Here is a 72,089-nt window from a genome sequence, read left to right on the forward strand (position 1 = left end):
TACACTGACACTAACACAACATTGTAAGTCAACTATATTCCAATAAAAAGTATTAAAAAGTATAGCTAGAAGGACATATTTAAAATGTTTAGAATGATCCTTGAATATTTGGTTATTTTTCTTTTCTTTCTTTTTTTAATTATTTTTTCCTGTGTTCCAAATTGCCTACATATATATGAATGAAATTAATAATTTAAATGCACAATATTAAAAGTTTGTTTCTTTAAGGAAAAAATCAGAGCTTGCTTTAAATATTGCTGGGACATATATTTAGCTACTCAAACATCAACAAATTACCAACCAAACTATAAATCATGCTCATGTTAAAAAAGACATAACCTAACAATAGAAGTCATTATATTCCTAAAAGTATCTGCTAAGAACAATATAGCAGAGCTCTTTCCCTAAAGAATTTAACTTTTAAATCAAAGTAATTTGCTACTGTACCCTGCCAGGAAAGTCTGTCTAAGAAAGGACAGCTAAGTGTGTGTAAATTAATACTTACTGAAGTAGTATCGTGCTTAATCTCTAGTTATGTACATAAAATCTTCTCTGTTGCTATCGCCTCTCTAGGTGGGAATGATTACCAATTTGTTTCTTTATTATCATGCCTAGTTATTATTTTAAAAACCTGAGAGACTGATATTAGCCTCTGGATTGTAAGACTGAAATAATTGGCAGAGAAGTCACCAAGTGTTTGTTTTCCTTATTCTCTAATTTCAGATTTAGAATGAACCTCAGAGGTCACTGAATCTAACCCATTGAAGTAGTCAACAGTCTGGCTTCTGTTTCAACATTTCTGATGTCAACACCTCAATTCCAGGCAGCTTATCTCATTGTTGTAGTTTCTGTCCCATTATTGTGGTTTTAATTATTAGAATATTTGTGCACAGTGAAGAAATCTGTTTTCCTGTAACATCCATCCATTTGGGCTAGTGCTGCCCTCTAGTGTTAGACAGAATAATAAATTCCTTCATCTTCCATAGGATTATTTCAAAACAATCATGGGCCTCTGAGATTTCTGTTCTATAGGCTAAACATCCACGAGTGCTTTATATGACATGATTTAAATCTCCTCACAAATCTAGTTGATTTTCCCTGGTCTCAGTCTAGTTCATCTGTTAATATATGATGACCAATACTAAAGGAAAATGTTAACTCATACTGGGTATTTATTTTCCTCATGAAACCAAGTTACCCCCTAAAACCGACTTCCTCTGTTGAGTTTATTATTAACCTCTCTCCAAAGCTCTATTTCCTTTCTTATCCTGAACCTGTTTCCCTCAAGATCGAAGAGTGTCAAAGAAAAGTGGGGATTGAAACCAAGCAGGACCCTGTGGGGCCCTACCAGGTAGAAAAGCCTTTACATGTCCCCTGTCTCTTTTTTGTAGGAAAAAGGCTTTAGCCTCCTAGACCTTCCCAGAGTTCCAAAAGGCAGATTCAAACAGTTCCTCTTTATGGGAGTGAGGGAAAGAGGAAAAGCAGTCAAGAAACAGTAGTGCAAAGAAAGAGCAAGTCCTGGTTTCTCCTGAAGGGATATACATTAACAATCTGATATGCACCTTAGTACTTTTATAGGAACTAAGGCCTATAGAGGATAGTAACTTCAGGCTGAGTAGAAGCATGTGGACCCCAGATGGGTTGGAACCAGAGGCTGGTGATTGAGATTCCTGGAACACCACCCTGTGACCTCATCACCCACCAGTCAGAAGAAAGTCACACGCCCTGCAGCCCTTGCCCCAGATTTGCCTTTAAAAACTCTTCCCATCAGGAAGTTCAGGTCTTTTGAGCATGAGCTGCCTGTACTCACTGCTTGGCCCTTGCAATAAATCATTCTCTGCTCCAAACTCCAAACTCCAACCTTTCAACCAGCACATAAACTTGGGTTTGACTACGCTTGTACTGGATATTTCTACTGATGCCAGTAGGAACAGGGTTCTTTATTGAATGTGACAAACTCTAGTTTCCTTATGCATGGAAGGCATTAATTGAACATCAATTGGGTAAAGGACTAACCGGGGACTCTGAAAAAAAAAAAAAAAAAAAAAAACGAGCTCAAGAAAAAGGGCAGGAACCAAGTGTGAACAAAGAACATTGCCTGTCATTTCAGTAAACAAAGAATGTTGCAGCCATAAAGTCATCAGCCACTGCAGCTGCCCCAATGATACACCCTGAGGGGAATTCAGGAAGGAGAGAAACAGGATACTAGTCCTAGATAGTTAAGATGTATATCAGAGGAATAATTTCAATGAGCCCAGACTCTTGTACCTTCCTATACACAGAAAAGCACTAAAATCTTTAACTTGATATGTCTTTTTGTGTGTGTGATTAGCAGTAATCTTTTGATGTTCAACTACATGTGTTTTTGTTTTTGTTTTTTCTTCAGCAAACACTCCTATATATCCTGGCTCCTCCCTTACCTCTTTGGAACAATCCTTCAGAGCTATACAAGAGGTTGCCTTCCTGCCCTAGAGCCCTCAGTTCTGAATAAAGCATAATTCTCTGCATTTAGGTTGTGTATATTTTTTTAGTTAATACAAGAGACACTAGAAAATCAGAATTATAACTAAAATCACTCCTCAAAATTAATCTGATGAGGCCACTAATGCCATACACTGATATTGAAATTTGTACCACTACCATTGCTGCCCCTAGAAACTGGCTATTGTGGCCACAGTGAATTCTACACTGTTCTTGCTTCTGTGTTGTGTTAATGCCAGATTCCACGTAGGCCAAGTCTATCATTCCTTATTCTCTTTGTTTATTTATTTTTTGTCTTTTGTCTATTTAGGGCCACATCTATGGCATATGGAGGTCCCCAGGCTAAGGGTCAAATCGGAGCTACAGCTGCCACCCTATGCCACAGTCATAGCAACGCAGGATCCAAGCCGAGTCTGCAACCTACACCACAGCTCACAGCAATGCCAGATCCTTAACCCATTGAGCAAGGCCAGAGATCAAACCCACCTCCTCACAGATACTAGTCAGGTCCTTAACCACTGGGCCACGACAGGGACTCCTCTCTTTATTTTTAATACCTTTCACTTCTCTACCTCCTTTCCCATAGCCTATAAGCATGCTTAATTAAATCTTTCCCATTTAGTCATTAACAGTATAGGTTTGAGTATAGCTCTGGTATTTAATATGTGTCCTCAGGCAAATGTTTCAATGCTTCTGTGCCTTCATTTCCTTACCTGTAAAAAAAGAAATAATACTAGTCCTTATTTTACAGGGTATTGTGAGCTTTAAATGAGTGAATAGTAAAGCTGTCAGAACAGTGTCTGGCAGATAGTAAATGCTATATGTGTTTGTCAAATAAAAATTAATTAATTGGGAGTTCCCGTCGTGGCGCGGTGGTTAACGAATCCGACTAGGAACCATGAGGTTGCGGGTTCGGTCCCTGCCCTTGCTCAGTGGGTTAACGATCCGGCGTTGCCTTGAGCTGTGGTGTAGGTTGCAGACGCGGCTCGGATCCCGCGTTGCTGTGGCTCTGGCGTAGGCCAGTGTCTACAGCTCCGATTTGACCCCTAGCCTGGGAACCTCCATATGCCGCGGGAGCGGCCCAAAGAAATGGCAAAAAAAATAAATAAATAAATAATTAATTAATTGATCAATCCTCAACTTATAGCTTGTGAGAACTCTGCTGAAAGATTTTTTTAAAAAATCCTTAATTACCAAATTTAATGAATTCTTCAGATCTTGGCTAATTTATCCTTCCAGCAACACAACCTGGTGGACCACCAATTTCCTCTTGGAATTCTCCCTTTATTTTCTGGATACCACTTTCCTGGTTTTTCTCATAACTCTCTGATATTTTCTTTCTTTTTTTTTTTTTTTTTTTTTGTCTTTTTCTAGGGCCACACCCACGGCACATGGAGGTTCCCAGGCTAGGGGTCTAGTAGGAGCTATAACTGCCGGCCTACGCCAGAGCCACAGCAACACAGGATCCAAGCCGAGTCTGCAACCTACACCACAGCTCACGGCATTGCCGGATCCTTAACTCACTGAGCTAGGCCATGGATCGAACCCACAACCTCATGGTTCCTAGTTGGATTTGTTAACCTCTGTGCCACAAGGGGAACTCCTTCCTTCTCTGATATTTTTTATTCAATTTTCTTTGCAATTTCCTTGGGGTTCTGTCTTTGATCCTCTTTCCTTGTCACTCTATAACTTAATAAATCCGATAGGAAAAACTGGTCCAAATCTTCCACATAACATAAAATCCCTCCATAATCTAATCTCTGCTGATCTCTTCAGACACATCTTTCAGTACCCCACCACATGGAATGGCTTGCACTTTCCAGAGTGTGCTGGTAGTGCCGTTTCCTCTGTCAGGAAATACCCTTCCCACTTCTACAATTATTTCCTAATTTTTCAAGTCAAATGTTTTTTCTTGATACGTTAGGTGAATTTTCTCCTTTAAGTCATATATATATATATATATAGTGGCTACCAGTATCCCCAGAACCTAACACAGTAAGGAACTCAGTAATTGTTTATGAACCGAATTAGAGCACCTAAATTAGTATTTTGCATGTATTTATTGTTTTTAGGCAACTGTATATGCCTTGAGAAAAAAAATTTACTTATTAATCTTTATGACCCTGGTTCTAAGCAATGACTTAAATGCAACAAATAGTTAAATAATATACATTTGAAAATCTCTTTGGACATTTGTGTTGTGATTTCTGTAACAACTTGAACAAGTTTTCAGCTCTCAAAATTTATTGAGTTTTATTTCCCCTGAAGAACCAATGACACAGGATTCCGCTAGCTTTTATAAAAAGTGTACACAAGGCGCCTCATTAGCACAGTGGTAGCACATCAGTCTCATTAATAGCGTACCCTGAGCAGTATTAGACCATAAGAGTGTGCCCAAGCAGAACCCTGTGAGGACTTTCCAGCGTGGACCCCCCGCCCCACATTCATGTCCTCCACCTGTCTTTTTATCTATAGAAAAATTTTAGTCCAAGAACCAATTTAATCAGAAAAGTGAAAAAAAATAGAGATAAGAAAACAGTAATAATAATTCAGCAAAGTCAAGGACCTTCAGTTCTTTAAGACTATAGATAATATTCTGAGCCATGTCCTTGAAGCTGTTTTGCAGGTGCTGAAACCCCCCGCCAGGTGGAAAAGGTCAACGATATGCTGCCCACAAGCACGGAGACCCCAGATCAGTTGGAATTAGAAGACTGATAATGCTGACTCCCAACTGCTTCACCACCCACCAATCAGGAAAATGTTCATGAGCTGATCACGCCCTGCTCCTCAAACACTGTAAGACTCGTCACTACCCGCTCTAAGGGGGGCGTGGCGGGGGGCGGACAGTCCTTGAGGCACTAGCCTGCTGTGTTCCCCTCTTTGCCTAGCAATTAAAGCTACTTTTTCTGTTTCCTCCAACTCTGTCTCCGTGTTTCTTTTTGGCATCAGCGTACAGAGGCAGCTGATATTTCAGCAACAAGAGGAACAATTACATTTTTCTTAAGAAACGTCATGGACACATCTTAGGGAAGGTATGAAATAGTAGGTTGCACTGTATGCCTGTGAATGAGCCTTAACTCTAGATTTGTGGTAGCTCTTCGAACGTGAGAGAAACAGGGAACCAGTCCGTCATATCAAGAACATAAGGTTTTATTCGCAAGGAATGCCAGATACAAAGAAATGAGTCCTTCTAAGAGCAGTGAAAAGCAAGGATGAAGCGGTCACAGAAAAAAAAAAAAAAAAGTTGCGTCTGACTGAGCGGTAGATGCTGCACAGGCGAAGAGACTTTTTAGAAAGAGCGGGAAAGAAATGGGCGGGTCTTAGTCCTCTTCTTTGGTTTTTTTTTTTTTCTCCCCTGTAGCCAAGCTCCTGATTGGAGAGCTGGGAGGGGTAGATGCCAAGCTCCACCCCCTGCCCCCTAGCAACAACAAAGCGAAGGACTGTGATTGGAGGATGAGTTTCATTTAGGCTCTAGTAAGCAGTGAGGGGGCGCCACACGAGCCTAGCGGAGTGTGGTGCGATCACACTGAGGAGATGGCTTCGCTTTCCAAACTAACATTTTCTGGGAAGGTGCTGACAGAACCCCAAAATGGGGGAAATATGGCCTTTCTAGACATGTCTCTGGGTATGTAGATCTGGGATCCCAGCCCCCGATTGTTGATAGTCGGGGCTGACTGGCGAACCGGCGCTGTGAGGGACAGCCCTGGATGGGGAGGCTTCCCCTCTCGCTCCCTGGCCGCCTCCACATGGATGAAGCCCAGATTCAGCCCGCCCTGCTCCTGACCCTCCTCTCTGCTCCCATTCCCCGGCCCTTCCAGCCCTGGCCTCTTAGGTTGGAAACTCGCCAAAGCTGACAGAAATCGCGTGGGGAGTAGAGCTTGCTAGAAGGGGTCAGGTGTCAGAAATAAAATGCCGGCTGTCGCGGTATATTTTACCCTCTGGAGGATAACCCTCCCCCTTCACACTCCCGTGCGGTCGGCCGCCCTTGTTCGTGGCTGTCCCAGAGTGTGTCACAAACCACTCGATTCCGTGGGTAGGAGGAGCAAGTCTTAGGCTAGTTTGCAAGGAGTGGTGGTCGGGCACTCAGACTGGGTGAAGGGATGGTTTATTTGGTCGCCTGCTTGTTGGTTGGTGCCTATTCAGCCTAGGCTACCTATTCCCTCCTCTGGCACTCTCTAGGCTCTCACCTCGAAGCACTAGGGGCGCTAACTTCTGCTGGGGGCGGGGGGAGGAGGAGGAGGATGGACTTCATAAATGGGGAGGGGGAGAGGGGAGGGTGAGGTAAGAGAGAAGGGCAGGAGGAGAATAAGGATAGTTTTACTTTTTTCTTTCAAACCTAGTTGCCTTTTTTTTTTTCTTAATAACTGCACCTGCAGCAAATGGCAGTTCCCGGGCCAGGGATTGAATCCCACAGGGATTGAATACCACAGATGTGGTAACAGAGAGTCCTTAACCCAGGGTCCTTAACCCACCGTGCTGCGGTGGGGAGGCGGGGGAATCAAACCCCAGCCTCCCCTGTAGGCCCATGGTGCCACGGGCAGGAACTCCTTTTTTTTTTTTTTTTTTTTTTTTTTCCTGGCCTGATTGTCCTGGCTAGTGTCCAGTGAAATGCTAAATAGATGTGGTGAGAGTGGATGTCCTTAACTTGTTTCTGATCTTAGGGGGAAATTGTTTCTAATCTTAGGGGGAAAGCTTTCAGTATTTTACCATTAATTATCATTTTAGCAGTGGGTTTTCATAGATGGCTTTTATGAGGGTGAGGAAGTTTCCTACCTTCCCGCTTTACCTCTGAGAGGGATAGACATGAATAGTACCTAAGACATTTTCTTTTTTTTTTTTTTCTTCATGTGTTTTTTTAACAGTCTATTTCATGATCAGTTTCAACAGGCTTTTACTCATCTAAGACACAGACCTTGTGGATTACAGACTGCTGCTTTCTCCCCACCAATATGAGTTCCTAAACATTTTGTGGCATTAAAATGACTTTTAAAAAACAGTGTTTGGTCACTGGACAGGGCTAGGACTATGGTGAGGCAAGTGAGGCACTTGCCAAGGGTACAGATTTAAAGAGGCACCACAAAATCAGTGATCAAGATAAATGATATTTTAATGAAATACTTTTAGAAACCAAGTAAACAAAGTACAACCCTCTAGCTGGTAAACATTTTTTTCTTTTGTAAATAAAGGAATTAAAGTGAGGCAAGTGAGACTAAATTGTGTAAATACAGGGTCTGATCTGGTCTTTTGTTATTGATATTTTGTTCACTGGGGATTTTTCTTGCATTGATTTTATTTTTGAGAATGTTTGCTTAAATATTATTTTTATCTTGCATACTAAGTTTTTTTAATTACTCAAATGAATTTATCACATCTGTAGTTGTATAATGATCATAACAATCTGATTTCACAGGATTTCCATCCCACAGCCCAAACACATTCCCCCACCCCCCAAACTGTCTCCTCCAGAGACCATAAGTTTTTCAATGTCTGTGAATCAGCATCTGTTCTGCAAAGATGTTCAGTCTGTCCTTTTTTCAGATTCCTCATGTCAGTGAAAGCATTTGATGTTGGTGTCTCATTGTATGGCTGACTTCACTTAGCATGATCGTTTCTAGGTCCATCCATGTTGCTAAAATGCTGGTATTTCCTTCTTTTTAATGGCTGAGTAATATTCCATTGTGTATATGTACCCTGTCTTCTTTATCCACTCCTCTGTCAATGAACATTTAGGTTGTTTCCATCTTTTGGCTATTGTAAATAGTGCTGCAATGAACATCAGAGTACATGTGTCTTTGTGAGTCATAGTTTTCTCTGGATAGATGCCCAGGAGTGGGATTGCTTGCTCAAATGGTAGTTCTATTTTCAGTTTTCTGAGGCATCTCCATACTGCTTTCCACAGTGGTTATATCAATTTACAATCCCACCAACAGTGTACTAGCATTCCTTTTTCTCTACACCCTCTCCAGCACTTATTGTTTATAGACTTTTTGGTGATGGCCATTCTGCCTGGTATAAGGTGGTACCTCATCATGGTTTTGATTTGCATTTCTCTAATAATGAGTGATGTTGAACATCCTTTCATGTGTTTCTCGGCCATCTATATGTCTTCTTTGGAGAACTGTCTGTTTAGATCTTCTGCCCATTTTTTGATAGGCTTTTTTGGTATGGAGCTGCAGAAGTTGTTTATAAATTTTGGAGATTAATTCCTTGTCAGTCGATTCACTTGCAAAGATTTTCTCCCATTCTGTGGGTTGTCTTTTTGTGTTGTTTAGGGTTTCCTTTGCTGTGCAGAAACTTTGAAGTTTGATTAGGTCCCATTTGTTTATTTTTGTTTTTGTTGTCAATACTCTGAGAGGTGGATCTGAGAAGATGTTGCTGTCGTTTATGTCAGAGAGTGTTTGGCTTATGTTTTCCTCTAGGAGTTTGATAGTATCTGGTCTTATATCTAGGTCTTTAATCCATTTGGAGTTTATTTTTGTGTATGGTGTTACAGAGTGTTCTAATTTCATTCTTTTCCATGTGGCTGTCCAGTTTTCCCAGCACCACTTATTGAGGGAGCTGTCCTTTCTCCATTCTATATGCTTGCCTCCTTTGTCATCGATTAGTTGGCTATAGGTGTGTGGGTTTAATTCTGGGCTTTCTATCCTGTTCCACTGATCTATATTTCTGTCTTTGTGCCAGTACCATGTGGTTTTGATGATTGTTGCTTTATAGTATAGTGTGAAGTCTGGGAGCCTGATTCCTCCAGCTCCATTTTTCTTTTTCAGGATGTCTTTGGCTATTCTGGGTCTTTTGTGCTTCCAAACAAACTTTAAAATATTTTGTTCTAGTTCTGTTCTGTGAAAAATGTCGTTGGTGATTTGATAGGGATTACATTGAATCTGTATATTGCCTTAGGTAGTATAGTCATTTTGATAATATCAACTCTTCCAATCCACGAGCATGGTATATCTTTCCATCTATTTGTGTCATCTTTGATTTCTTTCGTCAGCGGCTTATAGTTTTCAGAGTACAGGTCTTTCGTCTCTTTAAGTAGGTTTACTCCTGGGTATTTTATTCTTTTGGATGCAATGGTAAATGGGATTGCTTCCCTAATTTCTTTCTCTGCTCTTTCATTGTTAGTGTATAGAAATGCTGTCGATTTCTGTGTATTGATTTTGTATCCTGCGACTTTGCCAAATTCATGGATGAGCTCTAACAGTTTTCTGGTAGAGTCTTTAGGATTCTCTAGGTGTAGTATCATGTCATCTGCAAATAGGGATAGTTTTCCTTCTTCCTTTCCAATTTGGATTCCTTTTATTTCTTTTACTTCTCTGATTGCTGTGGCTAGGACTTCAGAACTATGTTGAAAAGTAGTGGCGAGAGCAGACATCCTTGCATACTAAGTTTTTTGAAGCCTCCTTAACTTTTATGCCTGAGGTGAGTGCCTTGCTTGTCTTATTCTTGGCCCTGCCCTGTCACCACGGGGACCCTGAATGGAGGAAAAAATCCCAGAACTGAGGGGAATTTATAGCACTAAGGTAAAATCAAATGCTTTCTGCTTTTTTCTTTGTGTTTATTTCACTGATTGGTATTTTATTTTATTTTTGTCTTTTCAGGGCCGCATCCGAGGCATATGGAGGTTCCCAAGCTAGGGGTCGAATCAGAGCTGTGGCCGCCTGCCTATGCCACAGCCACAGCCACAGCCACACAGAATTTGAGCCGCATCTGTGACCACAGCTCATGGCAACACCAGATCCTTAACCCACTGAGCGAGGCCAGGGATCGAACCTGCGTCCTCATGGATTAATGGTAAAATACTGAAAACTTTTCCCCTAAGATCAAAATCAAGTTAAGGACATCCACTCTCACCACATCGTTTCCACTGAGCCACGACGGAAACTCCAATTGATTGGTATTTTAACAAATGCTTATAGAGGTAAAAATATAAACTGATAAATAGCAAAGCAATGGGTTTCTCTCAAAATTCAGAAAATTAGGGACAATGGTTTCAGAGTGGCCTGGTCCCCAAAATTTAGTGGTTGTATAACTTGTGCAAGTTTATCTCTTAGAGCCTAAGTTTCCTCAATTGTGTATTACTGCATCGTAGAGTTCTTATGTATTAAATGAGATAATACAGGTAAGGTGCACAAATTATAGTGCCCGACATATGGAAAAAGTTGAGTAAATGTTGCTATATGTCCTTCAGAAAGTGGGCCTAAAGCCTCACTTTTGACTAGCTAGCAATTTGGGAAGCTGGAATAGTTATCTCTCTCTGGGAGTTCCCGTCATGGCGCAGTGGTTAATGAATCCAACTGGGAACCATGAGGTTGTGGGTTTGATCCCTGTCCTTGCTCAGTGGGTTAAGGATCCAGCTTTGCCATGAGCTGTGGTGTGGGTTACAGACACGGCTCTGATCCTGCGTTGCTGTGGCTCTGATTGGACCCCTAGCCCAGGAACCTCCATATGCCGCAGGAAGCGGCCCTAGAAAAGGCAAAAATACAAAAAAAAAAAAAAAAAAAAGAAAGAAAGAAAGAAAAAAAAGAAATAGTTACCTCTCTCTGGATTTGGGTACTGACCTTTAGAGATGTAGTCAACTTGAGAGAGATGAAAAATCATTTGGTTGAAAGATAGATAATGTCAAACTTTGGAAGCCTGAAGGAGGTGGCTGTTTGGTTTAATTTGGACAATACCATATTCAAGAGATTTAGGATGCACTGTCATTTAAGTAGATGATTAGAGCTAGGAGAATATTGGAGAGTGTAGTTTGGAAAAGATTGGCTCAAATCATAATTGGAAGACTGAGGAAAGATGTCAAATAAAATATGGTAAGTTAGCTGAAGGCTGCATATGACAGTAAAATTTCATAATCTTAGGGTTGTGAAAAATCTTAAGAGGTCACTGTTCCATGCTCATAAACACTGGTTCCCCATATCCATATTTATACCATTTCAGACAAATGAGAGTCCAGGTTTTGATCTGTTCAGCGGGAAAAGGAAAAACTTTTGATTAGTCATTTAAGACCCTTCCAGTTTGAAGTCAAGAAATATACACCCTAAAGAGCAAATACATGTTATTTCTTTGAGTTGGTGAGAAATCTATACTTTTCCAACAAATTTCCCCATGCTTTTATTAAAATGAAAAGATTACTTTTAGCAATATATATCTTTGTTTTTGGATAACTACACATAAGCACACATTTATATTATTTATATATTATAGATATGATTTTATATTATTTATACACTTATATATTATATACATATATTACTTGTATTATTTACATTGAATTCAAGGATATTACTTCCATTGTAATAAGATGTACTCAAATAGGAAAAGGCTCTACAAATATATTTTCATTCTTGTCCCTAATAAACATTCCCGAAAGGTAATATAGCGTTTTTTTAGAAATAAAAAGCAAAAAGATAAGACCAGATTTGGAACTGGCAACAGCAAGAACTTGGTGGGAAATGTACCTCCCGGTTCACCACTTCTATCTAAAGGAAACTAAGGCAAAAGTACAGTAGTTAAAAAGAGAGGAACCCTTTCTGCTTAATAGATGTATTTGGATCATAGACCCATAAGTGTTTACGAAGTATCCACTCTGTTTTAAGCATTGTGCTAGGCACTTAGTACACTGATAAATAAACAATGGCCTCTTCTCAAGTAGCTAATGATGTAGTTAGAAAAGCAGCTAAGTAAATGCATGCAGTTATCTGTTGTTTTAAGTGTTCTGGAAATATGTGTAGTCAGAGTCTCTCAGAAATTGAGAGGAAACTAAGTCACGTTTTTTGAGATATCTGGTATTTTAAGTATTTAAAAATAACAAAACAGTGTTTACAAAAATTGAGGTGTATTTAATGTTTATAGATAATAAAATGGTGCTTTCAACATATTCTAAAATACCAGGCAATATAGTTAGATTTCACAACAAATTATTTAATTTTTATAAACATTTAATTATTCATATGGTACCTCAAGCAGTGTGATGTATTTTAAACCGTATGAGGAATGTTGTCCTCAGTCCTCACAGTGTATTTCTGAGACTAAGTATATCTCACTTAGGTCAAGAGTTCAAATTTGAGGCTCTTTGGTGAGACCTGGACCAAATTGTTCTCCCTGAGAGATTTGGCTACCTAAGTATTCTCCAGATGGATTTGTAGAGAATGTCATTACAGAGAGTAGCAAGAACAAAGTACCATGTCTCTGAACGATTATATCTTGAGAACTAGGGAAAAGGACATGAGCATCTGCAAAAAGGTTGATTGTTATACTAAGGACACCTTCTTCATAAAGTCATAGACTATATTGAAAGGGTCCTTATACATCTTGCCCAGGTTCAAAAGCATTTGTTTTCTCTTTTCTATGGAGAGGCTGAGCAGTAATTGGATTTCATCTCTAAATCATAGCTGATAAGATCTTTGATTTTTAGCTGTATATGTTATCACATAATTCCATTATAATGCAATAAATCAAATAGTGGTCTCTGGAATTTAAAAATCCAGGGATTAAAAGTATGTATAATTGCGCTTAAAAAAAAAAAAAAAAAAACCTGCAAGGCATCCAAGGGTATAAATAATTGTAAGTTTTGAAAAGTAAGATTTTTTAAAAATTTTATTCTTTCCAACTTTATAGAGATGTGACATATACCATTGTGTAAGTTTAAGGTGTGCAATGTGATGATTTGATACACATATGTATTGTAAAATGTCTACCTCAACAAAAAGTAATTAAGTTTTTAAATAAGTTTATAATTGACTAGTATGTTTGAAAAATTAAGACCTCTGGCATTTCTCAGGTTTTTTCTGCTGTGAAACCATCTATTAATTTTGGCCCACTTAACATATACCTGTATACTCAGAGGAAAAGGAAAACCCAGTAGAGAAATAAAGCACTTTTTACAGGCCACGTGCATATGAATGAGAAAGCTTTTTAGTGTTAATAATATTAAATACCAATTCAGTTCAATTAATTAACATTAATTATTAAACATTTACCATGTATCTAAGTGAATTTCTATGAAACAAATACTTCTTACACTATGTATTTTTTTCTTTCAACTTTCTAATGTTATTGATAGAATGTTAGAGCTGGAAAGGACTATGGAGTCTCTCTTGTTACCTAACAGTCAAATAAGGAACCATTTAGAAAAAGAAAGGAATGTCATTGCTAAACTCATTTCACTTAGGCAATACCTTACATCTTATTTTAATCCCGTGGTACATTTTATGTTTGGGCCATACATAGCTTTTCCTAATACTATTTTCCCAATTATATTTCAGTTTGAACATTTGTGAATTTAACATGAAATATTTATGAAATCCCAAATATTAGGTTTATTTCCAGAAAATCTAGCACAGATTGAGTGAATGTTCAAGACTATGTAACTGAAGTATATTTCTTTTCTCCCTTTTGAATCTGAAGCACCCTCAAGATTAAAATTTCCTGCTCACTTGACTTTAATCACAGTTGGTATTTTAAATACTGATGCCTGGACCTTATTAGTTTAGACGAGTACTATGCCACACAGGCTTGTTCTGAGGTGAACATACCATATCAGAGTTCTAAGTGTAAATAGAAATGGAATAGTCAGCATTTGGCAAGAGGTGAGATACAAGATCTGTATTATACAAAGCTTTTCTACTTTATTGTGGGCCATGCAGAAATTGTCTTGGAAATAACAAATCTACTTGCTTTTAAAGATTGAATGCTATATTAAATGCACCCATCTTCCACATTTTGTTTGACCCTCCTCCTTTTGTGGTCTAGGCAGCTTTACAATTTTTGCTAAAACAAGTTCCCTTTAAAATGAGGACAGTTTCTAAAGATAGTCAAATGAAATTAAGATTATTGATCACAGAAAGGATGGTGGTTTCTTTCAAACAGTTGTGTACAGTGATTGATAATATAAATTCTTTCTCTATTTAAAAAGCATTGATCAGTTTCCTGATTTCATGTGTTACCTAACATGTTGCCAAGCACATAGATGCTCTCACAAAGTGCTTGTTATATGGTAGATTGACATGGCACTGTGCTAGAGGGTATATGGAATTCTCCCCTCAGCCCTGTCCATAATCCTCACTACTTGTGCCTTAGCTTCTGACAGGCAAGGCTTTTTGTCATCCACCTCATCTGTTTAACCTTTTCCCTCATAACTCTCCAGCACTAGACTTCTATTCTAGCCAAGCTAGAACATATTAATTCCTGGCTCCAAGGCTTTTCTTGTGTTGTTTCTCTTTTATGGAGTGCCCTGATTCAAATTCTATCCATCTTACCCACCTCTATCACAAGGATTTGCAATCGTTCCGGTACACAGTAGTCCATCTTTTCTCTGCAATCCTGGAACATTTAGTCTCTATGTTATTCAGTTTGTGCTTAATCATATACAGGCAACTTCCAGCTGACAAATGTGTTGTTATGTTCCAGTATCTCATTTGTATGCCAGCTGTTGAGTGTGTAAAGAATTGCCTCCTGGATTTCCCATCGTAGCGCAGCAGAAACGAATCCAACTAGGAACCATGAGGTTGTGGGTTCAGTCCCTGCCCTTGCTCAGTGGGTTAAGGATCTGGTTTTGCTGTGAGCTGTGGTGTAGGTCACAGAACGACTCAGATTACGCATTGCTGTGGCTCTGACATAGGCCGGTGGCTACAGCTCCGATTGGACCCCTAGCCTGGGAACCTCCACATGTCTCGGGTGCAGCCCTAAAAAAACAGAAGAAAAAAAAAAGAATTGCCTCCATAGAAACAATATTATAAAGAGTGAACAGGTTTCTAGGGCAGTGCACAAAAGTCTATTTTGTTTACTGATACTTGGACTGCAACAACCATTTTAATATTTTATGCAAAAATGAATTTCAGGGTCAAACTGGGAATTCTAAGAAGGTATCTCCCCTGATATAGTTCTAAGAATATCTCTCTATGGGTTCCTCCTCTTTCTCAACCCAACCTCATTTCCTTGGTTACCTCGGAAGTTCTTTGATAAATGATAGTTGTGTGAGAATATTGTGAACTGTGGGGGAAGAGCTTTGTGCTTGCAAGGGAATGAGTAGAAGAGGCTGAGTCTGTGGAGACCCCTGCAGTTAATGTTCCCAATGGATCTGAGGCCAGGACAAGAATTACCAGAGCCCAGTCATCTCCCTACCCATCTCATTGTAATGCCACTTCCCTCTCTTTGAGCAACCTGACCTACTCCTTCCTGCCCCCTACAAAGTAATGTATGCGGCTCACTCTGATTTCCTGCTTAAGCTACTTTACTCTGACAATATTTTATTTTTGCATAAATGAAGTTACTATACATCTGTTTAATAGGAATTTTTGCTTTTTTTTTCCCAGGAAACTAACCCTAAAATGTCGACATTGTTTGGTCTTTGTTATAGTTTCACAAGTCCATTATAATTATAGTTTATTTTTTAGGGCTACCAATTTTTTAAATATTCTGAAATATGATGAGCTAGAATACAGATTGTTCTCTTGAGACACGTTGTAATTCAGTTTTTTGTTGTCTTCATTTTTATGTGTTTTGTAATATAGATGACATTATAATCCTTAGAAAGATAGAAGATACAAGCACTGAAGAAATAAAGGATGGGGCAGAGAACCATATAAAAAATAACTCAGTTTCAAGACGGCGATCAAATACTCGTAAGCATCGCCGGCAGAGAGGTAAAGTATACAAAGAAACATACATGGTAAAAAGACTGAAATATTTGTGAATAACTGGGTAAGCAAATCGCAAACTTCAGTGCATTCTAAAGTAGTATTATGTTGCTAGTTTTATCTTCCTTGGAAATACATGTATACAGAATTGGTAAGAATTTTTGCCATGACAAAAAAAAATTTTTTTTTTTTTTTGGTCTTTTTGTCTTTTCCAGGGCCGCACCTACGGCATATGGAAATTCCCAGGCTAGGGGTCCAATCGGATCTGTTGCTGCCAGCCTACACCACAGCCACAGCAACAGGCGATCTGAGCCATGTCTGCGACCTACACCACAGCTCACAGCAATGCCAGATCCTTAACCCACTGAGCAAGGCCAGGGATCAAACCCACAACCTCATGGTACCTAGTCAGATTCATTAACCACTGAGCCACGACGGGAACTCCATTAAAAATTTTTTTTTTTCTTTACTTTGAGTTACTTCCTTAAGGGAGAGCAGGATAAGAATGAGAAATGTTTTGTGCTTGTTCACAAGCCTGTTTGGGTGGTCCAATTCCACTTTTAGGAGGCATTACAGGAGGATTAAGAGCATGGTCGGAAAGGAGTGGGTAAAAAATCATTTAACCATTTTGACATTTAAAACAGGAAGAAAAAAAAATCTTTATCTTTATATTACACAGTGGACCCCAACATGCTCAATCAGTTTTGTAAAATTCAGTTATATAATGAGATTATTTTTTTAAAAGCCTGATTGTTTTTATTTGAATTCTAGTCATCAATGTTCCTCGAGTAAGAAAGACAGTTCAAATTTTACATATCTACTCAACTCCTCAAAAAAAAAAAGAAGAATGTAAGGTCCATTAAGGCAAATATTTCTTTTCATGTCCGCTGATGTAACCTAAACACCTGAAACAATGCTTAGCAGAATTGTAGATGTTTAGTAACTATTCATCGAATTAGAGTTTGAATAAAGACCATACTTGTAGGAAAAAAAAAAAAAAAGAAAAAGAGCATGGTCGATAACCTGAGCACCATGGCATCCACATTTTGAAAAGAAAATGCTGTAGGGCAAAGAGAGTACAAAAGAACCCGAAGAATGTTCTTTGTATCCCTAATCACATCGGTCAGTACAGTGTGCATATTTTAATATGAATGTGATGTACATTGCCATAGTAGAGAAGTCTTTTCAGCAACAGAGGATCTCTATGGTTTAGTGAACAGGTTGGAACCGTCTTGACACTGTGCGTACTCTAAGCCCCTGTCAGCTTCCTACTCAACTTTATTGTAGTCCTTGTTTGAATCCTTCAGTGCCTTAGCAGGTTCTGAGAAAAGGTGGAACAGTGGTTATTATAGTGGCAAAGCTGCTAAGAATGGTGAGGTGGCCCACTCTCATGTTTCTAACTAAATATAAAATTGATCCCACATTCTTTGATCATTCCTTAAGCTGTCTTTACACCCAAATCAAAGCAGATGATTGAGGCAAATATTCACGTGATTGATACAAAGCAGATAGTTTCTCTCCATCTCTCCTTTTCCTATTATTCTTTCAATTAATTTCATATCCCAACTTTGGTGGAATATGAAACCAAATTTGAGGTATGTATAAAGAGAAGACTACCATAGTAAGGTGTGCAAATAGAAATAGTATGACAAAGACTGTTCTAGAGTTCACTCAGACTTTCAGATGATACCAGACTAATGAAATAGCAAAAGTTTTGCAAAACTCAGTGCATAGCTTTAAAACAATGAGATCACAGATAATACTTCTGAAAGATATGTTGAATTTACTGACCGAAAATACAGAAAATAATTATCTTTCAAAGGATACTCAAGGTTCAGAAACAAAGTCGAGGAAAGAAATGATAAACCAAACCAAAAACCTTTTGGACTCAAGACTGGACAAAGCCCTTTGAACAGGCAGCCTTTAATGATTCAGGTAAATTAAGACGAAGAATTAACCAATATAAATGTCCTAAGTTTAATGTATCTCTAAATATTAAGAATTATTTTATTTGTGTGTGTGTGTGTGTGTGTGTGTGTGTGTGTGTGTGTCTTTTGTCTTTTTGAGGGCCATACCCACAGCATATGGAGGTTCCCAGGCTAAGGGTCCAATTGGAGCTATAGCTGCCAGCCTGCACCACAGCCACAGCAACACCAGATCCGAGCCACGTCTGTGACCTACACCACAGCTCATGGCAATGCCGGATCATTAACCCAATGAGCAAAGCCAGGGATTGAACCCACAACCTCATGGTTCCTAGTTGGATTTGTTTCCACTGCGCTACAACAGGAACTCCAAAGCATTATTTTAAATTCTATTAAGAGTAGGGATTGTTTGTTAGTATTCCCCCATACTGCTTTGAACATAACTTAAATTCAGTATTTATTAACTGATTTTCCTCTGTAACTTTTAATAAATGTTTAATTTTTGCTATTTTTAATCATTGATAGAACTTTTGAATTTATAAAATGTCAAAATATAAGATTGGTTTCATGCTTTGTTGTGTATGATCATTCTCATTTTTGTCCTTATATAACAATGAGTCTTTGATCTTAATTTTTTTTTTTTTTTTTTTTTTTTTGTCTTTTTGCTATTTCTTTGGGCCGCTCCCACGGCATATGGAGGTTCCCAGGCTAGGGGTCGAATCGGAGCTGTAGCCACCGGCCTACACCAGAGCCACAGCAACGCGGGATCTGAGCCGCGTCTGCAACCTACACCACAGCTCACGGCAATGCCGGATCGTTAACCCACTGAGCAAGGGCAGGGACCGAACCCGCAACCTCATGGTTCCTAGTTGGATTCGCTAACCACTGCGCCACGACGGGAACTCCTGATCTTCATTTTAGTATAAAAACAGTTTTAGTAGATTTGTGAATAAGTTGTGAAAACTATAGGTCAAATGACATAGCATATGCGTGGACTCTGGAACCAACAGATAAGACATACTATGATGGTAAATCCGACACCTCTAAACTTGTACAGATGATCTAATCACTGGACAGAAATTTGAGAGGTGCTCATATCCAGATTCATAAGTTAACTTCGATGCTATGATTTCGGCTTGGCCTATAAACTAATTCTTCCTAAAGTGTTATGTGGTCATTTAGTTTAAAATGATGGTTCTGGGAGCTTAAACAATTTTTGTGAAGTTATGTAAATGCAGATTTTGGGGGGAGGGGAATATATTACATTTTCAAATATTTAAATGATTTATTTAGCAAATATTAAATGTCTACTGTAGGCACTATGCAAGGTACCAGAATAGCCCTGCCTCAGGTATTTTATGTGATGGTGAGAAAGAAAGATAAGAAGGAAATTTAATGCCAGGCAATTTGCAGTACATGTTCTAATAGGGTATAAATTATATATTGTGGGGATTCAGTAATTTATTTTGATTAGGGAGACTTATGAAAGTTTGATGGAAGAGATGACGTTTAATCTGTAGGGTGAGGAAGTTTTGACAAAGTTTGGAAAAAAGGACATGAGCTTACATTTGCTATAGTCTAAGATGCATAAATGAACTAAAAATATTGTAAAATAGTATTTTCAACTTGAAAGCATCTTTGTATTTCTCTCAGAATTGAGACTTTTGAGACTGTCATTATAGCAGAACTCACTGGAAAAAAGTACTCTGCAATAAAGAGATATATTAAAATTTAAGCATAGTCATTCCACCAATAAGTTGAATAACAATTACAGTTTTCAATCATGCTTTGAAATTCTAATAAGCTGGTTTTGTTCTTCACAAGATTTAATCTTTGTATCAGTAGAACACAGTTGTATTTATTCAACACAATTCTTTTTGATAGTTTCTGTTGTTTATAAGGAAAGTATCTATTGTTTTTGATAGTTTCTATTGTAAATCTGTGGTATCCAATTTAATGAAATTATTTTTTACTATTATTATTATTATGGCCACACTCACAGCACATGCAAGTTCCTAGGCTAGAGGTCAAATCAGAGCTGCAGCTACTGGCCACAGCCACAGCCACAGCCATGCCAGATCCAAGCCATGTCTGCATCCTACATCACAGCTCATGGCAACGCTGGATCCTCAACCCACTGACTGGGGCCAGGGATCAAACCCACATCCTCATGGATACTAGTTGGGTTCATTACCACAAGCCACAACAGGTACTCCTGAAATTATTTTTTATATCAACATTTGTAAAAAAGACTACAAGTTCCTTTGGAAAGGTACTTGGGTACATATGGGTCTGTAGGAGACAGGTCTCAATACTTCCTGCTGTCCCATGCTAGTCACTTAGAAAAGAAAAGAGATACATGTGCATTCCACCCAATCTCCTTATTTATGTTTTGCAATAGACAATTTGGACAGTGACTATGGCTTTATGCTTTAGCAAAGCAATAGATTTTTCATATTTTTTAATTTTACTAAAGTTTTATGTGAATAATATTATTTATGCCAATACCTTCCCTGTGTTTTCACAGTTGCTTTCAGCTTCTGGTAATGTTATACTAGAGAATCACAAGTCCAGATCTAGGTAATGTTTTCTTTGCCGGGCAGTATTTGGTAGTAGAAAAGCTTAATTTCTTAGCACGTCCATATGACTTTGCCCATTTACATTTATAAGGAGATTTGTCAAAGTTCCACTATTTCCATTTGGCTGATTCACTCCACTCCCTTTTGATTTAAAAATTGAGGAGTTCCCGTCGTGGCGCAGTGGTTAATGAATCCGACTAGGAACCATGAGGTTGCGGGTTCGGTCCCTGCCCTTGCTCAGTGGGTTAACGATCCGGCATTGCCGTGAGCTGTGGTGTAGGTTGCAGACGCGGCTCGGATCCCGTGTTGCTGTAGCTCTGGCGTAGGCCGGCAGCTACAGCTCCGATTCGACCCCTAGCCTGGGAACCTCCATATGCCGTGGGAGCGGCCCAAGAAATAGCAAAAACCAAAAAAACAAACAAACAAAAACAAAAAAAATTGATAAGTTTTAAAGACTGAGTTTTGCCAGGCTAATTTACTTGAACAGTAAGAAGCCTACCTTCTGCTTTCAACCTATCCCCTCACTTGTCTTTCTAGAATTAAGTATTAATTTATATGGAAGAGATAGTTTCTTTTAGGTTTTCTTAAACTGAAGTGTAGCTGATTTGTAATACTGTGTTAGTTGATAGTTTCTTTCTAATAATCCTGAACAGATGAAGAATAAATAGTATGATTTTGAATACTTTCCTATGGTTCTAAGGAATTGTGCCACAAAATATTACTAAGTATTCTGTCTCTCAAATATAAAGTCACAGAATCTGTTGTTTCTTTAGGTAAAACGTAGATCCAGAAAATGGTAAGGTAGAGCATGACTTTGTAATATATTCAAATTCAAAAAGCAACTAATTTTCCATATTTGAAACACTTTAATAAAGTTTTACATGCGTAGTATTCTTTGTGTCAAAGACATGAGACATCAGACCTTTCTACACATTAGTTCTGAAAACTGTTTAGTGTATAAAAGTAGGGGCAGTAGAATTCTAAAAAAAGAGTTGCCCACGGAAATGGTCTTGACAACATATTAAGACTTAATGAAATCATGGGGTATATGTTTCATTTGTTTTGCAAAACTGTGGTTCTTTGCAGGAGAAATGCAATGACAATTCTAAGGCCCAAGCAGAGAAGAATAAAGGCCAATCAAAGGGAAACCAACTTCAATTGAAAGGTCCTCAAGAGCAATCAGAAGAATACCGACACTATTCAGATAGATCTCGAGGCCAATCAGAAAAGTCTAATGGCCAAGCAGAGAGATCTCGTGGCTACAAAGAAAGATCTCGTGGCCAATCAGAGCGCTCACGTGGCCAATCAGAGCGCTCATGTGGCCGATCAGAGCGCTCTTGCAGCCAACCAGAGCGCTCATGCAGCCAATCAGAGCGCTCTCGTGGCCAATCAGAGCACTCTCGTGGCCAATTAGAGAGGTCTCGTAGCCATACAGAAAGATCTCATAGCCAATCAGAGAGATATCATGGCCACTCAGAGAGATCTCGTGACCACGCAAAGAGATCTAATGTCCTATCAGAGAGATCTTATGGCCAAACAAAGAGATTTCATAGTCAATCAGAGAGATCCCGTGACCAATCAGGGAGACATGGAAGATACTCACCAGTAGAAATTGAGTCTGAATTTGACAGGTAAAAACATAATGAATACTTAACTAAGTACAATGTGTTGAGTGATGTGGAAATATAAAGGCATGCTTTATGTACCTATATTTTAATGGCTAAATATGTATTTGTCCCATCAGATGTTGAATTGGGAAAAAGATATTAATAGTATAGATGTGGTATATACATGGCATCAATATTCTTTCAACTTGCTGATGCCCTCTAGCTATTATCCAGTTTCCCAATTACCTAATTAGGTTGTTCCATCTAGGTCAGCTTCCCTGGAAGGGCCCCAATGTACTCAGTCTTTCCTGCTGAGCCCTCCTCACTATCAAAATTGACTTAGTGTCCCATTCCTTTTGAATTTTAAAATTTGCTAGGCTAGCTAATCTAACAACAAACTATGCCAGATTCATTATATGTAATCTGAGATAATGAACTTCTCTGTTTCCTTTATTTCCTTTCTAAAGAGTCTTCATAGAGTCCTCAGTAGACAAACAATAGGTGCATCTTTACACAGCTGAACTTTACTGTTTTCCACAAATCATATCATAGAAGATGCTAGTCTACGCATAGATGCAACCCTAACCTAAATATATTTTGAATATTGTATATATTCACTGTTGCCTTATAAAACTGTTAGGTTAGGTCTGTCTGCCCTAACAAAAGAACCAGAGAAATTTAATATTATTGTAGACTGTTTGAGTTTTAAAAATCTCAAGATATTTTTATTGTGATTGGCTAGGTAATTGAGTAAAAATTATTTTTAGTTTAAATTTCTCAGTGATTACCTTTCGTTTGCATTGCGTATGAATGTCTAGACAAATATTTTAGCTCATATTAAGTGCAGAGAATTGCTGATTTCAGTTAAAAATGTTATTTCCAAAATGTATATGTCGGTCATTGTGTAAACAGACAGTATCTGATGTAGGCACCGTTTTAATGCTAAAGGTCCCACCCTGCTTATATTAGGAATATACAAATAATTTGCTATTAAAAATTAAAATATGTTTAACATTGATGACAAGTAATTTATATTTCTGCACTTATCGGGGATTTTCATGTTTTGCTTCATTTTACACATCAGTCTTTGTCAAGTGGTATAACATTTCCACTAAGGCACTGAAATTTCACTTACTGTTTTCCAGTGACTTAGTTCTATTATTTTACAAGTACATTTTGAAATATAACGAACAATTCTGTTTAATTTTTTCTCCTTTATCTTCTATTACTATATTTTTTGTATCCTTAGCACAACTAAGTAATTCTTGCTTGGGTAAAGTTATCAAATGTAGAACTCTTACTAAAGAACACATAAATTAATATACTTAATATACAGAAAATTCATATACTTTTATAATTGATCCTTTGAGGATAAATTCTTCTACTCCATTACTTTCCATTCTAATACATATAAAAGTTGACAAATTAAGTTTAACGATATCCTTAAAACTTGGAGTTAGCTTATGCACCAACTATAAAGTGAAGACCTCAGTAATTTCATGCCCCCACACAATATTTTCTCCTCATGTAAGCTTCACCAGAAGACAAAGATAAACCAGAAATTCTAAACTTCTGCCTTAATTTTTAATGTACTTCTACCTTAAAAAAAAAGTTGCCAATGTAGAAGCCCAATGCAGTCTGAATAAAAGACAGGTAGCGAGGTAAACCTCTGGAATAAAATATGATGGCATATGCAGAATATTGTTTATTTATGTGGATTTACAATGACTTTTTTCAATTTCAAAAAACTAATATGGTTCTTAAAAACTCTAAAGAGGATTTATTATTGTAAACAAGTGCGAATTTGTATTTTAATGCCCCCTAAGATACCTGATGATAATTTCAGCTTTTGTTCCTTTTTCCTGATTTGGTAATTATATCCACAGTCAGATGCCCTCTTTTGTTAGAGTGATATGTAAATAGTGAAGCTTAGCAGAATAAAAACTCTTTTGTAACCCCTACTAAGTAGCTGATAAGAAAAAAGTGGCAAAATCTGCGTATCTTTACATTATCTGGGCTATCCATCTGATGAAAACTTTTCTAACACAGATAGTAGCTTCAGAGGAAATGAGGTTTTGGAGTGCTTGCCATTTAAACTCCAATTACAGAGTGATAACTGATATCTCATTACCACTCCATCATTCCAGGTAATTCCTGAAATAGATTCAAATCTGACTATAATTGTCAAATCAGATCTCTGGGTCTAAAATTCCTAATATACTGTATATTACTCTGAAAACATAGGTCTTTTCAGAATGATTATTTGATTTCCTTTTTTTTTTTTTTTGTCTTTTTGCCATTTCTTGGGCCGCTCCCGCGGCATGTGGAGGTTCCCAGGCTAGGGGTCGAATCAGAGCTGTAGCTGCCAGCCTACACCAGAGCCACAGCAACACGGGATCCGAGCCGCAACACAGGATCATTAACCCACTGAGCAAGGGCAGGGATCGAACCCACAACCTCATGGTTCCTAGTCGGGTTTGTTAACCACTGCGCCACGACGGGAACTCCTGATTTCCCTGTTTTTTTCCCCAAATTCTTAACTTTTCTCTGGCCCCATTGTTACCCAGTTGTTAGTACTCTTTCTTATTTCTTGGAAGAAGGTGCTGATGAGAGTCTGGTCTGTGTTTTGTAAGGAATTTCTAATGGAATACAAGCAGCATGAGTGAGTAGAAACAATGTAGGGATGCGAAGACATGGCCTCATGTCCCAACTCTGTCACTAAATATACAACACTGAACAAATGACTTAATATTTCTGGGTCTCAATTTCCTAATATGGGAAAAGAGAAATTTGGACTACATGGCTAAATATCTATACCAACTGAAAACATCTTAGATGTTCATGGAAATGAATTTTGTCTGTTCATTTTATTTAAATTGTGGTTTTAGAAATAGCATAAATTTTACCATCTTTTTAACTGTACACTTCAGTAGTTAAGTATATTTACAATGTTGTCAACCTGTCTCCAGAACTTTTTCATTTCACAAAACTGAAATTCTGTATCCATTATACAGTAACACCCCATTGCCTCCTCCTGATAAACACTTTTACTTTCTGTTTCTATGAATTTAACTGCTTTAAATCCTTCCTGTTAGGTGGAATTGGGCATTATTTATCTTTTGTGATTGGCTTATTTCACTCAGCATAATATCCATAAGGTTAATTTATGGTGTATCATATGATATGATTTCCTTCCTTTTTAATGCTGAATGATATTCCATTGTGTGTATATACCACATTTTGTCTATCCATTTATCTGTTGATGGATTGAGTTGCTTCCATCTCTTCAAATAAGTTCTCTGCATCCCCCTCTTTTCAGATTCTCACAATATATGTATCAGCGCACTTGATAACATCTCATAATCCTTTAGGCTGTCAACTAAAAATTGGCACTTGCCATCTGCTTCTAACAAGGATTAAATCATAAGCTGCTGCCACCACTGACCTTCAACACACCCTGAAGGAAGTTCAGGGTGGAGAACAGGAGTGAGGCATTCGGCACTTTGGGAGAGACTGGCAGAAGAAGCCTTCAGATAGCTAGATATGTTCAGGGAGAGGTTTTATGAGCCTAATTCTTGCATCTCCTCATATGTAGAAAAGCACTAAAATCCTTCATGGTGACCTCTGCTCCTTGTGACTAGCAGTAACCTTCTACAAAATGTGTGCTCGATTGCAAGTAACCCCCCTTCACCAAAATCACATATATACTGACCTTTTCCCCTACTTCTTCAGAGCAGTTTCTCAGAGCTATCTGGAATGCTGATTCCCAGGCAATAGTCCTTATTTTGCCCCCAATAAAACTTAACTCACAACTTTCATGCTGTGTATTTCTTTTCAGTTGACAAGGCTCTCTTCATTTTTCTTCTTCTTTTTTTTAGTTCTTATGACTCAGTTTCACATACCTGTCTCCAAGTTTGTAGATTCTTTTTTCTGCCTAATCCAGTCTTCTGTTGAACCTCTGTAATGAATTTTTCAGTTCAGTTGTATTTTTCAGCTCCAGGATTTCTGTTTGGTTCTTTTTTTATAGTGGTGTTTTGGGTTTTTTTGTTTGTTTGTTTTTTTGGTTTTTGTTTGTTTGTTTGTCTTTTTGCCATTTCTTGGGCTGCTCCCGCAGCATGTGGAGGTTCCCAGGCTAGGGGTCTAATTGGAGCTGTAGCTGCCAGCCTACACCACAGCCATAGCAACGCAGGATGCAAGCCACATCTGCGACCTATATCACAGCTCATGGCAACACTGATCGTTAACCCACTGAGCAAGGCCAGGGATCAAACCCGCAACCTCATGGTCCTAGTCAGATTCATTAACCACTGCGCCCTGACGGGAACTCCTTTTTTTACACTTTTTATCATTTGCTGATATTCTCATTTTGTTCACACATCTTTTTCCTGATTTCACTTAGTTGTGTATTTGTGGTTTTGTTTTGTTTTGTTTAGCTCATTAAGCATCTTTATGACTGTTATTTTAAATTCTTTGTCAAGCAACTCATAGATCTGCATTTCTTTAAGTTTGGTTTGTATAGTTTTATTTTGGTCCTTTGAACCAAGTTTCAGTTTCTTTGTATGCCTTGTAATTTTTTGCTGAGATTTGGGAATTTGAAAAATAAAACAAACACTTTCCCCAGTCTTTGCATACTAGCTTCATGCAAAGGAAGACCACTTATCCGCCCATTTGGAAATTCTAGGACCTCTCAAATTTTTACAATTTCTTGCTCCTCTTGCATTCTGCCTGCAGAACTGCAGATCTAACCTGCTGATTGCCTCTATTTTCAATGACTTCCAAACCCTGGCACCAGTTTCATCAACAGACTGACTCTGGAGAGACAGAAACCAGTCCTCAGGCAGCACCCAGAGAAACTAGAACATTGGATGTATGATCTACTCTTTAGTTTTTATCCCAACGGAGGGGCCCTATCATGGGGTTTTCCTCTTAGTTGCTCTGTGTTATGGCTGCACTAAATGCCATGAATAATCCTACTCCATTCAGTGAAATCCCTTCTTGGTCTTGCAGTGGCCTGGATGCTGAAGTTTCTCAGCTGACCTCTAGGGTTCTCACAGAGATGTTGTAGTCTGTATATTTAACTTGAATTCTTTCTCTATCAGAGAAGGAGGGCCTGTAGCTTCCTAATCCACCATTGTCTTGGTCTATTTGTGCCGCCATAACAAAATACCACAGACTAGGTGGCTTAAACAATAGGAATTCATTTCTCACAGTTTTAGAAGCTGTAAGTCTGAGATCAGGGTGCCAGCATGGTTGGGCTCTAGTAAGAGCTTTCTTCCTGGCTTAAAGGCTACCTTCTTTCTGTGTTGTCACATGACAGAGAAGAACTTATTTCTTTTTCTTCTTATAAGAATACTAATAAGAAGTATGGGAACCCTACCCTCATGACCTCTGTAAGCTTAATTCCTTCCCAAATGCCCCATCTCCAGCTCTCATCACATTGGGGGCTGGGGTTTCAATATATGAATGGGGGGGGGGGACAAAAACATTCAGTCTGTAACAGCCATCTTGCTGACATCATTCCTGAAAAAAAATTTAAACAAAAATATTCAACCATGGCCTGGTTAAATTCTGATCTTTGTTTTGAATGCAGTAAGTAATAATTTGTAAGCTGAAAATCGCTTATCAAAACACTTCTGGATTTTAATTGCATCTAATGCCCAGTCTGAAATCAGATGTTTAAAAATATATAAGAAAATAATATTGCTTGAAGATATACATTGCAAATAATAATTTCTTTCAAAATAAAAGATTGTTTTTTAAATTATCACCATTTGTGATTCACATCAGGACTTTTGCAATGAAAAAGAGTGAAAGCTTTTGGAAACAGATGCAGCAAAGAAATGATGCAAAGAACATGAATCGAAGTGTAAGTATCAGCACTTTCAAGTTTATGGTAGAGAAACTGGTTTTACAGATTTTCATTTGAATAGGCTTTCTTTTTTTTTTTGTCTTTTTGTCTTTTCAGGGCCACACTGGCGGCATATGGAGGTTCCCAGGCTTAGGGGTCTTATCAGCAGCTGCCAGCCTACACTACAGCCACAGCAACGCCAGATCTGAATTGCATCTGCGGTCTGCACCACAGCTCATGGCAATGCCGGATCCTTAACCCCCTGAGCAAGGCCAGGGATCAAACCTGCAACCTCATGGTTCTAAGTCAGATTCTTTTGCTCTGCGCCACGGCAGAAACTCCTGACTAGGCTTTCTTTCTATAGTCTTTGTTGGCATCTACTTATAGTGATGATTAATATATTTTAAAATCTGTTTACCAACATCAAATATAGGAAGAACCCACATATTTCATACATGTCTTCATAAATCAGGTGTTTCCATCTATAAGAACTACTTGTAAAATGTTTGGGCTCTTCTTTCATTACCCCCAATCTTACAGTATTTAACTTCTAAGTGGGCATTAGACAAAAGACAGAAAGGATGATACAAATAAAACTTACTAGTAGCATGTATTATTTTAAACACTCTTTTACAAAATTGAATCACCAGATCATTGTCTTTATTTTATTATTTATTTAATGAAGATCTTTGAATAGCAATTACAGGAAATGAAGGAAATAGTATATTGATTATACCAATTAAGTCTATTTGCTGGAAACTTACATCTTTAATACAGAATACATGTGTTTTACATAAGTGTATAGATGAAACTGATTAGATGTAGCTCCTACATGAAACACCTAATACTTATCCCTACACATGACACTCTGGTATTTCTTCCAACACTTCTATGTACAGGAAGAGATAGGCTAGCTTAGATGGCAGTGCGATATACTGTAAAGAGGGCTAGTCTGTGTCTCAGAGGCTTGGCTTCCCTACCTGGCTAATCCACTTACTTAGCTGTGTGTATGACCATGAACAAGTCACCTACCTCCCCTGCTCTAAATCTTAGTTTTCTTCCCCTGTAAGTGAGATTAGAATGAAGAACATCTATGAGATAATTAAAGAGATATAAGCATTATGGTTTAGTAATTAATGACAGGGGCTTTTGGATTCACACTTGGATGGCTCTGTTTAACTCATGGAGTCCTTGTCACTAGACACACATGCATCTTGAATTCAGGGCCTTCAGTAGCATGTTTATTTGTAAACATTTGTACTTTCAACCTAAATATGAACTTTCCAAAAAGAGAATATTTGATCTGTAAACATTGACTTTTAAGAATACCTCGATGTGTTATTCTGCTTTTATAAACTACTGGCTCTATGGATTTCTTGGTTGCTATATTATTTGTAAGACTCCTAATACCAAATCCGCCTGCAAATTGGAACTGTGGTTAGGACTTCATATAAAAATAGCTGGACCATCAAACACCAGCTACATATAACTGGACGAACTGAAACCAGTGTAGTTATGGAGTGATCTGGGCCAATTAGCATTTGAATGGAATTTTTTTGCTGTTTTTGTTTTGTTATATATTTGTTTTGTTTTGTTTTTGTTATATTTGTTTTGTTTTTGTTTAGATATCACCAGAAAATGATCACATATCCTATGAGAATTTTCAAAGACGTGAAAGGTAATTGCAGATAGACATTTGTACTACTAAGTTTAATTAGTTTTATAATAAAAATGAAGCAAAAGTGAAAAAATATAATTTCCAGCAGGGGTTTCTAGAATCTGATTCTGAACAATCCATGACAATTTCTGTAAACAATCCTAATGTAGAACCAGGAAATTCTGGCTTGATTTTAAGTTTATGTTTGAGATTTCCATGCATCATTTTCCCATGGTGAGTATAAATGTCTTGATGTTGTATCCTTTCTACTTAAAACATGTAGGGGTCATCGCCTAGAAGAATTTGATGCCATGAAGATTTTTGCTCATTTTCAGTCTTAAGATTAAAATCCTTCTGCTCTTTAATAATAGTATATACTAAGTAAAATTCAGTGTTCCAAACGATCTTAGCTTTTATCACGGAGGACTTTGCCTAGTGATGATTATCAAAAGCATTTTTATCTTTTGAGATCTACATCAGGGAACAGGAAAAATGCTGTTACACTCCCTTTAAAATGAGTTTAACCAAAGGCATCTGTAGAAGGGTTTAAAGAGCTATGGAGGTAGAAGCAGATTAATAATAATAGCTATCATTTATTGAGTGCCTGTTACGTGCTAGGCACTTTACTAAGCACTTTTAGACATGAGATTTAATTTAATCACCAGCATTCTGTGAAGTATATTATGAACATTTCCATTTTATAGATGAATAAAATAAACTCAATAGAGTGTATTAATTTCCTTGAAGTCATACAATTAGTAATATAATTGAAATTTTGAATAATATGTTCAAACGTTGCTTATGTGTCTATAAAACCTGTGGGCTTTCTACTCTACCATGTTGTCTCTCTCAGCAAGTACAAGATGAGGTTAAATTCTTTAAAGGCCTAGTGTATTAGTTTTCTATTACTGCTTAAATAAATTACCACAAACAGCAGCTTAAAACAACACCCAGTTATTATCTTACAGTTCTGTAATTCAGATATCCAGGTCTGCTTGGCTGGTTTTCGACCATTGGTCTTGTGGAAATGAAATCAAGATGCTGGCCCTGGGTTGCTCTCTTACATGGAAGCTCTGTGGAAGAATCTGCTTCCAAGTTCATTCTGGTTGTTGTGGAAATTCAGTTCCTTGAGGTTGTGGAATAAGGTTTTGTTTCCTTTCTGGAAATCAGCCTCTCTGCTTCTGGAGGCAGCCTGAATTCCCTTTTACGTGGAGTTCCTCTCCATCTTCAAACTACCAATAGCATGTCATGTTTGTTTCACTTTTTGAATTATTCTGACTTCCTGTTTTGCCCCCTCTTTTGATTTGTTATATGATTAAATTAGGCCAGCCCAGATAACCCAGGATAATCTCCCTATTTTAAAGTCAATTATTAGTAACTTTACAAATTATCAAATCTCATTTGCCAGATGAGGCAATATATTAATGGATGTGCTATCTCATCACATTCATAGTCCTGAGAGAACTCTTTGGGGGGCATTTTTAGAATTCTACTTACTACACCTAGAATGTTTACATTTATCTGCTTTTAAAATTAAGAATGCAATATATTGTGTTCAATAAATCAAAAAACATGTACACATTCTGCGATACGTTATCAAAGAAAATAAAGAGAAATTATGACTAAAAGTTAGTTAGGAAATCAATATTTACTTTTTTTTGCTGTATCTTGGGCCACTCCCGCGGCATATGGAGGTTCCCAGGCTAGGGGTCGAATCGGAGCTGTAGCTGCCAGCCTACACCAGAGCCACAGCAACGTGGGATCCGAGCCGCGTCTGCGACCTACACCACAGCTCACGGCAACGCCGGATCGTTAACCCACTGAGCAAGGGCAGGGACCGAACCCGCAACCTCATGGTTCCTAGTCGGATTCATTAACCACTGCGCCACGATGGGAACTCCAATATTTACTTAATTACTCAGAGAACGCTTTCTTTCTCCCAATCAAACACTGTTTTCAGTCCAGTTGGGTCCTAGTAGGAGCAGTATTTATAACCAGAAAAAAAAAAAAAAGCAACAATGAAAAAATACTTGAACTATTTAAGGCCACTGACTACAGGAACTTAACTGATACTATCAAGATAACCACACAGCATTTGGGCTTTTGTTCTCTACCTCTAAGAGAATGTGACTACCTGCTATGGTTTGAATGTTTGTGTTCCCCCAAAATTCATATGTGATGATGTTAGAAGGTAAGACCTTTGGGAAGTGACTAGGTTATAAGGGTGGAGCCAGTGGGATTGCTGCTTTTATAAAAGAGACACCATAGAGCTCCCTCGCCCACTTCACCTCACGAGGACACAGTTGGCAGTCTGCAGTCTGGAAGAGGGCGTTCGTCAGAACCTGACCATGCTGGCACCCTGATCTTGGACCTCCCAGCCTCCAGAACTGTGAGGAATAAATTTCTGTTGTTTATAACCCACCCAGTCTATGGTAATTTGTGATATCAGACCAAACAAACCAAGATATTACATGTGGTTAATGTTTTCCCTTAAACTATTTAACCATCCATTTAAAAAGTCTTCTGTACTGTTTATTTACATGAAGAGCTATTATAATAAGACAAAGCAAAAATCAGACCCACTAGCAGCCATTCAAGGAGACCCTATATAGAAGATACCACTGCAACATGGCAGAATGAAAATTTTGGATAGCCAGGCTACTTTTTGTATTAATTCTTAGGTATCCATGTGCTCCAGCTACTCTTTGGCTAACAACTTTATTGAGATGTAATTTTTATTCTATAAAGTTCACCCTTTTAAAGTATACAGTTTAGTGGCTTTAGTATATAAACAGTTTTGTCACTATCACCATAATCTAATTTTAGAACATTTTCATTATCTCCCAAAAAAACTCTTTTTACCCAATAGTAGTCTCTCCACTTCACTCCCTTCCCTTTCTACCCCCCAACCCAAAGTAACTACTAATACATTTTCTCTATATATGGATGCACTGGTTACTTTTGTTCCAAAATGCTTATAAGCTTGACCATACTTAAATAATAGTAAAACTGCTCTGGCATTTAAACAGCAGAAAAGCTCATCTAGTGGTTTTAAAGTGACAATATGAAAAAAGCTAGAATAATGCCTGCTTGTGAGCCTCGTGAATGCTATACTCCCAGATTCAGTACATGTAATCTTAATAGTACTTAAAGGAATCTTAATACTACTCAAAGATTCTTGAATATACCTTCTTAATTTTATAGTGGTGGAAATGAGACCTAGAGGGGTTAAACTGAATGGCTTAACATTACTCATCTAATTAGTGACTGTCAAATATATTTTTATTAAAACACTATGCTTAATTGACAGATACAAGAAACATGAGGTTAAAGCTTTACGACCAACAACTAAGCATGCTACAACTGAGAGTTCTCAGCAACAGCCCAAAGGAATATTCCTGAAATTCAACTTTAAAGCAATCGGTAATCAGGTAAATGTAATAGAACTACACTATAAGCTTGTTCATGTTGCCAAAACTCGGCCTCTATTGGTGTTGAATAGAGAAGTGGAGACAAAGTTTTGGGTGAAGGAAAAAAAATAGCTCTTTGCCAAGCAAAGGAGGCCACAGCGGGCTAATGCCTTAAAGACATTGGGAAGAATTGTGGGGAGTTTATGTTTTTGTTTTTTTTTACTTTTTTGGGGCCACATCTGTGGCATATGGAGGTTCCCAAGTTAGGGGTCGAATTGGAGCTGTAGTCACCAGCCTGCGCCACAGCCACAGCAACGTAGGGTCCCAAGCTGTGTCTGTGACCTACACCACAGCTCATTATCCCACTGAGTGAGGCCCAGGGATTGAACTTGCGTCCTCATGGTTACTAGTCAGTTTCCTTAACCACTGAGCCACGATGGGAACTCCTGTGGGGAGTTTTTTTATTAAAAAGAGAAAAACAGGTTTTCAGATAGGAATCAGGATTGGGGCAGATATGCATTCTTCTTTCTTTGGGGGAATCTTAGTCATCAAAGCTGGAGTCAGAAGATCTTGGCAGCTAGATCATGATGGTGGTCTTCTGGGTTATTGCCTAAGATACTTGTTCTTGTGAAAAAGGCATATCAATCAGAGATTAGAACAAACTAGGAAAGTTCCTGAAAAACATCTTGTGCTAATAATCTTTAACCCACAGGCAGTTGTGCTCAGGGTGCCTAATCTTTAGCTTATGGGTGGTTGTGTTTAGGGTACAATGAAGCCAGGGAAAAGGACAAGGAAGGACTCTAAGCTGTTCAGTTTTAAAGTACTAATTTCTAAAAGAAGCCTAAGGAATATAACTTTTCTCTTAGGTGTATAAGATGGCTATATCATGATGTGTATCCCTAGAGAGGGAACAGGGATCCTGTCCCAAGGCTGTACTATTGCTTCTTGACTGTTCCTCCCTTGGGTTTGCATCCCTTTCCTTCCCTGATCAACAACTGCCTGAACCTGCCCCTAGGAGCTCAGGGAAGGCCATGGAGGCTGAAGGAGGCCTATTTCCTCAAAATAAGAAATGGGGGACACACAAAGGCTTTTGAGCCCAGGAGCCCCACAGGGCTCTGCTCCATTTCATTCATGAGATGGTAAAGAATTCATGCCTAATTTAGTATATACAAGGGTATCTTTTACATGTAGGAAAACATATTTGTTAACCAGAGCCTATTTGGAGTCCTTAATACACAAGAAAATTTCCCCTATATTCCACCTTTGTGAAGGACATAGAGGTCAGGGAAATAAGCCCATCTCAATTACTTACTTTTTAAAGGAACTTCAAGTTAAACATGGATTTAGCGCAATCTACTATATGTTTACATCTGTGGTGGCCTTCAGGCTCAACATGGTTATCACTTGCCAAAGTGAGACTATGTACTAAAGCAAAATAATATACTAATGTCTTTTTAATGATTTTTACATCAGGGGTTGAAACCAAAAGACTTATCTGCCAACCTTCAGTTAGCAACAGGTGAAATTAACCTGAGCACCCTAGTCCATACATATTCTGATTGTGTTCTGCATAAAAGTATATGGCCCATAAGTGAAAAATAGTCAATATAGAATAACGGATATAGCTCACTTTGGTCTCAGAGCAGTAGCAATCTCGTTTCTGATTTAGGTTTTGGAGTGGTGTTGAAAAGGGTATTTCTTAAAGATGGAAAAAGAAGCTTAGGCTCAGTGGCAGTCTATATAAGGAAGAAACTGGCAGTAAGTCTTAGGAGATCTTCAAGGTATTTCATATAGTTGTAGACCAATAACACCAATTGGATAGGGGTTTTCTTCACAAGGCAGATTACCAAATTCCTGGCCATAGTTGAGGCATTTAATCTCTACTCCATAGAAGTAAACCTGACTCTTATTCCACTGTGGAAGCTTGCCCACTCACTCTGTGGGGTAATAGTATGCTTTATTTCTTACCTCTTCAATTAATGCTCTTGATGCCACGATTTAGCCTGTAAGAAACAAGAGGTGGCCTCAGATATACCACAGATCAGGCAAACTACTTCATGCTTCCAGGATCACAGAGAAGAGCTCTATGTAGTTTCTTCAGATACACTCTTCCTCGTGTCACTCAGTCTTTTCCAACTATTCCCTCTCTACTTTTAGCAACCAAGTTTCATGAGTATTTTGTAGGATTGTTAACCTCCCAAGGTCATAGATTTTCTCTTCTTCACAGACTAAGCTTTCACTCAATGAGAGATTCTCTAAGCTGAAAATGGAGAAAAGACCAGAACCAGTTGTCAGTTTTGAAGACCAAAAAGCTTTTTCCCCTTAAATGTTTGCTGCTAACAGATACTATAGTGAATTTTATTCAAGAGCATATATATTTTTCAACATTTAACTTTTTATTGCTTTTGTTAATGTATTTCTCCTTAGGTAAGCTTTGATGTGAGTAATCTGTCAAAACTAAGTGTTTACATAAAAGAAAAATATATTTAGCTTTGTTTGCATAAAAGAACAGAAATGTGAGTAAGAAGGAAGGCTATTTAGAAAGAGATTTTAGGAAAACAGCTGTTTTCAGAATTATATATCTTTTTGACATTAGATAACTTCTTTCTTTGGCTTAATTTGTTCTTTGAGCTCTAGAACCCACATATGAATCCTAAATAATCCATAGAGTATTAGATTATTACTAATAAACCAAAATAATCCATAGATTATTTTGACAGTAGAGGAACGCAGTTGATGTATTTTATGACTAAATATTCTGTGCCTCAAAAGTCAGTCAGTAAGTTGAATTCTACTTTTTGATTATTAAAATGATAAATTTGTTTCTGAGCTTTTACTTTTTTTCTATGAATTTATAAGAATTTTAATTGTTCTACTGTCATTTTTTGTGAACACATTAAATTAATAAAGTTTAAATATAGATGTGACTTTTTTTCTTTCCATTGATACTTGGTGGTCCAAAGTAATAATGTTCCTGATACAGATGATCAAAAGTTAATTTGAACCTCTGTGTCTGGTTAAGCATGTTGTTATAGTACACTGAAAATATTGGTTTATAATTACTTGGTGTTTATAATTATTTGGTAAGTACCATGCTGGTGGTTTTTAGCTTAATTTCATAAGTTCTGTCCTTGCATTTAATGGTTGTACAAGGAAAATGAAATACAGTACAGAAATATAGGAGAAGTTGGGTTCTAATCTGGCTCATCTATAGCATTGCTTTCTGAACCAAATTAACAGATGGTAAAGATTCTCTTACTAATAACATTGTGTTGGGAAACAAAATTATCATCAGTTTGATTTAAGGTATGTATACTTTGCTGTAGTTTTGCTGCAAATTCCTAATCTTGAATATAAAGAATGACAATGTACAAGTTTTGTAATTTAATTTGTTATCAAGTGATTTTTGGAGAGAGAATGTTTCTTCTTCTTCTTCTTTTTTTTTTTTTTTTTTTTGCTTTTTTAGGTCCACATCCACAGCATATGGAAGTTCTCAGGCTAGGGGTTGAATCAGAGCTGCAGCTACTAGCCTACACCACAGCCACAGCAACTCAGAATCCAAGACGCACCACAGCTCAAGGCAATGCCATATCCCTGACCCACTGAGTGAGGCCAGGGATCGAACCCACATCCTCATGGTTACTAGTTGGATTTGTTTCCACTGCACCACAATAGGAACTTCCAAGAATGTTTCTTCTAATCACAAAAAACTATATGTTCATTGAAGAAATTTTAGAAAACATAAAATACTAAACACACACAGGTAACAGTTGTAATATTTACCTTCATATTTCTTTTCTTGACCCTGAGAGTTCTTCCATAGCAAAGCTTTCCAGTGTCTGTCCAGTTCCCTATTGCTAGACATTTTGGCTGTTTCTAGTTTGAGTTTTTATAAATTAAACTTATGGTAAGCATCCATGTACCTGTATTTTTGCAGTATATTCCAGTTCATTCCATATGGTCATTTTGTACAAGTAGAATTGCTAAATAAATAGTACTTTTTAAGAATGTTATGCATATGGATAAATTGATATACAGAATATGTACAAGTATATGGGTATATGAGTATATGGGATAGACTACGAGTATATGGGATAGACATATACTGTTTTCAGTGTCTTGCTTGCTGATGGATAATAATGGGTAAAAAGAAATAGCATAAGCCAATGAAACTAGCAATATTTTCCAAGCACCAAAAGGAAGCGGTATTGTCTAAGAGGGCGTAATGTTGCTCCCTCTCTACCTTGAGTAACATTAGAAGTACAGGAATATAAACACCAGTTTAGTCAATGCCAAGAGATAAGCACTGTAGCTATTTGTTGGTTCATGAACAAAGAAACAGGCTGACTGAGTTTTCCATCTTTGCCCATTTGGCACCAACCATGGCATTGATTTTTAAAGTGAGGTCCCCAAAGCAGCTAATCATCAGCATTGGCTAAGAGCTTGCAAATTCTCAAGCCTCCCCCAAGACCTACTAAATCAGTAATCTGTGGTGCATGCTAAAGTTTGAGATTGTACACTCCTTAGTAGCAACTAAAATTCCTACCCACGAAGACCCTACCCTTGTCTTCCTCTCTTGATCTCTTTCAGTCTTCCTCCTTCTTACTTTCTTTCTTTTTTAATTTTTTTTTAATTTTTTGTCTTTTTTGGCATTTCTTGGGCCGCTCCCTCGGCATATGGAGGTTCCCAGCCTAGGGGTCCAATCGGAGCCATAGCCGCCGGTCTACGCCAGAGCCACAGCAATGCGGGATCCAAGCCATGTCTGCAACCTACACCACAGCTCACAGCAAGGCCAGATCCTTAACCCACTGAGCAAGGGCAGGGATCGAACCTGCAACCTCATGGTTCCTAGTAGGATTTGTTAACCACTGAGCCACAATGGGAGCTCCCTCTCCTTCTTACTTTCTACACATGTCAAATACCCTCCCTCTCTCCCCTCTACTACATTTCCACTCTAATACTCTATCCAGTGTATAAGGGTGGATGGTAGAGGACCCTCTGCTTGGCTGCATCAGCACTACTCTGCAGCCACCTTCATCTGATCTCGGGTTTCCTAGAGATTGAGCCTAGGATGTACCAACTGATTATTCTATTTATTGGTTGAGGAAAGGGGAATCATGGTACAACTAAAAATGACAGAACTGGGATTTGAACATAGATCTCTCAAGTTGCAGAGTCCATACTCTTAACCTCTTTAGCATTATTGTCTTTGCTTTAATATTGTTGTCTCTTTTAGGATGTTCTTTTACTCTTTTGCTGACTGCGGATTCTGCCCATACTTCAAACTGAAGCTCTTTTATATTAAATGTGTTTTAATGAGGGAAAACTCTTCAAAATTGTGTATACATGATTTCACTTTTTTGTGATTTGATCCCTGGCTATGCGCTCGTTTCCTTCCGGTTTTCTTCTCCCACGTACTTTTGTGGCCACACTAGCTTCCTTGCTATGCCTCTAGCAGTGTAGGTATGTGCCTCCTCAGAGCATTTGCACTTGCCTTTCCATCAGCCTAGAACACTGTTCCATCTAGAATACTCTCGCCCCTAGACGTTTACTTGGCTTCTTCCCTCTGGTCATTCAGGTTTCAAATGTCACTTCATCCACCACCTTAGAGGCATCTTCCATGACTACTCCCATCTAAAATCGTGCTGAATCACTCTATCCCATTATCATGCTTTCCTTTTCGTCACAGAATTCATCATTATCTAAAATTTTATTGTTTTGCCATTCATTTATTGTCATCCCTACCCTTGAATGTAAGCTCAAGTGACAGGGCAAGGACTTTCTTGATTTTTTTCCTCACTGTTTTATCTCCAGTACCTAACAAAGTACCTGGTGTATAGAAGCTGCCAGTAAATATTTGTTGAATGAAAGTCAAGGTCACGGGAAAAATTGCATTTTGAATGAAAATCAGAATATTGCAAAAATGTATCAAACAAATTTGCCAAAAATGTATCATCATGTGTTAGATTTGGAAACTATAGGAAATTGGTATTTTCCTACATCCACTTTTCCAAATTTTATGTTTTCTAAAATAATCAAATTTTACTTATATTTTAAAAATAACCTCGTGGGTAAAATAATGCCATAAAATTATTTAAGATGGTTTTGGTTTGGACATCTGGTTCCGGTAGTTGTGCGGGGCGAGAGGGGGGTTGTTTGCTATAAATCTGGCAGAGAATGTTCCTTGCTGGAGCTCAACCAGCAGATGGCAGCATTCAACCTCTAAAAATAGCCTTTCACTGACTTACAAAGGGGAGGGGGGAAGAGAGGGAGGAAAAGGATGAGGGGGAAGGAGGGCAGGAGGAAGGAAGGGGAAAGGAAGGGAGAAGATGGAGTGGGGGGAGGTACAGGCAGAGGGAGCAGAGAGAGAGAGTGAGGAAGAAGGGAGGAGGGAGGGAGGCATCCTTGTGGTTAAAGTGGTTCTGGAGTGTTTGGGTATTTCAGAAAATGAACATTTGTTTGAAGGTGGAAAAAATTTTATCCTTACAGCGCAGTTTCCCTGCTTAATTCGCACAGATGATCTTCAGGGTATTTAAACAACTAATCCTGAAAGTCCACTAGTAAAGAAGAATGATGGCATAATTTTGCACTTCCCAGCATCACGATTGTTAGTTGTAGTCAAGATCAGCCTTCTATGGCAGCTGCTTTCAAAAAGTACTTTTAAGACCGCTGAACCATTAATCTTCCATTCCTGCAGCTTAAAGAAATGCTTCCCCAAATCAGTTTTCTCTGCCAGATAACTGAAGTACATTAAACACATAATGCCCTTTTAAAATTTGTTTATCCCCAAAGGAATTTGAATAGTCACAGAATTTTAATATTATAAAGTCATAACATCTATTTTTTTTTTCTTTCTTGGGCAAAGGAATCTGAGACTAAGGGCTTATCTTCCCTATGATGGTATATAGCTAGTCAGTGACAGAGCTGAATGAAACAAGGCCTAGGTTCCTGACTTTCAGCCCAGTATAGATTTTAAGTTTGTTTGTGTTTTGCTATATCATTCTGCTTTTCTTTAAGGCTATATATACTTTATTGTCCTGGACTTGCTTTAAAATATTCTAGCAATAAATAAACAACTAAAATATATATGTACTAGATTCTCTTGTTAAAGCATATCCAGATTAGAGAACTGAGGAAGGGACATAAGAAAAGGACATGTGGAAAATGGAGAGCTTGAAAATAAAAACAAACTCATCCAGTTACTTCATCATCTAGTCCAGGTTCTTGACCGAATTAGCTGTGTGATCTTAGGCAAGTCTTTTCTATAAACTTCATTTGGTAAGTAAAGTCTTTGAGGTCCCAGGAAGCAATACATATCTCAGCTTCCTGTTATACTCCCAAATATTTAAATTCCTCTTTCAATTTTCTGAAAAGGACGCCAAAGGAAGTCTCAGATCAGAGCAACCCCCATGGTTATGACTAGATCATTTTTTTTTTTTTGTCTTTTTGCCTTTTCTAGGGCCGCTTCCGAGGCATATGGAGGTTCCCAGCCTAGGGGTCCAATCGGAGCTGTTGCCGCTGGCCTACGCCAGAGCCACAGCAACGCGGGATCTGAGCCGCATCTGCAACCTACACCACAGCTCACGGCAATGCCAGATCCTTAACCCACTGAGCAAGGCCAGGGATTGAACCTGCAAACTCATGGTTCCTAGTCAGATTCGTTAACCACTGTGCCACTACAGGAACTTCTGACTAGATCATTTCTTACAACTAAGCAGCCCTATAGCCCCAGTTCCTCAGGAGGCCACCAGTTCTGGAATGGAGCTTTGTTTCTTTCCTTGAGGTGAACTTAATGTAAAATTAACCATTTTAAAGTGAACAATTTAATGGCTTGTATCTAGTTCCAAAACATTTCTATTACTCCAAAATAAAACCCCATATCCATTAAGCAGTTACTCCCCAGTTGTCCTCCCTGAAGCCTCTAGCAACCACCCATCTGCTTTCTGTTTCTATGTGTGTGTGACTTCTAAGGTGAGGTCAGAAGAGGTCATGAAGCTTTCACATAGTTCTTTTGAGACACTTTTTCAGGGAGAAACCAACAAGAAGTATAACTACCCTGAGACTGCCATCCCAAAGAGGCTACATTTACATATTCCAGTCCATGGCCTAGCTCATCTCAGCCTTCCAGCCAATCCCATCAAGCCACCAATGGTAGGAGTAAAGCTGTTTTGGACCTGCCACAACAGTAAAATCCACCAGCTAAGCATTACTGAGTGGCCTCAGTTGTTGCTATAAGGGGCAAAATTGCCCAAACTCCTGGCCCCTCAAATCATGGGATAATAAAATGGTTGTTATTTTATGCCACTCTGTTTGGAGGGTAGTTTTTTATGCGGCAACAGATAAACAGAACAATTGGCATGAGTTGATAATTTTTGAAGCTGGATAATGGGTACATGGAAATTCATTATATCATTCTCTCTACTTCCATATATGTATGAAATTCTGTACAACAGAGTTTTTTTTTAAAGAAAATGCATAAAATACTCAGCTCGAAGTTGGTAGTCAAGCAATAGTAGCTATTATTATTGTCAATAGAAGTAGTCAGCAAATGGTAGCTATTGTTATTGTGAGTAGAATAAATTTCAAATTGGGTAGTAAAACATTTAAGGTTCTCTTGCTAACCTTGCTCCTGCTGAATTCTTCAATCTCATCTCTCACCAACTTACACCCTTTACTTCACTCTCATATGCTCTAGAAATTACCAAAATACTTACAATTCCTAGAATGTGGCATGCTGTTTTATGCCTCCAAGCTACTGTTTATGTTGCTTTCTCTTTGGGGGAATATTTACCCATTATGATTTCCTTATAATCTTTCAACATTCAGCTCAAGTGTAACCTCATCAGGGAAGCTTTTCCTGACACATAGAAATAGACTTGTGGGAGTTCCTATTGTGGCTCAGCAGTAACAAACCTAACCTACGAGGTTGTGGGTTCGATCCCTGGCCACACTCAGTGGATTAAGGATCTGGCGTTGCTGTGAGCTGTAGTGTAGGTCGCAGATGTGGCTTGGATCTGGTGTTGCTGTGGCTGTGGCTGTGGCCGACAGCTGCAGCTCCAATTCAACTCCTAGCCAGGGAACTTCTATATGCCTCAAGTGCAGCTGTAAAAAGCAAAAAGAAAAAAGAAAGAAAGAAAGAAATAGAATTTGATCCACCTGTTGTTAGGCCCCTACTTTAAACAGGCTTTTCCCAAGGCATGAGCACTATTATGCTTATGCGTGTGCAGATTCAGCAGGGGAACACGACAAAATTCTCAGCCCTCTTGAAGCTTATAGTGTAAGTAGGGAAGCCAGACAATAAACAAATGAATCGGAGTTCCCATGGTGGCTCAGTGGTTAATGAATCCGACTAGGAACCATGAGGTTGCAGATTCAATCCCTGGCCTTGCTCAGTGGGTTAAGAATCCAGCGTTGCCGAGAGCTGTGATGTAGGTCGCAGACGCAGCTCAGATCCTGCATTGCTGTGGCTCTGGCATAGGCCAGCAGCTACAGCTCTGATTAGACCCCAAGGCTGGGAACCTCCGTATGCCACGGGAGCGGCCCTAGAAAAGGCAAAAAGACAAAAACAAAACAAAACAAAAAACCCAAATAAATCTATAATTACATTGTGATAACACCTATGATGGATATAAGCAGGATATGATGAGAGTAGGGTAAAAAAGTAAAGTCCTCTATGAAAAAAATGACATTTGTGTGGAGACTGGAAGGATGAGTAAGAGTTAAACATATTTACATGCTTAAGCCAAGACCCAGCTCAAGGCCTCGCACATAGTAGGATGAATTAAATGCTTACTGAATGAATGTTCTGCCTAGCTCACAATTTTCTTGCAAGGATCACATGTAATAACATCTGCAAAAGTTCATTTGAGAGTATAAAGTACAACAAAATGCAACTTTATTACAGATTATATCCTGAGAGAATAGGAAGCAGAATTCACTCTTATTGGAGGGAGACTCAGAAAACTTCTGCAGACAAGTAAGTTCTGCCCTAGCCAAGTATATTCAGGCATACAGTCTTCTCCCCAAACATAATTTTCCCATTCTGTTTGGATCATCAACATGGACTTTAATAAGATACAGGAGGGAGTAGACACATGGCTTGTGTGGGTGTAGAATTGGATGAAATCCTATGGCAGGAAGGCAGCCAGCTCTAGTACATTGACTTGATGAACAAACTGGATGACATTCAAGAGTGGAGGGGGATGCTAAGGAGAGTGGCAAGTGGGGAAGGTGATTAAAAATAGTGATATTAACAACATGTATTTTCTTCAATATGATCTGTTTCTGTTTAAGTGTTTGAGTTCTTCCCCTTTCTTTACCTCCTTGACTTAATGATTGTCCAAATATTTCCTGTTTCCAGTAAGACCAGAAGAGAATTAGCATATATTTATCATCTCCTATGTGAAAGACACTGTGGTATGTGTTTCAAAACATGTATGTACTTTTAAAACATAAAGAACATAAGCTCTGAAGTCCAACTTCCTAGACTTGACCTGCCCCCCGCACCCTCCATCACTTTATGCTAACTATATTACCTTGGTCAGGATCCATTCTCTCTCTTCATCCAGTTTCCTCATCAGTGATAGGAATAATAATAATACCTAGCTCACAGAGTTGTGGATAGGACTCAATAACACATGTAAAATACTTTTCCAAGATCCTATGTGTGCTATGTTAGACACTCAATAAATGAATATTGTTATAGCAGTTATTACTTGTTGATTGATTCCTCGATTGAGTCAAAGTCAAGTGTCTGTATCTATCTCCATATACAGGTTTCTGTGTCTTTCCTTACAGGCTAGCTGCTTAGGGCCATAGGAATGATAATATATGAATACTGTCTTGGTCATTTCTGGTGATTGCCAACAGTGCTGTAGTCATGGAATTGAGGCATATACTTTTTTTATTTTTTTATTTTTTGTCTTTTTAGCTATTTCTTGGGCCGCTCCTGCAGCATATGGAGGTTCCCAGGCTAGGGGTCTAATCGGAGCTGTAGCCACCAGCCTACGCCAGAGCCACAGCAACGCAGAATCCGAGCCGTGTCTGCAACCTATACCACAGCTCTCGGCAATGCCGGATCCTTAACCCACTGAGCAAGGGCAGGGACAGAACCCAAAACCTCATGGTTCCTCGTCGGATTCGTTAACCACTGCGCAATGATAGGAACTCTGAGGCATATACTTTTGTGCGTGTGTGTGTGTGTGTGTGTCCTTTTAGGGCCACACCTGCAACATGTGGAAGTTCCCTGGCTAGGGGTCAAATTAGAGCTGCAGCTACTGGCCTACACCACAACCACAGCAACGCCGGATCCAAGCTACATCTGCGACCTACACCGCAGCTCACAGCAATGCCAGATCCTTAACCCACTGAGCGAGGCCAGGGATCAACCCCGCATCCTTATGCATACCAGTCTGGTGCATAACCTTTGAGCCACAATGGGAACTCTGAGACACATACTTTAGTGAAGTGACATTGTACTGGTTTCATAAGACCTTTGCTGGTTAACTCGTTAATTAATTAATTAATTAAAATTTCCACAAACGTTTATTGAGAATTATGTGCTAAGTCCTTAGAATTGAAAAATTACTAGGACAATCCAGGGCCTAGTTCAACTGTTGCCTCCCAAAGATTAAGGCGAGGCTCTTCTTTGGGAATTACAGAAGACCATAGCTTTAACCTCAAGGATCTCAATCTTGGGGAACCAGAGAAAGACGTAAACAGGAAGAACACTATGGTAAATGTAGCTGGTGACTGTTGCTTGTAAGCCCTTCTATTCCAGCACATAATGAATGTTATGATCCAAGGTAGTTTGACATTGGCCACGACTCCATCCAGGAAATATAAGTGGAAACTGTTAAAATAAGCTGCTCTGGGGAGTGGCACTGAACAATGGGAAGGGAGACTTGCTTTTCATCACAAATTCTTCTGCATGCCTTGGTTTATTTACTGTATGCATGTATTACTTTGAACTTACTTTGATAAAGTTAATGGAAAGTTAGTAAAATATGAAACTGATTTCAAAAAATGAGAACCTAACATTTTCTATTTCCACTTTGACCAACTATTTGATACAACTAGAGTTTAGGATGTGATAAACCTTGGGAAAATCACTTGAAAATACCTTTTTTTTTTTTTTGGTCTTTTTTTCTTTCTTTCTTTCTTTTTTTCTAGGGCCACACCTGTGGCATACGGAGGTTCCCAGGATAGGGGTCTAATCGGAGCTGTAGCTGCCAGCCTACACCACAGCCACAGCAATGCAGGATCCAAGCCGCATCTGTGACCTACACCACAGCTCACAGCAACGCCAGATCCTTAACCCACTGAGCGAGGCCAGGGATTGAATCCGCAACTTCATGGTTCCTAGTCGGATTTGTTTCTGCTGTGTCACTATGGGAACTCTGACTTGACAATACTTAAACTGAGAGGTTTTTTTGTTCATTTGTTTGTTCTTATGACCAAAATATTTTCACGTCAAAATATCTAAAACAAAACAACCTACTTAAAGTGTATTTACCCTAATTCAGATATTTTATGTCCAATACAATATCCTTGCTTATGTCTTCATTGAAATTACCACTGCATAAGAAAAATACATTGCCATATTATATGTGTGTTGTGTGCTTTCTAGTCTCAGCTCTCCCTCCTAAGAGTTCAATGGCACTAGGCAAGTCTCCTTCCTTCTCTAGATCTCAGGCCCATCCAAACCTGAGGGTGTGGATTATATAAATGATTTTCAAATGGAGTTTCTGTGGGGGCCTAAGGTTTTGAGCAGAGGTCTCATGGGACTTTATGAGTGTCAAAAAGAGCAGAATTTAGAACATCCACCTTTGCTTCAACCAGAGCTGCTAAATCTTGCTTCCATCTTTTATTTCCTGTTGTCTATAAGATTTCTATTGAAATAAGGGTTTTATTTCTAAAATATTTTTCTAATTACTGAGATATCTAAGACCTATTTTCATGCTGTAATTCTATGGTTTTAAAAGAATTCTGTAATGAGTCAAATATTGAATGTGATAATGCATTTCTAAAGGAAAATACCTTAAAAGTCATTTTGACATCATTATTTAATTTGGTATCCAAAGTAACTCTATGAGGGTTAAAGAATGAATGATCAAAACAAAGGGGAACCCCGGCCTGAACACCTGCAGCTAGGCAACAGAAGAACTGTGACTAAAATCCAGATCTTCTCATGTTGATTGCTTATCCACTCTCTATTAAACCATATTACAAGACTTCTCAAAATTTGGTTCATGCAAAAAACCAAAAAGTTCTTCAGAAGCGATGTTGGGTGCCATAAACCCTGAAATCAGAAAGGTCTTTGGCATCCTGGGAAGTTCGATAAGCTCAATTCCTGCAGGCCAGAGTTGTTTATCTGTTTCTTCCCTCTTTGTACAAGAGAGAACTGGTCAAGGAAAATTATGCAAAGCACTCTCCATATGACAATGACTATACACAGATGCCTTGTTGAATCCTTAAACAAAGACCTTATCTTAGACCTTTGCATACATGGTTATGACTGGAAGGAACAAACTTAGAGATCATTGAGAACAACAATGCAAAACTAGGAACCCAGAGCATTTTACCTATGGACATAGAGCTGGCTCAGTGGTAATTAGAACAAAGACCTTGGAAGGCAGTGTGGTATAATAAAATGAATAGACCTCTGAGTCAGATAGATCTAGGCTTGAATTGGAACTCTTGCTCTTCCACCTGTGCATCCTGGGGACAGTTTACTTAATCGCTCTGAGCCTCAGCTTCCTCATCTATAAAACTGGGATAATGCTTCAGAAGGGGCATTCAAATAGGAGTAAATGAGATAATTCACATAAAGCTCCACTGCTTACTATAAATTCTCTTCGCTTTCCTGAGACTTTATTTGAAATATAGAAAAAATAACTACTTTGTAAGATTAATACCTATTTTGTAGGCTTGATGTGGTTTTATTTTTTTTTATTTTATTTTTTTTGTCTTTTTCCCATTTCTTGGGCTGCTCCCACGGCATATGGAGGTTCCCAGCCTAGGGGTCCAATCGGAGCTGTAGCCACCGTCCTACGCCAGAGCCACAGCAATGCAGAATCCGAGCCGCGTCTGCAACCTACACCACAGCTCATGGCAACGCCGGATCCTTAACCCACTGAGCAAGGCCAGGGATCGAACCCGCAACCTCATGGTTCCTCGTCGGATTCGTTAACCACTGAGACATGACAGGAACTCCTTTATGTGGTTTTAAATGATATTCTAAGTATTTAATAACTGGTAGAGCATGGGCACTGACCAATCAGAGCAACACCTGCTGAAAACAATTGGTTTAAGCATACCGATGCATAATGCTACCCAGCCAAAAATCAGACTTCATATGGGAATTAAATTAAATGACATGGGACATAATGGAGATGTAATAAATTATTTTTATGTCTCTTTCCCTTTCCACTTCTACTTTTACTCCACTTTCCAACATATCTGGCTACTTAAGCAGAAGAATCTATTTCCTCCCTCATGTGAATTTCATAAATTATGTTTGTCTTTCTGATTTAATAATTTTATTTGGGCTCCTTATTTGTTAATGCTAGTTTAAAGTCTTAATGTTTTGGCATAATAAATTTTATACTCCAATGATTTGAAATTCACTTTTCCATAATATCAAGGTGGTCATAGTAACTATCCTGAGGAATGCTGGGAGAGTTAGGTTAGACATCTTGAGAAACTGCAATATAGTATAAGTGTGTTCATTTGAATAGTCTTGAGGAAAAAGTCTTACTTGATGTAAAAAGAATGATGTCTCTTGGAAAAGAGCCAAGTTCAGACCAGGGTGTGCATTGGCTTAAAAAGACATAAATGGAGTTGGAAATAGTAAGAAAAAAAGATGCTTACAGACTTCTGGATTCACAAATTAGTAACTAAAATAGTGTGTAATACTGTTGTTAATAAATACCTGAGGAAGAAAGGGTAATGAGAAGAAATGATGAATAAAATGTTGTTGGGGTAGAAATGGTTTAGAAAAGGAATTAATTAGTAAAGTCAACTGATTGACTAGCCCATCCAAAGTCAAAGAAAGACCTATTGTATACCCAGTACTAAGATGGGATGGACACTTCCAGCTCCCCTTATAAAGCTATTGCTCTCTTACAAGTCCCTACCAGTCCTTTCATCTTTGCCTACTTCTCAAGCTGACATAGGCCTAAGCTCAAAAAGGGATCCCACTTGGCTTGGTTACAATATGTCTCTTTGCATTAAGTATCTTCAGCACTCTCCAGGGAGAGGATGTTCTGACTTAGATAACTGGGCACAACTCTGACAAGATATATTTAGGCAGTAGAGGTTGTTCCACTAGGGAGATGACAAGACCTCTTAGAGCTATCTTCGTTTCTTTATTCTGATTTTACATCATTGATTTATACTATGATATAAAATCTAGCCAGTAAGTTGTTTCTCTGACGAGATCTCTTGACCGAGGAGATACCTTATGCAGAAAACAGGAAGTTTTGGATTTGGATTTTGATACAGTTCAGACTTGGAATGATATAAGCTAGTTATCTGGGACTCAGTCACCCTTGCATAAGTGGATTCTCAAGGTTTTGGAGCTGAGAGGGAAGACAATTTAACTTTGAGAACCAATCTCTTCTCCCACTCCGTGTGGACAAGTGTGATCATCCAAAAATCCTCTATTCAGATCCTCCTTGCTCTCCCTTAAACAACACTGCCAACAGGACCTGCTTATGCCATTCTGCCATAACCCAGCAAGCTTTACTTTGCCTCCCAGATTGGTTTTTGAAATTGAGTCTTGTAGAAATCTCTCAACCAAAATAGTCTTTCTATATTCTGTTGTATCCAATAAATAACTGTTAAGAATTACAGTCCAGTGGGCTGCTGTTTATAGTGACCATTAAAGTACTGTTCACTGCTTTTTATTGTTAAAATGCTGGGAACCCACTTTATAGTATTTTACTATTCTTACGTGGTAATATAAGTGGATCCTGCACATACTTTTATGTATTTCCTTCTTGAAAATTAAAAACAGTGGTTGTTCATGTCTGTGTCTGTAGGAAGCAAGACCAGGCTTCTAAAAGGTGTTAACTGTCTATGCTTCTATCTTCAACCTGATGAGATGCTAAAGATGAAGGGGGTGAGGGCAAGAGGATTGAAAAGGGCCTGAGTAGGGCATAATCAGACATTAGGATTTCTCTTGAAGCTGCTTTGAAATCACACAAGAAATCAAGGAAGAGGAAGGAGAGAATTAAATTGGACTTGCAGAATCACAGATACATGCAAGGTGTTCCTTGCCAGGATCTACAATTCTGTAGATTCAGGCAAAAAGTCAGGTCACAATGCTACAGAGACAAGTTCTCCAGCAACATATTAAATCATTCTTTGAGAATCTTTCAATTTGGATCTAGTTTCTTTTCATGCCCCAAGATGGAGCTAAAGCAATGCTGTCCTCTGCAAACTCAACGTATTTGGAGAATGGGAAAGAACATGGGACCATCTGCATGTTCACAGAGCAAGTGCAAGAGAAAAGAAGCATTGTGTTTTTTCTTCTAAAGCATGACGTTTCACAACTGAGGAACATGCTGGAGTATGAAAGAAGCACACAATCACTGCAACTGTTTGGGCTGGCTTCTTTTCTCAGCAAAGTCACACTATCTTCCCTGGACAGGCAAGCCTAATTTCCATGCCAGACCACAGGTGAGGTTTTGAGGGCCAGGGACTTGTTCCTCTCCTTTGCCATCCTTCCCACCCAGGTCTTCACCATTTAAGAGGAATAAAGATAGATTAGATCTTGAGTGAGACAAAAGTCTGACAAATAACCAGGCATTTTCATAAAATGAAGAAGTTTGGTAATTGCCAGTTTACCCTGGTTTTTCTTCCAGATGGTTCCCTTTTCCGCTGACTGGCCCAAGTGACTATTGAGATCATTAAAACATCAAAGGGTGGAGGAGAGAGGAGTTCGATTTTCCATCTCCTACTTGCTTGGATAACTCTGCTTCTCCTAAGCAAAGACCTAATTAAGACATAATCGCTATTTTTTTAATGGAGAAAGAGAATGAATTTTCAATCTGATTCTTGTATATAAGGACCTCTGAGCAAAGAGTGAGTCATTAAAATATTATCTAGTATTTGCATAGAGCCAAAACTAGAAAAAAAAAGATGTGAGGTTTCTAGGGTCACACAGTCTTCAGCATATTATATGATTATTTGTCATTTATTGAGCACTTACTATGGACCAGCTACTGCATTAAGCATTTTACATAGTTTATCAATCCTCAGAACAACTCTATGAAGTAGCTGCCATTATTATCCCCATTTTACAAATTAGGAAACTGAGGCTTACAGAGGTTAGGTAACTTACCCAAGTCCAAACAGCTAAGAAATGGTAGAATTAGGATTGAAACACAAGACTCTCTTACTTTAAAAAGTTGTGTTCTCAGGAGTTCTCATTGTGGCGCAGCAGAAACAAATCCAACTAGTATCCATGAGGATGTGGGTTCAATCCCTGGCCTTGCTCAGGAGGTCAGGGATCTGGCATTGCCGTGAGCTGTGGTATAGGTTGCAGGTGCGGCACAGATCCTGCATTGCTATGGCTGTGGCATAGGCCAGCAGCTGTAGCTCCTACAAGTTGTGTTCTCAATCACTGTGCTACACAGTACGTGAGAGGTGTTGACTAGAACACCTTCAGGGCCTTATTAACATTACTAGTGAACCATACTTTTGAGGGCTTATCATATGCTAAGTCCTATTCTAAACTCTCCACATGTATCAACTCACTTCTAAATCTCACAACTTCATAACAAAGGTACTATTATTTTATAGATAAGAAAAGTGAGGCATAGACAACTAAATTTCCAACATTCACAAAATATTAAGTGGCATAGCCTGGGCTACACATTCTGGCCATCTGATTCCAAACACTATTGTCTTAATCACTAAGCTGCACTGAAGGTAATGTTAATTTCTGCACGAGGCAGCCCAGTCCACTTTGAGGATCAGCTTCTTTTGTTAGAAAGTTGGACCCGTAGCTTTACAGGACCTCTCAGAAGCAAACAGTAGAGTTCAAGAGTCCAGCCTTCAGCAGAGGCTCTTGCTCAATTTCTTCCCCAAATGTGTGTCTCCATTACCCTTTAACCTGCATCTTTGAACAAACTGATGTATGGGGAGTTCAGCAGTGGCACATCTCAGCTGTGCCTTTAATGTCTGATGAGTCTGCTTGCACGCTATGTTTTTCATTTGATCTAAAGAAGATCTAATGAGAGATAGCTCCTGATAATGCATTGTCTGCTTTCAACATCACTAGGAAAGCACTTGGCTACAAACAATCCCTATTCTGGTATAATTGCCTTTGAAAAGGGGGCACAGCATAAACTCCTCAGAGTTTGGGTCTGATTTCCTGAGGTGTTCCATTTCAGAAGAGGCCCCTGACAACAGGCAGAGAATAAAAACAAGTGTGGTCTGGGGCAGACAGTGTTTTTCAAACAGTTGGCCAAATCTCTCCTGGCAGCCGGGAAGCAGCTGAATCATCAAACGCGAGGCCTCTAACGAGAGGGAGGCTGGGCTGTATTGAAGTGCATTCCAGACTGACTGAAACCCAGAGCTGCTGCTGCTTTACCAACGCTGGCGCCCTTCCAAGGGGGCCGGCCTGGCTGAACTGCTCATCAAAGCCTGATTTCGTCTCTTCTCTTTCTCTCTCTCTCTTTTTCCACCTCTTCTTTGTGATTTCCCACAGAGCATTTGCCTGCTTTTGGATGGAATATTTGAATGACTTTTGGGGTCACCTCAGGTACAGCCTCTGCTCTGCAAGCTAAAGTTAATGAAATCCATTTCCTGGTCGGAAAGTCAAAATAGCAGAGAAGAAAGTCACTGAGATGGAGCACTCAGGGAATGGACAAGAATGGGCAGGCATTCTTTTCCGAAAGGCAGGAATGACCTAGGCTTTCAAAAATTGAAAGCCAGATGTTTGGACAAAACCCTAGACCCAATTTTTATCTTAGAAGTGCTGAAAACCTTTATAAAATCCTTTGACTAAAACTTAGGAGAATGGAGAGTAAGGAAAGGGGCCTAAGTACTGTAATTCAACTTGAAAATAAATAGATCCCCCATTTATATCAGAAACAAAGCAAATGTTTGGACTCATTATGCATGAAGAATGAAGAATATTTTCTGTGTCTTTTAAGATGACCACCTCTGGTATGTACCATTCTAAGCCTAATTATGGATGAGCACAAATAAATATGCTTTGTTTCTCCATCTCTACAAATATATTGTTTAATTACATTTGTTTAATTACATTTGCCCCTAATAACTAAGAGGAAAGATCCAGTGACTCGCTCACTGACGGTGCCAAGTTGGGCACTAATCAGAACCTGGAGCTAATCTCAACCCTCTCAGATAGGTTTTTTCCACCTAGAGAAATGTTTTGGAAGGGAGGGGCCTTCTTTGCTGTTAATAGTAAACTGTGAACACCTGAAGGAGAAGGGTGGTTGTGAGTCGGAAAGAACCTTGAAATTCCACGATACTATAATCCATTGTCTGGATTCTGATGGGGAAAAGAAAGAAACTGAATTCTCCTCCCTTCAGTCCTTGCCAACAGCATTCCTTCTCCAGTGTTCTTCCTGACCCCACCCACAATAATAAGGTGTGTTATTTTTATAAAACTCCAAAGTACTTTCACACACATTTATATTTGATCTATACAACTTTGAGAGGATGGAAAGATGTCCCTTTTTACAGATGAGGACACTGAGGCCCAAAGAAATTAATTTATTTGCTCAGTGTCACAAAGGAAATTAGTTGTAGAGCCAGGTACACTAGATCATCAGTTCCTAAGACTATTACTCCTTTTATACATCAAACTATACTGGTTTGGAGTACTGGTTCCCAAATTTTCAGGTGCATCAGAATCACTTGGGAAGCATTTCACAAAGGCAGATTTATAGACTTTATCCTCAGAACTAAAGTAGGTCTGGGATAGGTGTCCAGAATCTGCCTTTTAAATAAGGTCCCCAAATGTTTCTGATATATATCTCAAATGAAAGTGAGTGAATCTGTAAACCCTCAGCAGTTTAGAGATTTCATTTACATCTCTAAGGCCTTTTAGTTAAAAAATCGAAATTAAAAGCAGCGGAAAAGTAAGAGGGCTATTCTAAAGAGGACCATGAGATGAGGGGTAGAAGAGAATAGATGTGGTGTTTGGTAAAGGACACTTGCTCCCCCAACTCTCTCCCTCCAAAACCCCTTTTCCACACGAAGGTGGAGTCAAATGGACTCCAAGGGGATCTGTGAAAATAAGCATATCTTGCAAACTGGCCCCTGAGACATGTGGCCAATGGGCACAGAAAGACTTTGAAAACATGGCATAGGAGTGGCTCTAGGTAAATAGGATAGATGTACTTGAGCCTCAGGTCTTTTTTTTAGCACAGCTGGTAGGTTTTTTACTCTGGAGCCAAACTGGCTCAGTTTGTATTCTCCCTCTTCCAATTACTAGCTCTGTAACTTTGGGCAATCATTTAACTTTTCCATGCCTCAGTTTCCTCACTGAAACAATGGAGATTAAATTGCTATGTAATTTCATAAGGTTGTTATAAGGACTAAATGAAGCAACACATTTATACCACTTAGAACAGTGCTGGCATATGGTAAGTACCAATAGCATTGTTAATTACAATTTTCCTGAGTCATCGCTGAGGTGCAATTAATAAAGAATGGCTTGTGCCTAGAATCAGTCATTTCAATGGTTTTCATGCCGGTGCCTCTGAAGAGCCATAGATGGCACTATTGTGGCAGTCTGATAAGTCTCTTTTCCAGACTAAAAGATGAATTCTGACAAGATATGGGGTTTCAAATGGCAGCACCACAGGGCACAATATTTTTCTCTCAAAAAGTATTCAGTGGAACTTAATAAAAATCTGGTCAGTGTTGTCAGGTAACAATGTACACATTCAGAGCACTGTGTTTCAATGATATTTTTCCCCTTTTAACTTTCCCATCTCAAGACCATACCATACATGATAAAAGACAATCACGATGATGATGGAGATACTGTGATACCGAGGCTCCTCCAAGAGTATTAAGAAGGCCTGTGAGCACACTGCCTTAGTCAGCTGCCTGATACGGCAGGGTGGCTGGTTATAGATGTTATATCCAGGACTGGCTCCCCAGAATTTGCTGATGGGTAATATTTTGGGATTTTGACAGAGTTTCAAAGTTGGTAGATTTATGGGACATATGTTAGGTATCTGGAAACCCTAGGGTACAAGGATATGTGTGTGTCAGAGGGAAGAGGGAGGAATAGAGAGAGAGAGAGATTAGAGGAAAGAGAAAGAAAGTGAGAAGTTGACAAAGAGTGATGATGTGAATATACATTGGGAGGGAGTGGGGGTTCAGGATGGGAAGCAAGAGAGGAGAATTTTTGAGAAGGGATGATGGGAGACAAGGAAGGTCTGGCACTGTGTCCAGAATCTCCTAGAAGCTTCTGGAGCACATCGTGTTTCACGGGGGAAGCAGTTTCATTCCAGCCTGAGTTAGCCCACCTACCACCAGCTCTGCTCCCTGCTGTCTGTACTGTCACTCAGGCTCACAGGCACTTCTACTTCAGTGCCCCCAAGCCATCTCATGGTATATTCATCTGTATCTTTGCTGCTCATGTGACTGACAGCCAGCCAACAAGGTGTCAGAGTACCAGCAAGTGGCCTAGGTTGAAGTGCAAGGGAAACACTGACAAATATGAAATACTTATATTCATAAATGTCTGGTACCAAATATAGCCAGCTAGCACTTAAACAATTCAAAAGACCAGGAACAGTGGTATCAATATGGAGGTCTAAAGGCCTATGTCTTTGATTATGTGCATATGTGCATCTAAAGAACACACTTGCACATAGAAATCTTTCAGTAACTGGCAGTTTTCATGAAAATGATGTAAGAAGGATAAGTCCATTCCTGGCTTTCTCTTTCAACAGGTTCAGTTACATAGTGCAAACTGTTCACAGATCAGACCATTTATTCCCCAATGAGTGTCTGTTTGGCCTGGACCCAAGGCCTTCCAGGCTGGAGGGCGATGGCGGCTGTAGGAGCAGCTTTGGCTACTGTGCTTTTTGTGCACATGCAGCTCCCACATTTTACCTTTGGAATTGGATAGTCCCTTGCAGAGTACATTGAACTTGGAGGGTTTTTTTGCAGCCTCCAAAAACAGCCAAGGCTTTTCTTATAATCACAGTTCAGTTGAACTCTGACTAGCTTTTATATGGACAGATTCACTTTAATCACTTAAACAGAAGGACATCATGAAATATGTTTTCATTTTGATTATTTTGCACCTAACTGAAAGACAACCACCAAATAAAAAGGCTTTCAGGATTTTTTCTACTAGACTATAAAATCTCTTTAATTCTTCGACAGATGTACAGTTTGAATGAACTAAAGCCAGGGTTTATAGAAGGCCAGAAAAGAAGGCTAGAATTAATGGGAATCAATTGTTTTGCCTTTTGGCGACAAACTGAATAGGACAGAACTATTTATCCAGAGCCAGGTTCTTAAAAATACCCAGTGAAACAGAGAGTAAAAGGCATATCCTTCCATACTTCATGGTAATACAATGAAGTAATTGGCTTTGGTGATATACACCATTTTAAAAATACTCTCCAGCAAGTTGCATGCAACAGTATGGTTTGAAAAAGTAAATCATCTTTTTCTTACCTCCAGGATGTACATTTCAGAATTCCTGTTTGTATACACACTGTTATGAAGATATGAACTGGTCCTGATTTATAGAACTTTTAAAAAATGTGGTGAGATTTGAGCTCTAGAAAGCCCTCCCTGAACCCCCAAGTTACATGAAATGCCTGCCATATACTTCTAAGTACTTACCTGTTTAGATGTCTTTCATTCATAGTACATTGTAAAGTCCTTGAGAGCAGAAAACATAGTCTGCCCATATTTAAAACACTACTACCAATATGCTGTATGATATAGAGTAGGTGCTAAATAAATATTTGTTAAACTCTTGATGGGAGTCAAGCAGTGGAATAAACGAAAATTGGGCAGGAGTTGGCTAAAATGAACATTCTAAAAATGGTGCACTTCCTAGTCTGCTCGCCATGATTTGTATAAAAATCTGTACTCTGAATCTGAGCCCATCCATATAACAGAGCCAGGTTTATAAAATGTGGCTTAAAGTCTATCTTGCTAAATTTCTCTCTCCTAAACTTCAGTATTTTATTCTATCTTTTTGCCTGAAATCCCAGGGTAATAAGATGCCTTTTGTAAAGTTCAAGAATCTTTGAGGACTTCCCAGTGATCAGTCTTTCATATCTTAGCATGAAATTGTTGGGTCAGGTTGCTCTGCTTTTAACATCCAGCTGAGATTAGCACTGAGGAAAGGAGAATTTTAACTAAAGAGGTGTTAGGATGAGAGATAGTGCCAAATTAAGAGAGTGTTTGGGAGCATGAGGAAATAGAGGGGAAATCCAGTCTGGGTATCTCACTGCAGAGCCAGGTCGTCAGTGAAGGAGGGGCTGAGAGTAAAGAATACCTAGGTACAGAAAAGTATTTAGTGACAAAGTCAGATTTTGAATCAAATCACAGACTATGAGAGTTAGGGTTATTACATGTCCTTAATGCCAACAGGATGTGGAGCTATAGAAATGTTAAATGACTTTCCCAGAGTCACATGACTATTACTTGGTTGAGCTAGAAATAAAATCAACAAAACTTTAATCTTTTTACCACACCAACAATTAAATTCAGTTCAAGTGCTTATTAAGCATTTACTACATACTTAGCACTGTGCTACACACTGCTGGGACTTCAAGTTTCTTTTATGATCTTCTACCATTGTGAATTCTTCCATTTTCCTTTCTTAGTAATAAAGACTTCTAATTGTGAAAGCCAAAACATATTAGCAATATTCCTAATTTGTGCAGGGACATTGGAATTTAAAGATAATGAATGAAAGTATATTCAAACCAATCAGGGTAACACATATAATAAAACCAATTATAAAGAACTAACTCAGGAGTTCCTGTCATGGCGCAGTGATTAACGAATCAGACTAGGAACCATGAGGTTGCGGGTTCGGTCCCTGGCCTTGCTCAGTGGGTTAAGGATCCGGCGTTGCCATGAGCTGTGGTGTAGGTTGTAGATGCGGCTGGGATCCCGTGTTGCTGTGGCTGTGGTGTAGGCCAGTGGCTACAGCTCCGATTGGACCCCTAGCCTGGGAACCTCCATATGCCGTGGGTATGGCCCTAGAAAAGGCAAAAAGACAAAAAAAAAAAAAAAGAACTAATTCATACCATGATGGAAAATAATATTAAAAAGAATATATACATATATATAGCTGAGTCACTTGGCTGTACAGCAGAAATTGACACAACATTGTAAATCAACTATACTTTAATAACAAGTAAAGCAAATATTTTTAAAAGAGAAAAAATAACTAACTCCTCTCTTTGGAATCAACTTAAACATCTCCTTCTCTAGACCCATTTAGTCACCAAGTCATGTAGATTCTGGCTTTATAATCACCTAAGATCTGCCCCTTTACTTATATATAGCCTTCATTTTCACCTCAGTTTGCATTCTCATTACCTCTCCCATGGATTATTACAATAGTCTCTAAATTGGTATTCATATACCTACTTTCTCTTGTACTTCAATCAATATACCCCTATGTTAAATTAATATTTCTATAACATCACTGCATGTACATACATCACAAATCTGTTCAAAAGCATTCAATGTTCCCCACTGACCAAGATTAAAAACCACATTTTTATACTAACTCATAGTTACCCCATTTGTCATCCTTTGTGGTCATCTGTTTAAGGACTTGTCTTGTTCTTGACACTAGATTATATATTCATAAGGTCAGGGACTCTAGCTTCTTGTCTTACAATTCCTATATCCTAGCACAAATTAGGCACTCAGTAAATGTTTCTTATTAATAATGGTCATTTCCTATAATACTTAAATATTTTCATTTAATGTTCATAATCAAACTTACAGAAACATCTTCATTTCTGTATTTGCTAAGGGCTTATGTTATTAGTTATTTGATTTAATCTTTATAACCATTAATTTTCAGAATAATATTTCATACTATCTATAATTTTACAAACATTCACATAGAGTTAAGTCAAGCTTTGGCAGAGACTGACCTAATTCCATAATATGTATCCCAAACACCTGCACTGTTATGATTTGATGTGCCTCTCAGTGTTTAAGCTTAGATCTGTCTTATCACCACTAAATATACAACCCATCCTGGCCAAGAATACTAAGAGGAACAAATAACTCTCCCTTCTCTTTGAGCTTTGTGTTTGTTCTTTGTACATGTTCCCACAGTGGGTATATTCCCAATGGATCCGTAGGGAGTCAACAGGAGTTGTAGTTGAAGGCAAATGGTGGATTATGCTCACTCAGAGAAATTCCATACTCATTTTAACCAGCTGGGAAATAAGATGTCATGGAAAAATCATTGACTTAGCAATCAGAAAACAGGGTTCTAGACTTGGTTTTGCTGGCAGCTAACATTAGAGTCATTAGAGTCATATAAATTCCGGCTGTGAATATATTTTCACATCTATCAAACAAAGGGCTGGTGGATTTGATTTATTCATTTCACAAATCTTTGATGGTTGTTGCACACATAATAGGCATGGAACAAGACACTTTAAGGAATAGAAACAATGGGAAAGTTAGGAAGGCCCAATTGAATGATTTGGGCCTTAATCACAAGGAAATGGAAAAAGAACATTTTGCAGAAAGAGTTAATACTTTTTTTTTTTTGCCTTTTCTAGGGCCGCACCTGTGGAACAGGGAGGTTCCCAGGCTAGGGGTCTAATCGGAGCTGTAGCTGCCGGCCTACACCACAGCTCACGGCAATGCTGGATCCTTAACCCACTGAGCGAGGCCAGGGATTGAACCTGCAAACTCATGGTTCCTAGTCAGATTTGTTAACCACTGAGCCACGACGGGAACTCCAGAAAGAGTTAATACTTTTTAATAAGTCAGCAAAAGAAAACAATAGGAACTTCTAAAATTAGATACATTTTTTAAAGTTGTAAGTCTTTTGGAGTTCTTGTCGAGGCTCAGTGGTTAAAGAACCTGACTAGGAACCATGAGGTTGCGGGTTCCGTCCCTGCCCTTGCTCAGTGGCGTTGCCTGAGCTGTGGTGTAGGTTGCAGATGCGGCTCAGATCCAGTGTTGCTGTGGCTGTGGCGTAGGCCGGAGGCTTCAGCTCCGATTCGACCCCTAGCCTGGGAACCTCCATATGCCGTGGGAGCGGCCCAAAGAAATAGCAAAAAGACAAAAAAAAATTAAGATCAAAGACTCATTGTTATATAAGGACAAAGAAAATGGCAAAAGACAAATAATAATAATAATAATAATAAAGTTGTAAGTCTTTTATTTATTTATTGGCTGCGCCTGTAGCATGTGGAAGTTCCCGGGCCAGGGATAGAACCTGTGCCACAGCAGTGACAACACAAGATGAGCTACCAGGAAACTCCTAGATACATTTTTAAGTAATTATTTTATAAAAGAATGTTGAAGATAAAATCAAATCACACATTACTGAGCCTCTGCTATACTTCTAGCCCTCCAGAGATTGTAGAAGTTAAAAATGAAGTTCAACATATGGTGCCCCTCCTCAGTCTGATTACCACGTAGGTAGGGAGATAAGACTGATTACACAGAGGATGATTTTTCAACAATTCAGTATAAAATTGCATAATGCAAATTGTGGTACCATAGTAGGTAAGAGAAGAGAAACTTTGTAATGATGGAAAGATCTGTCTTTAGTATAGTCAGATCTGGGTTTAAAATCTTCTCTGCCATCTCTCTTATTTATGCGACCTTGGGCCTATGGCTTAAGTTTCTTGTAACTCAGTTGCTTCAACTACACAATAAGGATAATTGTAGAACCTGCTTTGCAGGTTTGTTGTGAAGATTAAATGAGCTAATGAAAGTAAAGCACCAAACACAGTATCTGGCCCATAATGATGCTTAATGGCTATCTGTTGAATATGATAGTCAGGGTGGGTTGAAATATCCGAAGAAGTCCAGTCCAATATGGGCATTTAAAAATGGCAGAGAAGAGGAAATAGGAAAATATATAAATTAAATCTGATTATAATTTTGAACTCTAAGGAAAAAAATCAAAAGAGAAGAATATGCATTATCTTATACACTTCCACAATATCTGTAGAAATAACTTAATGTCAGCAACAACCAACCAATAGCTAATGGTAATTAACAATCCAGTACTCGTCTGGTTGGCATATCTCTTCTCAATTTAGTCATGAAACTGTCCAATCAATGAATCGTTAAATATCATAGTCCTATTGGAATTTGTTACATGGATCATCAGAGTAAATGCAAACATTTAGCAATTTATTTGCTAAATTCCACAAATTTTCTTTTGGTGTGCTAGCAGGAAGCCCCAAATGAGTAAAACTTTGAGAAATATTTCCAAGTAACATAACTCTTTTCTTATATCAACCTTTCTAAAATTGCTGAAACGGCAAAGTATTTAACCAGCCTTGCACCTTTTTTCTTTTTGCGTAGTTAATATATGATGACTGGCACACCAAAAATATTTTGGTGCCTTGGGATGAAATGTATTATTGTAAACAGAAATACAAATTATGAAAAATAAAATTTGGAAGCAAGAAGCTTACCCACTGAATTTAGTGTGTGGGGAAGAAAACCAAGCACATTATTGAGAATAAATTTTCTAAGTGTGGTATGAACTACAGAAACACAGTTTTCTCAAAAGCATGAGCAAACAACAGTCTCATGGTCTTTGACATACTAGAGCTGTTGTGGAAACATCACATCCCACTTTGATTCATGTACTCTTGGTTGGGAAAATTAATTTGGAAAAAAACAAACTCCCTCTATTTAACTTTCCAATGAAATTGGACTCACTTTGTATGTCCCCATTACTTGACTTTGAGTGAAGGTAACCATACTCTCTTCCTACAGCCCTGCATGATTAGAAAAACTCGCAGCAGCATTTGGCCTCTAGGTTGTCTTAGCCTGACCCAGGCAATCACCCCTGGGATCCCAGTAAGTCATATTTCCAGGGGTTAGGAGAAAGCCATTTTCTGGGAAATTGATGACATTTTGTATAAAGGAGGGGAGAAAACATAAAAGCATTTGCAAAGACTGAACACTTTAGAACCAATTTCTTTTCAGAGAGTTCATCTTTCTGTACACAGCCAGTGCTTCTAAGAGGTAAACCTCATCTCCCCCTGCCCTCCATAACTTCTATCATTAAGAGAGATCATTCCCAGAGGGGTGCATTTGCTGTTAAAAGATGAGTCATAAGTCCAGTTTTTGAAATCAATCATTTAAAATCTCCAGAGTTGATCAGGAGTCAGGCAGCAGTTTTAGGGTTTAATAATCCAAGCATCCTCAAATAGACTTGAGGCCTGAGCTAAAACCTGAGAAGTATGTCATGATCCTGTGGGGAACAAACCCATTATTTCCTCCAAAAGATTTTTAAAGAAACTTTGCAAATAGTGAGGTATGTTTTATGATAAAAAATAATTAGGCATATTTTGAATAAACAGGTAATAACATACAGACACACAAAACATGTAATGAAATTGCATTTTACAGAAAGTCCTTCCAGTATCTAACATTAATAGATTTTTTGTTGTTGTTGTTGTTGTTGTTGCTATTTCTTGGGCCCCTCCCGCGGCATATGGAGGTTCCCAGGCTAGGGGTTGAATCGGAGCTGTAGCCACCGGCCTACACCAGAGCCACAGCAACGCGGGAGCCGAGCCGAGTCTGCAACCTACACCACAGCTCACGGCAACGCCGGATCGTTAACCCACTGAGCAAGGGGCAGGGACCGAACCCGCAACCTCATGGTTCCTAGTCGGATTCGTTAACCACTGCACCACGACGGGAACTCCTAATAGATATTTTTCACAATTAAAGATCTTAAGATATTGTCTTTTCATCTGGAGATGGTATTAACATGAAATTATGGTAGATGAAATGGATAATTCAGGTTTCAAGTCTATGAATTTTATATTCCTTTCCAACTGCATGTTGTTTCCCTCCCAAGATACCGTCTTCGAGGTTTGCCAATTACAACAGTGTGACTATTTTGAAAGAATGTTCGTTTGAGTTCCCAGCAAAAGTAATTTCAAGGAGACGCTGCCATTCAAAACATTAGCAAATGAACTCTATTACCTCAATTGCAAGCAGAAATATAAGGCACTATGACTTTTTCATTCAAAATATGTTTTTGACTGAAACAAACAAAAAAATCATGATCTCTATTAGTAAAAAGATGCCTAAGGAAGGGTAAAGGTAGACTGCCTCAACTGTGACTGTGAACCTGGCAGTTGCATTCTATTATGGACAATGACCTACATGTTTTGTTCCCTATGGAGTCTATTTTGCTACCTCTGACCATTTTATGACTGTTTAGGTTTGTAGGCTGTCTAATATCTTTGCCAATGGCAAACCACTGAAGATAAAATGTGCAGAGGAAAGAGAATGTGGTTTACTGGATGCTAAATTAAACTGAAAGCCAGCAGACCTCAGTTCTATTTCTGGCTTTTCTTTGGACAAATCATACCTTCCTTGACCTTGAACAAGTCATTTACTATCGCTCTACCCCAGATGGTACAATCAGGCCTCATTATAAAGAAAACTCCAATACCACATTTTTTTCCATAGCATAATTTATAAAATAGGGAATAAAGGTAAAATGTATTAATTGAAGAATCGCTCATTCAAAAGACTTCAGAGCCCCCTGCCTAACGGTACCATCAAATACATAGCTAAAAACAAACTCCAAAATAGCAGTGGGAATACGTGGCTCTTATGGCCTCAGGTGAGATCTGAGGGGCAGCTCTGATGACAAAAGGAGAAACCCAGGACAAAGGTTTGCAGTTATTCTCCCCCCTTCTCTTACTTCCATGTCTTCATTTCTGGTTTTTATTGGAAAAGGAGTAGGAATTGCTGAGTGTTGCTTGCATTGAGGACATCTACAGCAATGATACTATTGACCAGAGGAAAGTTCTACCTGAACAAGGCCAAGAAACAGTAATTGAGGGTTTTACGGGTGAGAGGAAGGGGAACAGCCCATCATCTGCACTTCCTGTAATGTAATGGAAGTTTCAGAAGGGGAAACTTGTATGAGTGCCAGACTATCGGAGATTTTTAAACACCTAGGCTGTAAACCACGCTGTTCTTTTTTCCAAGTCTGGGAATGTGACTTTTAAAAAAGTCATGTCCCAGAAATATATCTTCAGGTATAGGATAAAGCTGAAGCTGATAGTAATAAAGCAGAATTCTTTTTTTTTTTTCAAGGTTGCTCTACCAAAAAAATCCATGGATACATTTGTTTTACATATTGAAGGACAGTTAGGCCAGGTGATTATTTCTATTCTATTTTATGGCATCAAGTGAATTAAGTATAATAATAAAATAGAGAATTCTGGAGCTGGAAGGATCATTAGAAATGACTAGATCATTTTACAGCATGTAAACATAGGAAAAGAAGAAGACAGTTAAGTTGCCCAAGATCAACATTTAGTAAATGCTGACACTAGAAATCAAATCTTCTGAATCTCATTACAACAACAAATATTCCATTGCTCAGATTTGACATTGTATGACTTGACAAGTTCCTAGAAGCAGTACCATTTGAATTTCCTGCTTTCTATAAGAGGTACAAGTGCTAAATATGAACCAGTTACTGAGACCGTAATTGACCTTAGTTGCATGTTCCTTAGTTTTCATTTTGGCTTTAATTTTTCTACCAGTATGGCATAAGTTAATTATTATGATTGCTATTACTAGTCCCAGCAGAATGAAAGGAGGAGAAAAATATTAAAAGGCTGAAATGTGTTACCCAATAAAGCCACAGAATCTTCTACAGAAAAGTTTTTTGTATTTTTCATTTTTTATTAAAGTGTAGTTGATTTACAATGTTCCTTCAATTTCTGCTGTCCAGCAAAGTGGCTCAGTCATACATATATACATCTTTTTTTTTTTAAGGCACCGAATTTATGGTAATTTTTTTTCCTTTGGGGGCACACCCACGGCATATGGTGGTTCTCAGGCGAGGGGTCTAATTAGAGCTGCAGCTGCTGGTTTACAACACAGCCACAGCAACGCCAGATCTGAGCTGCATCTGCGACCTACACCACAGCTCATGGCAACGCCAGATCCTTAACCCACTGAGCAAGGCCAGGGATAGAACCCACAACCTCATGGTTCCTAGACAGATTTGTTTCCATTGCACCACTACGGAACTTCTATACATCTTTTTTTCATATTTTCTTCTATCAGCTTCTAACCCAAAGAGATTGGACATAGTTCCCTGTGCTGAACAGTAGGACCCCATTGCTTATTCATTCTAAATGTAATAGTTTGCATCTACCAACCCCAAATTCCCTGTCCACCCCACTCCCACCCCCTCCCCTCTGGCAACCACAAATATGCTTTCCATGTCTATGACCCATTTCTGTTTTGTAGATAGGATCATTTGTGCCATATTTTAGATTCCATATATAAGTGATATCATATGGTATTCATCTTTCTCTTTCTGACTTTCTTCCCTTAGTATGAGAATCTCTAGTTGCATCTATGTTGCTCCAAATGGTATTATTTCATTCATTTTTGTGGCTAAGTAGTATTCCATTGTATACCACATGTGGTATGTACCACATCTTTTTTTTCTGGTTGAAGAGTTTTATTTTTACTTCAGACTGCAAACTATTATCACATACAGTTGTTTTAGATGAAAATGACAGACATGCAAAATAGTTTTTAAAATTATGCAAACAACCTTTAACAATATCTAAAGAATGATTATGAGTTTGGACCTCCATGGCTCCTTGTTTTATATTTTTCTAAGCTAGACTTCTTACAATTAAATAGCTGCTTTGAACCCAGTGTTGTGAATGGGCATGTCACCTTAGGAAAGTGAGTACTTTTCTTTTTAAAAAATTTTTATTATAGTTGATTTACAATGTTCTGTCAATTTTGACTGTACAGCAAAGTGACCCCAGTTATAAATATATATACATTTTTTTCCTCATATTATCTTCCATCATGTTCCATCACAAGTGATTGGATGTAGTTCCCTGTTCTATACAGCAGGACTTCATTGCTTACCCACTCCAAATGTGATAGTTTGCATCTACTAACCCCAAACTCCCTGTCCATTGCACTCCCTCCCCCAACCCCTTGGCAATCACAAGTCTGTTCTCTATGTCCATGAGTTTGTTTCTGTTCTGTGGATAGGTTCATTTGTGCCATATTTTAGATTCCACATATAAGTGATATCGTATGGTATTTGTCTTTCTCTTTCTGACATACTTCACTTAGTATGACAATCTCTAATTCTATCCATGTTGCTGCAAATGGCATCGTTTTGTTCTTTTTTATGGTTGAGTAGTATTTCATTGTGTATATGTACCACATCTTCTTAATCCATTCCTCTGTTGATGGAAATTTGGGTTATTTCCATGTCTTGGTTATTGTGAATAGTGCTGCAATGAACATCCAGGTGCATGTATCTTTTTCAATGAATGTTTTGTCCAGATAAATGCCCAGGAGTGGGATTGCTGGATCAAATGGTAGTTCTATATTTAGTTTTCTGAGGAACTTCCACACTATTTTCCATAGTGGTTGTACCAGTTTACAGTCCCACCAACAGTTCAGGAGGGTTCCCTTTTCTCCACATTCTCTCCAGCATTTGTTATTCGTAGACTTGTTTTTTTTTTTTTTTTTGGTTTTTTTTTTTTTGTTTGCTTTTTTGTTTTTTGTCTTTTTGCTATTTCTTTGGGCCGCTCCCGTGGCATATGGAGATTCCCAGGCCAGGGGTCGAATCGGAGCTGTAGCTGCCGGCCTATGCCAGAGCCACAGCAACGCAGGATCCGAGCCGCGTCTGCAACCTACACCACAGCTCACAGCAACGCCCGATCGTCAACCCACTGAGCAAGGGCAGGGACCGAACCCACAACCTCATGGTTCCTAGTCGGATTCGTTAACCACTGCGCCACGACGGGAACTCCTATTTGTAGACTTGTTAATGATGGCCTTTCTGACAGGTGTGAGGTGGTACCTCATTGTAATTTTGATTTGCGTTTCTCTAATAATGATGTTGAGTATTTTTTTCATGTGCCTGCTGGCCATCTGTATGTCTTTCTTGGAGAAATGTCCATCAGGTCTTCTGCCCATTTTTTTCATTGCATTGTTTGTTTCTTTGTTGCTGAGTTGTATGAGTTGTTTGCATATTTTGGAGATTAAGCCCATGTTGGTTGCATCATTTGCAAAGATTTTCTCCCATTCTGTGGGTTGTCCACAGAAATTTTAATAGGGAAGAAAATTACTGATGGTTTATTTTCCTGCCTGAAAATAGGCAAGATTAACCTGTCTAAAGCAATCTTCCACAAGTCTATAGCATTGTGAGGGCCACTGTTGGCACATACAATGTTTCTGGTAAATCACAAAATGGCACTCCCTGTAGACAAATTGAATGGAAAAAGAGTCCCCCCTTAGTGAGGGATCATTTACAAAACAGCGCAGCTTCTGGAAGCACCTGTACTAGTGAGATTTCCCTACCTCCTGTTCATCCACCTAACACAGGGTGTACCCTTAAGCAGAGCCCCTGGGCATGACTCACTCTATTCCAGATACTGTCACTTCTGTCTGCATTTTCTTTTTTAGTAATAAGTTAAAATTCAGCTGTGGAAAACAAAGTCTTGCATTTCCTTGGCTTGACTTCAGTATCAACAAAGACAGGAGCCCTAAGTATCTGTAGTATCCCAGCGGTAAGCATGACCTTTTACATTACCAAATACATTGGCCCACTCTGACACATTTGCAGGGTGCCTTGCCCACTTCTTCTCTCCAGCCAAATCCTGCTGATGGCTTAAGGCCCCCTCTTCTCTTAGAAGAGGAGCCTTTGCTGACTCATTCCAGTCCTCATTGGTATTTCTTCCCTATAGCCCCGAAAACTCGTCTGTTAAGGATTTGTAATGGATTTACATGGCATTGAATGGCATTTGGTGAGAGAAATCAAATGCTTAAATCACCAGGCTGCATGGATATGACAGTGGCATTTCTGCAGGAGCAGTTTTGGGGCAAGGTAGAAGTCAGTCTGGAGACTATCTAGCAGCCCTGTGTGTAGAGTAAGGTGGACTTCTTATAAGTAAGAAAACAAGCTCCCAACTGTCCAGTGTATCCAGTACCAGCATATGCTGCCCAGATTCCCATTTTCTTGGCCTATAGTGCGAATGCCCACCTAGCCAGTGCTTCTGAAAACAAAGGATTAATCTCTCCACAAGGCCATTGTGAATAATTATTGAAAATACATCTCCTAAGTAATGGAACTTTTGCCATGTCTATTACATTCAATGTGAAAAAGTTCTATGGCCTGTTTAAAAATATGAAAAAAAATCAAGAAAACCTCCAAACTATTAACTCTCATAGTAATGAAGAAATTTATTTTAATAATGTAGCTGATTCCCTATAACAACTGTCACCAGCTGCCTCCTTTCTTGAAATTGGTGTATGTTTGAGTTAAAAAGACATGAGCAATTTCAAGTCAACCTTTTCATCTTAACATAGAAAAGGAGCTAAATAGGGAATGGGAGGAGTAATAGGAATTGATGTGACTCCTACTGATATCTTATCAAATATGTATGTATAAGTGTTTATTCTTTTCTACTGGTTGGTAGTTGTAGTGATAATGACTGTTACTTTTGAGATTGCTGTGAAATAAGGCTGCCTTTCTGTGAAAAAAACAAAACAACCAAAAAAAGGGAAGAGGGGCGAGAAGCCATTTTACTTCTCTTTCTATCCAAAAACTCATTTTAAATCTTAACATTCCTAACTGGGGAAAGGTCAAACATGCTGATGAAATAATAGAAGAAAAATGCATACTCATAAGCTCCAATGCCTAGATAGGTATGTATGTGTTATGTGTACTGGGGAGGGGAGGTGAGCTTGGTCTACAGTTCGTAGATGAGAATGCCTCGTGGCTCCTCTTACCTAGGCACATACAACTGAATGGAGCTCTGTAAGAGACAGATCACCCAGTCTGCTTAGAGCAGCCCCTATGCTCTTATGCAAGGGAAAGAGCCCCCTTCACTCCAGTTACTCTCTTCATTATCAGAGAGAGCAACTTCTAGAGGCCAACATTATTTGGAGGGTATTTGATAGTATTTAGTGCAGTAACTCAATATAATTCAATGAAATTATATTCAGAGATTTAGGATAGTCTCTATTTGTTTTATAAATATTAATCTTGAATCTCCAGAAAGATTAGAAACTCATTGAGAGCCAGGTCAATATCCATGTTGCTTCTATTTCCTAAAAGACAGCTGAAACACATAGTTAAATACTCAGTCAATCTTTGTATGATGAAATGTAAAAATAAATCCTTATTTTTGAAATGCAGTATAACCTGGTTTTGCAGATTTGAGCATAATAGCATGGCATATTACATCCAAAAGAGGTAGAAAAAGAGATAAGAACTGGTAAACGGTTTAAACAGTCCAGTGTAGCTCTACTGGATGAAAAAAGCATACCCTCAAACCTTCTAATTATAGGTTACATTCTGTGAGTTAATGACATTTCTTTTAAAGACATGTGATTTTTTTTTTCTGTCTGGAAGCAATACACATTCAGGAATTGAGATGAGCATCAATAGAACAAAAGCTGTAGCTCAGCTGTTTGGAGGAAACCAATTCAAACAACATAATTTGCTGGGTGACACGTCATGAAACATTAAGCTAAGTGGCGGCACCTGGCTTCAGAAGCATGCTCTCTAGGACAACTACCAATTTATGTGTGCTGAAAAGGAAAGTCTCGTCCTCCCCACCCCTTTCATGTAAAGCTGATAAACCAAAATCATAATGATATCAAAGGGCTCTGAAAAAAAAAGAGCTTCCCAACAGACAGTTATCTCTTTGTCAGATTATTTCAACTTTCTCAAACAAAGTGAACAATGAGCTGTGCTAAGGAAATGCTTTGGGACCAGAACTTAGGAGATTCAGCACAGAAGGGAGGTATGCAGTGTGGCAGGATGTCCATATAAAGGAAGCCTGGTTCACAACCTGGTAAGGTTACCAGTGAAGATGTTTTCATTAGTAACTGGGGTTAGAGAAAGGAAGCACAAGCACTCTCTACCTTCAAAATAGTAGGTAGAGAAATGGGTACCGGTTCATCATGATCACCTACTTACTGTCCCAGAGAAACGAATGAAGTGGAGTTCACAAAAGGGGAAAGAGGAAGAAGGCTAATCTTGAGTTGTCTGAAAAAAGATGATCAATAGGAGTATGCTATTAGTGATGAAGCAAGGTGTTACGTGTCACCACAACATCACGGGCCACAAGCCTGTGTTGAAAGAAGACGTACTCTATGGAAAGTTGGAGCTAGTTGAAATGGGGATATAGAAAAAATGAGCCTCTTTCCTCAAAAACTATATCATCTTAATGGAGACAAGAAAAATAGTGACCATCGACTATTTACTATGTGCTAAATAGTGGTTTTCATCTATCTTACAACACAGTCCCCACAACATCACACTGAAGTGAGTACTGGTATTCCCTAACCCTAACCCTAATCCAGTAAGTGCCAGAGCCAAGACATGAACCATGCATTTACTCTAGAGTCTATGCATTTAATTGCTAAAGTAGAGCCAACTGTAAAATGGGGATTAAAATGATGTCAACCACAGAGTTGTTAGGAGAGCGAATGAGTTAACATATGGAAACAGCAAGAGTGTCTGGCATAGAGCCAATGTTCAAAAATGGTCAGCCATCATCATCTCTACTGCCAGCAGTGTTTTCCTACATCTTAATACAGGAATCCTTTTTACAACATCCTTGACAGGTAGTTCCCAGCTCCTGATTATCCATCTCCCCAGGGGCAGGAAGCTCAGTACTTAAACAAGAAGCTTCATTGTGCAACAGCTTTTGTTATTTAGAGGGATTTCCTTTGATCAGCTGAAATAAGCCTTCCTATAACTTTTGCCCACTGGCCCTACTTCTGCTATTGATAATAACACAGAATAAGCTGACATCCTTTTCCACTTGACATGATAGATTAAATGTGACAAGAAATGGAGAACCATTTAAGATTTTTGAGCTGGAGGACAACATAAGGAAAGGCGCGGTTAAGGGAGATGTGTCTGATGAGAATAAGTACAGCTGGATTGGAAAGCAGTGAGAATGGAGGGTGGGAGGCCAATGAGGAGGATATGGCAGTGATCCAGGCCATATGGACCAGGACAAGAGCAATGACAGTGAGGATGGAGAAGTAGCACAGATAAAGGAAATCTTTCATGGGGAAATTGGACAGTGCTTAGAGACAGCTAGATATGGGGAGGGAAATAAATAAAATAAATCTCATTGACCCTAAGTTTACAAACCTAACTGATCAGAGGAGCAAGGATTTTTTTATTTTGTTTGTTTATTTGCTTGTTTAGGGGTGAGGTGCATTTGGACAGTGGGGAGATGATGCATTTGGCTTAGAATTGACAATTAAATAAGCTGAAAAATACCCAGTACATAGAGACAGGTGACTGGCAAGAGAAATCTGGGTAAGAGATATTAATTTTGACATCATTAGCCAGAAGAGTTGAATGAACAGACTGTTCATTCAAGGCTTCAGATGGGAAGGTGAGAATCCAAACATGGTCTAGTAGATAGGACTGGTCCCATGTGAAAGTGAAGGACCTGGGATTCTGAAACTTCTGGCTGCCCTCAACTCTCAGCTGTCCCTCTCTCTCTCTCTCTCTCTCTCTCTCTCTCTCTCTCTCTCTCTTTTTTTTTTTGGTCTTTTTAGGGCCACACCCATGGCATATGGAGGTTCCCAGTCTAGGGGTCGAATCAGAGCTGTATCCACCAGCCGACACCACAGCTACAGCAACTCCAGCCGCCAAGCCTTGTCTGCGAACTACACCAGAGCTCACAGCAACACTGGATCCCTAACCCACTGAGGGAGGCCAGGGATTGAACCTGCGTCCTCATGGATACTATTCAGATTCATTTCTGCTGAGCCACAACAGGAACTCCTTTTTTGGGGGGTTTTTTTTTTTTTGGTTTGTTTTTATTTTATGGCCACAACCATGGCATATGGAGGTTCCCCAGTCAGCAACTGAATCCGAGCCACAGCTGCAACCTATGCCACAGCTTCAGCAACACTGGGTCCTTTAACTCACTGTGTCAGGCTAGAATTGAACCACTGCGACTGAGCTGCTGCAGTCGGATTCTTAACCTAGTGCACCACAGTGGGAACTCCCCCTTTCTCTTCTTTTGATGGCACCTGCTTCCCTACCACACCTTATCTTCCTCAGCTTGCCATTCTATTAATATTGTGATGAAGTTTAAGCTAATTTTAGTGGGTTAAGTTGGTCATGTGGCGAGAATATAAACTAGGAGTCAAGAAACCTAGATTCTCACCTCAACTCTCCTACTCTTCCTTCTGAATCCCAGAAGGACTGTAAAGACCTCTACAGCTCCAAAACAAAAATCAATGTGTGTACAACCTGTCTGTACTGAACATGGCCTCAGTTCATTGGCTCAGTGCAGTGAACCTGTTTCCAGATTCTCCACTCGCCCCAAGGTGCAAGAGAGAGCACAGCTTAGATACTATGTTTAATGGATAATCCAGAAACAAAAGTCTTTGGTTTCGGAATGCAGTCTGATATATCTAAATACATGCCTACTAGTACAGGTGACCCTTGAGATTTGATGTGGGGTGAGGGGTATGGAAGTTTGGGGGCTTTCCCTCCACAGAATGGAAAATCCGACTGTAATTTATAGTTGGACCATATCTGTGGTTCCTCCACAAGCCCTGTTTTGCATGCACAGGACTGTAGTATTTACTATTGAAAGTAAATCCTCATATAAGTGGACCCTTGCAGCTCAAATCTGTTTTGTGCAAGGGTCAATAGTAAAACCACTCTTTCAGCC

The 72,089-nt window shown here is 38.8% G+C and overlaps 1 protein-coding gene across 1 annotated transcript; it reads left to right on the forward strand.

Annotated features, from left to right (window-relative positions):
- Positions 1-5,972: 5,972 nt before the first annotated feature.
- Positions 5,973-36,066, forward strand: LUZP4 (leucine zipper protein 4). The gene is made up of 8 exons (XM_085008493.1): positions 5,973-6,106; positions 15,990-16,121; positions 17,938-18,050; positions 21,706-22,250; positions 28,014-28,092; positions 29,700-29,752; positions 33,042-33,162; positions 35,369-36,066. Exons 1-8 carry the CDS (start codon positions 6,016-6,018, stop codon positions 35,465-35,467), a joined length of 1,233 nt encoding a protein of 410 aa, XP_084864619.1. The 5' UTR covers positions 5,973-6,015; the 3' UTR covers positions 35,468-36,066.
- The last annotated feature ends 36,023 nt before the right edge of the window (positions 36,067-72,089 follow it).

Source organism: Sus scrofa, chromosome X (genome assembly GCF_054392235.1).
Source record: "Sus scrofa isolate SSC_HxYL_T2T_F1_AM1 chromosome X, Sscrofa_HxYL_maternal_Yorkshire_Landrace_v2.0, whole genome shotgun sequence".
NCBI classification, from domain to species: Eukaryota; Metazoa; Chordata; class Mammalia; order Artiodactyla; family Suidae; genus Sus; species Sus scrofa.

Coding starts and splice junctions, on each gene's coding strand:
- LUZP4 (XM_085008493.1), top strand. CDS start 6,016: ATGGCTTCGCTTTCCAAACTAACATTTTCTGGGAAGGTGCTGACAGAA. Junction 18,051..21,705: donor GGCAGCCTTTAATGATTCAG/GTAAATTAAGAC, acceptor GGTTCTTTGCAG/GAGAAATGCAATGACAATTC. Junction 28,093..29,699: donor CAAAGAACATGAATCGAAGT/GTAAGTATCAGC, acceptor GTTTTTGTTTAG/ATATCACCAGAAAATGATCA.